Source organism: Cyanistes caeruleus, chromosome 3 (genome assembly GCF_971803275.1).
Source record: "Cyanistes caeruleus chromosome 3, bCyaCae1.hap1.1, whole genome shotgun sequence".
NCBI lineage: Eukaryota > Metazoa > Chordata > Aves > Passeriformes > Paridae > Cyanistes > Cyanistes caeruleus.
The window spans coordinates 6258128-6330216 of NC_141703.1; the positions used below are offsets into that span (position 1 = coordinate 6258128).

Here is a 72089-nt window from a genome sequence, read left to right on the forward strand (position 1 = left end):
ATTATTTTCCTTTTATTCCTCAGTGGTCATGTGTTCCATATGTCCATCTAATTTTGCACATTTGACCCGGGGAATATTTTATTCTGAAAATGTTAGGGATCTTTAACCCTTAACCCTTCAACACACTTATGCAGAAGTGTGTCTAAAGATAAAAAGTTTCATCTCCTAGACCAAATGTTTCTGAAACAGCACAGGACTTTCCTTGAGTGGCAGCTGTGTGTTTTCTTGGTTATATGGGGAAAGAAATACTTCTGCCTTCTTGTTAAAGTTCATAGATGGTTTTATTGCCCACTCTAATTGTCTCAAATGTTCTTTTACTTTTGCCATCTCCACCCTGTTTTGGTTTAAGACCCTTATGAAGGAGCTTCTCTTATTTTACAAGCTGATTGCAGTTACCATTTAGCCACTTGGGTTTTCCACCAGCTCTGCTGATAAAGCCATGTGGCCTGCATGGCACCTTGAAGATGTAGCACATTTTTCTCTCCCAAGGCAGTCACTTTACTGTGATTTTTTTTAAAAAAAACCCACTTTTTGTCTTCTTTTTTTTTTAACACTGAATGTAGATCTCTCTCAAGCTGGTCTGACTGAAGTGTTCTTCATTATCACCTTTTTCCTCCCACTCTGATAAATCCATTTTATGCTCCTGCTTTGTCAGGCAAGACTTCCCCTCCCTCTGCTCCTCTTTTAGGCAGCGTTCTTTTCTGCTGGAGCATTAGTTTAAGGGTTTTAATTTTGATGACTTTGGTGGGGCATTCACAAAGGCTGTCCTTAGTCTGGAAGGAGCACTGACTGTGTTTCCTCCCTGGCTACTGGAAAATGATTGGGGTTTCCAGGGCAGTTCTGAGTTTCCACGTTGGGCTTTTTTTCTGACTTGCCCTCCAGAGGAGGCCACTGGCCCTTCCAGCTGCAGCAGGGCCACGTTTGATGGTCGCTGGTGAGGAGCTGGATCTCCCTGCCCAAGGTAGCTCAGTGCATCTGGAAAGGAAAAATAAGATGAATAATTAGGAATTACACCTTTTTGCTATGTTACAGGGTCTGGGATGGCTTAAACTCTGTACACTTGACACAAAATGTACCCTACAAGTGTTTCAGTGCTTGAGGTTTGTTTCCACCTTCAGTGGCTGTTGGAAAGTGCAGAATCCAAGCAGCTTTGCTGGAGGTTTCTCAGGGTGCCTCCCATTTAGTTGAGCTGCAAATAATTGGTGGCTGGTATCGTTTGCTTCATAATATAGTCATTAATTTTCATCACAGTTCTGTAGAACTTGTCCTATTCAGCCATGTAGAAAAGTGTGCTTTATATCTTGCCTGAACTGAAGAGATTTTTGAAGCTGGTACATGGATAAAATATTACGTGGTGCTTTAACAGAGTTGTCACTAATGAATTAATTACAAGTCAAGAATTTAGATATGAGGAAGAAGTTTTTTATTTTACTTTGGAGTGATAAAGTACTGGAATTGTCTGCCTGGGGAGGTGGTGGAGTCACCATCCCTGGATGTGTTTAAAGACTGGGTTTGGCACTCAGTGCCATGGTTTAGTTGAGGTGTTGGGGCATGGGTTGGACTGGATGATCTTGAAGATCTCCTCCAATCTGGTGATTCTGTGAATTCTGTGAATTCCAGATCTTGAATTATGTCTCTGTCTCTGTTCTTGTTCTGTTGAAATATGTGACTTCTATGGAGACAAAGCTGGCTTTGAGGCCTTGGAGGCCTTGCTCCTCATCCCTTTGCGTGGTTCCAGACTGTATTAAATCAAAAGTTAATGTTTGGTACTGAGGATATCCGTGATACTTCACAATGCATGGATTTTGGGACCTTTAGAAGTAAATGGCATCTCTGGTCTCAGGGAGCTTTTTGTAGAATTAGACACGAGACAACAGACAAAACCTTTGCTGTGTATTCTTTGGCTTTCTCTTAATTCATTATTTTCTTTTTACCATCATATTCATTCTCTAATCTCATTCAGAGAGTTTGCCTCCAATGCATAACTTGTGGATTTAAAGCTAAATTCCAAACTCAGATTTGTAATATTTACCTGTACCTCATGTAATTCAAGTAGAAACCCATTGATGAAACCTGAATGATTAACTTAATTGCATTTCTCAGTTTTTGATGTGAGTGGGTTTAATATTTGCACTTCTTGACCTTGCACTTCCTTTATATATTTTTTTGCTGCCACATTTCTATGTGCATTTTCATTTTCTTTTTTTTTAATGTTTTCATTTTCTACACCTACTGGGAGGGGATTGAGGGTCACAAAAGGATGTGAAGATGCTCAAAGAACCATGGCCTTGTGAGGCATAGAATTAAATTGTTTATTTGATGGTAATAACTTGCTTAATGCTATACCTAAAATCTACCTTTGGAAGAAAAATGTGGGGAATTCCTTTAAAAAGTGGCACAAAAGCAGGAAAGAAAGTTAGCAGACAGTGATTAATTGCTTTATTGCAAAAGGGGAGCATTTTGTGTCTCCTCTTGGTTAGAAATGAGTTGCCATATGTCGAGAAGGTAGAGACTGGCAGAAGACTTTCCTGTCTTACTAAGTTGTGACATCAGGAAATAACTAAATTTACCACGGGGAGTTTACCTAACTAACCACAGCCTTTTACTGATATGTTAACTTTGTCCTCACATACAAATTTTGAAATAAAAATGCCAGTACTTGGTGTGTCACTGATGGGAAGTAAAAGGCAATATTTTGGTCATAATTGGTAGGAGGTGAGACTGACATTCGCATGAATTTTCCCCAATTAGAGAATGAGCAGAAAATATTTCATAGAAATCAATTTATTTCTTAAAATTTCTGTCATGCTGACTTGGCATTTGTAAATGCTTGTTCTTTCCCCACTCATAATGCTTAGTGTCTGAAAGTGGTTTTATTTAAATAAGAAACACAGTATTTGTTTAAAGCATTAGATATTTTCTTTAGGTTTCAGTCTTCAGCTTTAGCACAGCCCTCAGAATTTTGTTTTCAAGGCCAGAAAGATCCTCATGCTGTCTTTTAAAATACCCTGCATGCCAAAGGACACAGAAATATATTCTGCAATGATTCTGCTGTGTTTAGTATGTTGCAAAAACTTAAGGGGATGACAGAGAATCCATCACTTAGCCTGGTACTCTGTTCAAGCAAATTATCCTCGCTGATAATTCATACAGACTTAAATCCTTAAGTCTCACTTGAAGACACTTTGGTTTTATCCCTTAAATCACCTGGGGCTTCTTCTATTTCATCTCCACTTTTATTTAGCACCTTCTGCATACAGTTCCAACATCTGTGTATCCTGGTATTGATCTCGCCATGCAGAGAAAGAGCAAGATTGGTGAGCTTGTCTCTGTTGGGTGTCTGAGGACTGCCCTAATCCTTCATTTCCACAGCACTGCCTGCCAGGCACATGTTGAGTGATTTATTTAGTGATCCTGCACCTCCATGGGAGCAGAGTCAGTCCAGGCTGTGGTCCCAGGTTTCAGACCTGCACCAGCTTTGTGTGTTCTCAGAGGAGTATGGCCTTGCATTTGAGTTTGCCTTCACCGTGGGTAGTTTGTGTCTGCAGATGGGATTTTAGGGAAATACCAGGCCTGGCTGGAGATAAATCTGCTTATATAGGGTGTCTGAGTCTTGTAACACTACTGTAGACCTGATTCTGCTGTGTGAGTCTTAAGAGTAAGAAAACAGTCCTGAATTGTGTCTTCTGTATCTCCCTGCATTTTGTAATTATTTGAAAATGAGTCATGTACATATATGCTGGCTTATCATTATGCTTTGCAATTAAGTCAAACTGTACTTTCCTCTTACGTAGGGAAAAACTAGAAAAATTTTACTTTTTTTTTTTTCAACAAACTCTAAGACCTCTTGGGAACTCCCCTGTTCCCAGCTTGCCCTTCTGCAATCTGCTTCTGCCTTTCTGACAAGTTAGATTTTAGTTTCTTGGCAGATTTTTCTGAAACCTGTGACTGGTAGTTTGTAGCTGAAGACAGGCAGTCTAAACCAGGCTTTCCAAAGCTACTCCTCTTGTGTAAATAGTCTGGTGTGACCCTGTGACTCTGTGCCAGGGATGGTGGCAATGGCAGGTAAAAGGGTCCTGGGGACTCTGTGCAATGTCCTCGAAGTCACAGCAGAGCTGCCTGAAAAACCTGGGAGAAGCAAGCAGCATTTCTTTCCTGACAATGTGAAGTGAAATGTTGGCTTTTCCATGAATAAAGTTGGAACTATTTATCTGTCTTGGGCAACTGACAAGTGAAGATCATCACAGAGCTGTTCAGCTGCCCTCACACGAGCCCTTTTCTGTCCATGTACGTGTTTCAGTAATGCTCAAAGTGGCCAGCTTTGCCAGCCACCAAGAATTCCTGGTAACAAGGTGAGCTACCAGGAAAAGCACTGTAGAGCTTCAGCCTGAAGACTTTTTTCATACCAAAACATACTCTCTATTCCTGTCCAATATAAACTAACCTTGGGCTGTTTGGCTGCTGAAATCCATATGTGGTCTTACCCAAAGGCTTCTTCGGTGCAGACCCTGGATTTGGAGGTGTAACCCTGTTAGCTGCTGCTGTTTTCCCTGCAGCCCCTCTGTTGTCACTCCCTGGATTTCCCCTCTGGAAGTTCTGTGGCTGCTGGTGTTGTCACCACCAGCGTAATTCAGTTTGTGTGGGTCCCTTCCTTATCTAAGCATGAATTGTTGCTGGGGGGTAACTGAGGCTGCTCATGAGTGGAATGAATTACCCAGGCAGTTATTACCCATTCCTGGCCATTGACTTCCCATCCCAGAGGGCAGGTGAGGATCCAGATTGTGCTGTGTAACATAAGTTCAGAAAATCTGAAGCTTTGAGAAGGCATCCAGGGTTTGCTCTGGCAGTGATGTGCTCATGGGAATTGGTGCTGCTGGGATGTGCAGAGCCCTCAGGGCAAATGGAGGGTGTTGTACATCTCATGAGATGTTCATTAGGCTGAGAAAGGAGGTAGAACCTCGTGGTGTTTGGCATCTTTTTGGGTGTGGAGCTTTGAGGGGCCAGAGTTTTTGCTTCCCAGCTGGTCCAGTTTGTGAGGTGGCCATCAATGCTGGTTCTTGGAAACTGGAGAAATGAGTTATAGTGAGAAAACTCCGAGTCCCTTCTCTGTCCCCCTGTGACCCAGAAAACCATTTTTTTTTGATGGGTGGGGGAATTCAGAGCCTCCACACCAGCTGCATTTGTGCTTTGTTTTCACCCTTTGGAGAAAGGCAGCAGAGTGGCAAAGCAAGAAACTGGTCTTGTCACTGGGGGCTGGGGAGGCACAAAAACCAATGTCCAGCAGAGCTGCACAGTGCAGGGGTGTTCAGGTGACACAGCCCAGAGTGACACTCAGCAGGGCACAAGGTAACCTGCAGTGCCTGGGGACCACAGCAGCTCTGTCTGTGTGTACTGGGTGCTCCTCTTACCGTAGGGTTTGTCTGTGTGTCTGCAGAAGGACAGGTCATGGGCAAAAGAAAAGGAGAAATCACCTTTCTGAGCAGCTGAAGGATGTGTAGGTTACCCAGCTGAAGAAAAATTGAATTTCTAGAGGAGAGGGCAATGGAAAAGGATAACACACAATGGAGGGAGTGTACATGAGCAACTCCTACAGTGTTAAATTGACTTGGAAATAAAAGCTATACCCTTTGAGTTAAGTTACTTTGAGTTTCTGAGACTTAAGTGTACAGCATACTAGAAATCAAAACCAAAAACGGAGTGGGGGTTGAAAGGTCCGACATGGTTGTGACTAAGGTGAGGTCCATGTACAGATAATTAAGGCCTCTGAAAGCTGAAAATCAGCTGCAGAGAGTTGAATGGGTTGCTTCAGGTACTATTCACTAGAATACACTTAAAAATAATGAACATGTTGATGTTTTTTTGGCAAAGTGAAGAGCTTGTTTTGGAGCTGTTTAAATTCATGGCGGGTGGGAGGGAATAATACTATTGTAAACGTCATGAAAACAGGGGAACAATGTAGATCTGAACTCTTATTCCCAATAGGTTTTTTCTTTTTTGTGTTCCCTGGTACATGCTAAAAATATTTTCAATATCTTAACATCTGCATTGTTATGAAATATGGCACGTCTTTGTTTTGTTTTCAGCTGTGTCATTCTTCCATTACATTTTGTTCCATTTGCTCTCTTCAGTTGGGATGTGAAGTCATTTTCTTTTGTCAGTTTTAGGCCTAATTGCCTTGACTCCAGAACTGCACTGTGCACCACTTGGAAGAAGTTATTTCTTTTGTTCTGCCTCAAAACAAACCCCAGGCTGTATGTTGGGGAATATGGATTGTGAAAATGTCTTGTGATTGGCAGAGAGGGGCAGAAAATGGGGTAAAAAGAAGGCAGTTAAGCCTCTTGAGAGGTAGAAAAACAGGAGGCTGAAGGAGAATTGGGTATACCAATGTATTTTGGATACTTCTGTGTATTAACACATCTTACCTCAAGCACAGCCTCATGTCCCATTGACTTGGTTGAGTTGGAGAATGGGATAGATGGATGAGGCAGACCAAATCTCCAGAGCTCCAAGCAGCAGAGGGAGATGGTGAATGAAGGTTGGAAGTAGTTCTGGTTCATGTGCTTCAATAGAAGCTGCAAAACAGGCAAGAAACAGGGCCAGGCTTGCTGTGAGCACAGGAAAGGGAAACTTTGAGTCAGGCTGGTAATGAGGGCAAGATGGCAGAAGATGAGGGGCAGCCATGGGGAGCTTGGATGCTGCTGCTTCCCAGAACATTGCCTGAAACCCCAAATTTCTGGGTTCTGCTTTCTCTCCTGGGGCACTGCAAAGCATGGCAGACCCCAGTTTTGGCTTCTTGGTTGACTCAAGCAACAGCACTGGGCATTAATGCTCTCACCCTCTCAGGTGTGCAGTTGTTGACAGATTGACACAAAATTTAAAAAGGAATTTGCCTGGTTTGGTTATTTTTTTCTCTTAAAAGTAAAGAAAAAAGTAACTCTTCCACCTGGTAGGTGACAAAGCCAGGCCACCAGGACTGGGAAATGCTGAAATCAAGGTTGCACCTGTTACTTTAATTCTGTTTTAATGGATGAGTGTGCTGATGCAAAATCTAAATAAATAGTAAGTATTGGAGGTTTTGTTGGGTTTTTGGGGTTTTTTTTTGTTTGTTTGTTTTCTGGGAGAAACACACCTGTGCTAAAACTGTGGTGTTCATGGGATGAATCAGGGATAGGCAGTTAATAAGATGTTCACAGATATTTCTGAGATGAATTTTTTTGCACAAAGCTGTAACAGGCGTTTGCCCTTTGCAATCTTCTCTTCCCAGGGGCTCCTGCCACCTGCCTCTGTGTGCCACTCCCCTCTTCCTCATGGCAGCAGCAGCCTCTGGGACTTGCTGAAAACCCCTGGAGGGAGGGGGTTCCCTGCTTTGAACCCTGGTCCAGAGGAGCTGCTGGGCTCTGCAGGCAGCCTCCTTTTACTGTTTTGAAGTAGCCAACACCCCACTAACGTGCCATGCTCTGGGAACATCTCATCTCTGAAGCTCTCCTGGTCACAAGAGTGGGAAGGTGTGACTGACAAGGCCATGAGGACAGAGAAGGGTCTCCTGGCTGAGGCATCAGGTGGTGTGAGAGGGAGCTGGGCTCTGGCATCGCTGCCTGTACCACAGAGCTCCTGCCTGAGGCTGTCATTTTGTGGCCAGCTGCTCAAATGCTGGTACGTGTCTTGTTTTCTGGATTTCCAAATCAACTCCAGGAGCCACATGGGCATTCAAAGCCAGTTTTAGATGATTTGCTCTGAGGAATTCAATAAAAGGCACAACCACTATTAAGGAGTAATAGGGAGTGAGGCTTAACTATTGAATAGATTACGTGAGACTGGAAGAATCAGACAGCCTGAGGTCTGGAATGGTCTGGTGTTTGAATTTTCAATTCCAGGTCAAACATAACTTGCTGAGACTCCCCTCCTCCCCCCCACCAAGTTTTTATGTTCCCCAGAGTGCAGTGCACTTAAACAGAAGTGATTGGAACAAAAAAGGCAATAGATGTGTCAGTTAATCTATAGCTCTTTTCTATATTAAGTTAGTTTTAAATAGCATTAAAGGCTCAGTTTAGTGAAGCACTTAGTGAGGCATCTAACGGCATATTTGAATTGAGGCCAGCATTGATAAACGTGGATACTGTGTGATAATATATTCCAACAGGAGCACAGCATCCACAATGGTTAATGTGTATGTCCCAAGCAGGGCTGTGCTCTTCCTTCTGCTCAGATTCAGGGCTGCAATTTAAAGCTGGTTCGTTCACACTTTTCTAGGTAGAATGGGATAAAAATGATATTTTTGTTTTTTTAAAGTGGTGGATTTATAAGCAAAGGATATTCTTTGACTTCCCAAAATACCTGCTGTCTGTCACAGACCTCACTCCTGCTTTGATTCCTTGAACACTCCTTTACTTTTTCACTGGGTATTGGATCACTGGAGGTCCCTGTACGAGATCCAGTTACAGAAGGTTTTCTGAAAGAGGGTTCTGAGACTTCAGGAAACTGGAAGGGGAAAAAACCAAATGTTCTTTAAGTACTTAATGTTCTTTAAGAACATTAAGAACATTAAAACCGTGTTCATTCTTCATTTATGGAGAAATATGTAAATTGTGTCTGGAAGGTCACTGTAGTGAGGCCTTTACAATTAAAAAAAACACACTATTTGCTAGTTAAAAATAAACAAACACAAAACTAAACAAAAACATTGAGGCTAAGACTGTCACAACTTCCAGAAGGTAGACCTTTGGACAGTTATCCTCTTAAAAGAAGGGATAAATATTAAAAGTCTCCAAAACACATGAAGTAAGAACAAGATAAGTCAACTTCTTGAAAGGAATAAGGAGGGCAATCAAGGACCTATCTATGTAAGAGACACAAGATGTATCTAAAAGATTAAGCAGATTTTTGAAGTCTTGTTAAAATCATGTCAACCTGAACCATTATAAACAGAAATTAAATGAAAAGACATATTGTTTTAACCTGATGATTCATTGAAAAAATATGTGCTTCATTTTGTATTTAATTCCTGAAAAAGTTTTCTAAGTTATTTCCTGTTACTTGTGGCAAGACCACCATGGCAAAATGTTATTTAAAATGTTGTAAATTCTTCATTAGTTTATAGGAAATAGATTTTTTTTGAAAGTATGTTTGCTTTAGCCTTGTGGATTGAGTTATAATTTCAAATTTAAAATAATTCTCCATGATTATATTTCCTTTAGGTCTCTCTGTAAATCAAATCAAGAGTCAGAAAATGACAGTTTTCTAAATGAGGATGCTACATTCTATAAAACAGCATCTTTAGGATACGAGAAAATTTACCCAAAGTGTTTACATCCAAAACAAAATAGCTGTTATGTGCAAGGAAGTGAATATTTGATTATTTTACAATAAAATGTAATTGCATTTGTTGTTAAGAGACCAGTGAAGTGGATACATTTAGAAAACCTGTGATTGGAGAGAATGGCATTTCCCATTGTACCCTCATAAAACTAAACGAAGCAAATAATGTTTGGTTTTCATGATGCATTTGATCAGCGTGTTAAAATAACATTCTTTGAATTAGAATTTAATAAAATTATTACCACCCTCATTTATGGAAAAAGAAAATGTCTTTTTTTTTTCCCCTTCTTTTGTGATCATCAGTTGAAACATTCTGTCTGGAAATTCTCCTCCAAATTGAGCTGATAAAATACAAAGTACTGTTTTAGTGTACAGTGATAGGGCACTTTGCTAGTTTTAAGTCTTAATTTTGAAGTGCTCTGGTGACAAAAATAATCATATTTTCTGTATTTATGCTAATCTTCCAGTGAACATAGCTAAATAGGAGCCCCTAGTTTCAAATTTCCACCTTTTTCTTTAAAAAGAAAACCTTAGTAAATTTTATCTAAGTTACTCATAAATATGTGTCTCTGCTAGGCAAAATACCAGAATAACAAAATACAACTTTCTGTCTTTCTCTTTGGATCTTACTGGAAAAGAAATGCTATACCTTTGTTTCCTTTCTGTTTCCACATCTGGGTTCTCCTTCTGCATGCAAAAAGTTCTAACTCCATTTCACAAAAAGACAAAAATCCAAACAAAAAAAACCACCACAGGCAACAGCAGTGTAAAGATTTAATTGCTTTTTAATCAGGAATGTGTTTCTGTACTCCTATTTTGTCCCATCTGGGCAGTGTCCATTTCTCTGGTGTGTAGCCCCAACTGGGTCATGGTTGTAGAGGAATTTTGTGTGGGGGGGATTATCTGATGCATCCATAAATTAGAATATAAACAAGACTATGCTTTAACCCAACAACAATTAAAACAGTAGGGTAATCTGTGTTCTTTCCTCTCCCTCCTGGAATAAATGTTCTATAAACAGTTTTTTTTCACCATAGTTTTCTTCTGTAGCACTTTATAAGAAAAAAACCAACCTAGCTAGCTGATGATGCCTTAGTGAGTTTCTCTTTTTATTTCTACTTCTTGTCAGCTCTCACAAATACATTAGTTCATTTGAATTTTTGTTTGATATATAACCCTTCTGCTTTATTTATGTGTGTATATATACATACACACATAAATTAATATATGTATGCATATATATAAAAAAATTATTTATAGATACAGACAAATATGGGAGGGGTTTGTATATATAAAAAAATATGGGCTGTACATATATATAAATAAATATGTGGGGATGTGAGTATATATATATATATATATATATATGTATATACACATATTTAATACCTATCTGACTTCCTTCAGTTGTTTCTACTGAGACAAATGGGGTTTCTTTCAGTCAAAATATTGACTGAAACAAATGGGGTTTTTTTCTTCAAAGGAAGAAAATCACTTCTCTCAGCAGGTGAATTGTAAATGAAGTTGTCCTGCATATCTAGTTCCACTTCTGGAACTCCCCCTCCAAAGAACATATGAAGGGAATATCCCTGGGTGATTCATAAGAGCAAATTATGAGTGGGGGTAAGATTTTGACAGAGAAGTTAATGACAAAAGCCCTGTTGACTCTGGTGGGATGAGAGGATTCACAGTAAAACACCAATGTTTCTTTCTAGTTACTGTTTTTCCCAAACATAATTTGTGCTGCTTCACCACAGTTCACTGACTCTACCTTACTATGCAGCTTATGAAAACTAACTCAACTAGTAATAAAATAAAATTCAGCTAAGTCTCAAAATTTACTAGTGCTTTTCTTGTCCTTATTGGGCAGCAACTTAAAATACTATTACAAAGGTGTTGAACAAAATCAAGCTTGGTTAGTTTTAAGTGAGGGGTTTTTTTAGCACTTTTTTCTCTCACGTACTTTTAGAGGAAAAAAATTATTTCTCTTCAGTTCAAATCCACAGTGGAGATCAAGAAGAGCATTGATAGTCTGCTCAGACTTGAGAACCTTAATGGCATTACATGATGAGTAGTGAAATAATATAAGGAATTTATTAAACATTTATGCTCATGGCTGAGACCTGCCCTCTGTTCTGTGACTCCTGAGTGCTTAGATGTTGGATTCAAAGCATTTATGTCTCAGGCCTTGCAGAACTGGTGCTGCCTTTGTGAACCTGGGGCCCAGCTGGTGGGGTGTGGATGGTACCTCTGGTGTTCCCCTAGGTGAATACAGTGAAAAATGGGTCAGGATTGAAGCAGGAATCTTGCAAGTTTGGTGAATTACAGTGAGATGTCACAACACTGCCTGTTGCTTTTTGCCTAAGGAGGGATTGCTGAATTGCTCTGCAGAAAGTGATAAAACCAGAAAACAGCATCTAGAATATCAAAATCTCACGTTTGTGGCACTAGAAATACCACACAAAGTAGAGTGAAGATTTTAAATATTCTGTTTATTCAGAACAAAGGTGCTGCTCTTGTTTTGAATATGTAAAGCTGCATATTTGGTAGTTTAGAGATCCACCAATTTTGCTAAGAGTTGCCAAGAAGAAGTTGACAGCTCGGACCAAGGATTGCTGTGGTTGCTATGTGCAAAAGCCTAGAACAAACCAGCTGGAAATAATACCAGGGTGGGAAAGTATTGCTATGGTTACAGAGTATTTTCTTTAAAGGAGAGGTGGATAACGCAGCAAGAATCACTGAAACTTGGGTAATAATGTATTATACAAAAAGAGAACAACTGGAAGATAATAACTGTCTTCTGCTCTTAATGGCATTTTGTTAGTTTCCAGCAAAGTGGGATTTAATTAAAGTAGGAATAATTTGTGAAAGCTTTGTTAGAAAAGTATCCTTAGCTTTTATTTCTTAAAAGTGGAATGCCAGCACAATACCTTGCATATTTTGGCTCAGTCTCTTTGTTTTTTAAAATAAAAAAGATTTTTTTTTTTGTCAAGGAGATTGAGTTCTTTTAAAAATATTAAAAGTGTAGTTATACACAAATAATCTGGTTCATATAAACTTCAAAGATAGGCTTTCAGAATATTAAAAACTATAAAATAACTGAGTTTTGCAAAAGATACATGTAATATAAAGTGACTACAAAATACAATATAAATTACAATAAATTATAAAAGCATACTTTAAGTAATGCTTCAAAATCTGAACTAAAAAATTCATCTGGGAAGCATCCTGTTTCACCTGTAGATGTCCTGCAGGATTTAATTGTAATCACCTCTGTGGGTTTGAGCCTGGAAATCAGAGGATCACTGTGCAGCTCAGAGTTGTGTCTGATGGTGTGGGCTGGGCCATGCCCTCCTCATGCTGCCCAAGTGCTCTGCTGGGAAAGGTGGGGATGGTTGACCTGGGCTGGATTCCAGGTGGCCACCAAAGCTGCTCTCTCACTCCTCTCCTCAACTGACAGGGGACAGAAATTATAATGGAAGGCTCACAAGTGAAGGATGGAGAAATCCCTCACCAGTTCCATCAGGAGCAGCCTGATGGGAGGGGCAGGACAGGTCTGTGCTCCAGGACCAGGAAAAGGGAAAATGGAAGAAGTGGACTTTTTTTTGTTGTTTCCTGTGGCTACTGTGCTGTGTTTATCCTTCACAATCCATGCCTTGGAATGCTGCCTTGTTCAGCTGCTCTTTGAGGCCACCAGTGCAGTTCACTGGAGGGAACCAGATGTGGCTCCTGAGCTGGGTAACTGTGCTGAAGGTCTGCACCCAACCACGGCTACTGTGTCAGCTTAATTCCTTGTCCAGGGACATGGAGGAGAATTGGTCGTGCTGGGGAGTAAAGGGTGGGGAGAGAATAAATGGACAATGTCTCCCTGCTCTCCTTCAGAGCATGACTCCACCACACCACATCAATTGTTCATCGCATCTCTGCCTTGGGCACAATTTGTTGAAGTTGAGGAGTGGGAATTAAATTGTCAGCTGAAGTATGTTCAGCTGGTTGTGACTGCTTTCTGTAGTTTTAGTGCTGTTTTGCCTGTACTGTGGATAGGGGTTTGAGACTCAGAGGTGAGGCAACATCCTTTCACTTCGCTCTTGACAAGTATAATTAAACATGGAAATAACCTGCTGTACATAGCAGTGCAGACCCTGGCTATTAAAACTGAGATCAAAGACCCTCCTGAAGTTAACTTTGTAGCTTTTCCAGCAAATTCCTGGCTTTTATGCAGTGGACACATAAGATGGACTCTAGAGTACAGAGTGGGGAAGGAAAGGTCCTGATGGGGACTGATTACAGCAGGGCTGGACTTCTTCTGTACAAAAACACTGAGACAAGGGTGCTGACAAGTCCAGAACAAAGATCTGAGATGGGGAAGAAGCAAGGGAAGTGAAGTCACCTGGGGAGATGAGGAATGTCCATTTTGTCAGGAAAACAGGGAATTTAAGAAAAAAGTCTCAAGAGAAAAAGGAGAACTAGACTAGAGGTTGGAAAAAAATGAGAATCTGGGGGCAGTGGGAAAGCAGGAACGAGATGAGGGCCAGTGCTTGGAAGCTTAAGAGGGGATGAAGAACAAATCCTGGAAGGAAAAAAATGAAGAGTGTAGAAGCAGAAAATGTCAAGGCTGAGGAAATGGGTCAAAAGTTATGTGCAACTCAGGTGCACTGCTCCCTGCAGTGAAGAGTCAGAGATTTCTGGGCTGAGCCTCCTGTCCTTTCCTAAATGTCCTAAAGTGTGGCTGACCCACTGTCAAAACGATGCTTGCACGGATGAGAGCATCTCACTGCTGTAATTATTCCCTCCATTAGTACAAATGACAGAGACAAATGTAGTGTGGAATCAGCTGTTCCACACTGGGCCATTTCCCTAACAACATTTATTCTACATTTTTTTCTCCAGGGTTTTAAAAAATACACTGAATAAAACCACATTGCATAATAAGGTAGTAAAATAATAAGATAGGTGCTAAAGATCATCCAAAGTTGAACTTAATTTTTCCTGTGCTGTCTTAGCTCACTGTAATTCTGATTGTATAGCCATGTTAGAGGATCTGGTTACGTGTTCACATGATATTTATTCCACAGGCCTTCCTTCTTGCACTCACTTGCTCAGGTGAATTTGCATGGGGGTACATCAAAATTTGACAGCTACAGATTCTGTAAGATGTGTTGTGAAGGAGAGAAGTTTGCAAAGGAAGAACTCCCTTAAGGACAGCTGAGGGCTGCCCTGGAACTCTCCTCCTGCCTCTCTCCCAGAGGTCTGTGGAGAGTTCCTCACCACTGCTGGAAAGCTGTTTTCCCTACTTCTTTATCCCATTTCCAGAGCAGATGACTGTTTTCCTACTTCTTTATCCCATTTCCAGAGCAGCTGACTGCTTGATTGTTGGCATTGCTGAGCAATCTCCTTCAGTGGGGTCAGTGACTGCTGATTTTGAAGGTCTGTGGCTCCTGGTTGGAGACACCTTACTCAGACATGGCTGTCCCCAGCCAAGAGCTGTAGAAGAGTCTTGCTGTGGGCATGGCTGGGGTGATTTTATGGTGGTTTTATACTATTTCAGTCCAGCTCAGTCTGTTGTGGTCACCTGGCAGTGACCACACCGTTCCTCATTTTCTTTGCTGTAGCTTAAGTTGGATGACCACAGTCTTCCAAGCCTTGCTCTCTTAACACCTCAGTTCCCCAGGTGTGAAATTAAAATAGCTCTTCTCCCATTTTTGCATAGGGAGGTGGTGCTTACAAATATTATGGAACTCATTTTCTCAGAATCCATATGGTGGTGATAAACCCATGAAGAAATCTGCAGTCTCAAAGCTGGAGTTAAATAGGAGATGGCAGGAATGTTTGTGGCCATCTGCTGAATGGCAGAGTAAACTGGAATATCCCTTTGCTCATTGAACAAACAACCAATGATCTTGTGCACTGACTGGGATGGACCTGTTCAAGGGAAAAAAAATAAAAATCCAGGTTTTGAATAACAACTGAGGATTTTTATCGTGGTTTGTGCACACACAAAGCAAGGTGGATTTACAGGTGCTCAAGGGTCCTTCAGTCTGGCCCCACTTGCCTTTTGAGTGCTCAGCTTCACACTGTTTGAGATACCTTTTTGTGCATTACCTTTTTAGAAGCACTAATGCTTCACAGACCTTTTTACCTCCTTAATGATTCCATAAAAGCACTAAGGAACTGGGAATACTAATTCAGCAATAAAGTTTTCCTAAGATAAGTAGTTAAGAAGAGTTCTAAAAAGCTGGTCACTTGGCAAGCCCACATGTGCCTCCATCTGGCTCACAACCTGAAAAACAGATTGAGATTATTTCTTTTAAAATCATGGCTTTCAGTCCTATTGTTTAGGTGCAATGGATGTTATATTTAAGGACTTGCATAAGCAAATTTAACATTCCTTAGGACTTGAAAAGTCCTTTCTCTCTGTCATGTTCTTGCTCTCCACTCTTCCTTGAAATCTGACATTCATTCAGTTTGCCAAGGTCCCCTCCTTTTGTTTTCCCATGGTTCTCAAATAAAATAAGACTTGATTTAAATAATGACATGATATAGAAAAGAATTAGGCTTCTAGCCATAAAAACTGTCAACAAACTATTTGAATTTTAATTAATACCTCGCATTTGTACAGGATAAATTTTTTAAATAAGCTGTTGAAAATTTTTAAACCGGAGCAAAATAATGACAGTTTCTCAAAGACCAGAGAACCTCACCTCTCATTTCTTCTCTATTTAAAATTTTAGAAAAACCTAATCAAAATGAACTATTTTTGATATTATGTGGCACACTTGAAATTTTTGATACACCATCAGTGAAATCAAGTGCAGTTCTTGCTGATGAATGTCACTGCTTATTAATGATAGCATTGATTGTTTATAAGACAGCTTGGTAGGACAAAACAGAGACCAGGGTGCTGATCACTGATCATCTTGTTTATGCTGATAAGTTTTTGATGTCCTGAATAATCCCAGTGAGATAGAACTGGAATAGAACAATAAATGTGAGGCCCTGAAATCTTCCTCCTTCCTTTCTAATGGAAATCACTTCAGGACTCTACATTTTGTGTGTAATAATTGCTTGAGATGATGTAACAATGTACAGCTATGCTGAAAAATACTGAGCAGATATTTATACATACACATGCAATAAATATTCCTCCTGGTTTTGTATACGTAGGACAAAAATTCACTTATATGGGAAGAGTCCAGGTATGAGAGAGCTGTTACAGTCCTCTTGTTTGTGTGCTACATCCAGCACAGTGAGATTATTCACAGCATGTCACATCACAGCCATTGATCCCCAAATGGAGGCTTTAAGGGTGTCCATTCACAGCAAAATCCCCAAATTAATATTGTGTATCAAACAGAAGATGTCAACACCAAAGCCTGAAACTGCAGCACCTGAAAATACTGCAGTAGAAATGAGTGCAATTACTGGTGCTGTGCTCCTTGATTGGCTTTATTGGCCTCTCTAAGGAAGCTGAATAAATGTCAATATACTTAAACTGGTGCTGGTCCCTGAGGAACCAGTTCAGAGCAACAATATCCCTGCACCTTTCTGAGCCAAGTGACTGAGCTCATGTTTTTCTTAGAAATGTTGGTCTGGAGAAGCTTTTAATTGTTTTCAGAAGTGTATTAATAACATAGAAGAAATATTTGAGAATACCTTTGCTCTTCTTTTTATTTTTTTTTTCCTTAATTAGAAAGATGGTGGATCTTTAACTATTTCAGAGTATAAAATCAGATTTGAAGATATGGAGATCACTGGAAAAGATGTGAAGAAAATCCAAGCCCTGGCAAAGTAATTACTTTTGTGGGACAGAGTGTATGAAATTTCATTGGGAATATGAGGTACAGGTGCAGGACTCTGTTTGATTTTGGCTGATTTTTTTCTGCTGCCAGTGTCTGAGAGGCTCTTGGTGAACTTTGTGCTGTAAGAAAAATCACTTGCTCTCCTACTTTGGAAACAAACCAGTTTTTTCCCCTTCTTATGCTGTGGTTAGGTGGCCTAGATTTGCCTCTGTGTCCTGTTGAATTATAAATAGTTTCTAGTTTATGGCTGAGCATAATTGCTCTTTCTTAGGGACAGGCAGCTTATACATTTATGTGATAAAGATATTTAGGGTCTTGGACAAACATCTTGCCTAAATATGAGCATGAAAAGAAGTCACATTTGTAATTTGGGGTGCTTGGAGTGGGTTTTGGTGCCTGCACATCATTGATCAGTTCTCTTTGAGGTGCTGCAGTGTGTCCCAGGTCTTTGCATGGGGTGTGCAGCTCTGGGGCAGATCCTGAGCCCTCCTGGGTTTGGAGAGCTGACTGCAGGGGGACAGGGGAGAGGTGGCACCAGAAAACTGGACTGGAGGAACTGAATTACACGTGTAAGATCTGCAGAGAATTTGTGGCACTGTATTTGTGCCAGAGTAGCTGTTTGTTTGGTACCCAGCTACCCCTTTGGCAGTAGGTGGTCTGATAAGAAGACCCAAAAAAAAACATTTTCTGCTCTCCTTCCTACATTTGACATTCCAGAGGCTGCAGTGGGACTCTACCAGTTCATCACACTCAGCTTTTGCTACTTCAGTTCTGTTGGAAAACACCATGAGGACATCCTACAAACAAATATGAATTTCCTACTTTTACTTACAGAAATGTTTTATGTATATTTCCTTTCTAAGTTCTCTGTTCTAAGCCCACTCTCTCAAAATGCTGGAAAACTGTGGAAGAGGCAGAAAATAACAAGGTAACAGATATGAACTCTCACTAAAACCTTACCTTTTCTACTCCAGGGAATAAATGGTATTTGAGACAGAGAGGAAGAGAATAGTGAGACTGGGGGAATCCTTGTCAGGGAGGGAAGGGAAGGAAAGCAAAACCTCTTTCAGGAAGTCCAGCCTTTATCTGAAAGAAATAATGGTGTCAATGAAAGAAGTGTGCACTTTAGTCCAACTGTGCAACTTTTCCTTTCTTCAAAGACCTGGGCACCTGGAGGACCTACAGGGACAAGCACAAAGTCCTGTCCCTGGGGAGGAACAGTCCCAGACACCACCCAGGGATGGCCAGCTGGAAAGCAGCTCCTCAGAAAAGACCCAGGGGCGTGGAGCAGAAGCCAACAATGTGCCCTTGCCTTGAAAAGGACTAATTGCATCCTGGGCTATGTTAGGAGAACCGTGTTCAGCAGCTGAAGGAAGGGGATCCCTGGGTGACCCTAAGGTGATCCTTCCTCTCTAATCAGCCCTGATGAGAACACATCTGGAATGTTGGGTCCTGTTTTGGACTCTGCAGCAAAACAGAGACAGAGCTTCTAGAGACTTGCCTTCAGGTGAAGTGACACAAAAATGGTGAAGGGTCTGGAATATCCCACCTGTGAGCAAAGGCTGGGAGAGCTGGGACTGTTCTTCCTGGAGAAAAGAAGGCTCTGAGGAAGGAGCATAAATGTGTTCAAGTGCCTGAAGGGCCAAAGCAGACAGAGGCAGGCTCTTCTCAGTGCTGCACAGGGACAGGAACAGAGACAGTGGCCCCAAACTGAAGCACAGGAGGCTCCATCTGGATGTCAGGAATCAGTTTTTCACTGTGAGGGTGACGGAGCGCTGGCACAGCTTGTCCAGAGAGGTTGGAGAGCCTCTGACCCTGGAGGTGTCCAAAAGCTCTCTGAAGGTGGTCCTGGGCAGTGGTCTGCAGGTGCTCCTGCTTGAGCCTGGAACCTGGACCAGGTGACCTCCAGAGGTTTGTTCCAACCTAAACTATTTTGTGATCTTGTAGATGTGCTGACAGGCCTCCTCTGAGGTATTTCTTTACAACAAAGAAGGTGGAAATTTCCTTCACTACTCTTGCATCTGCATGTTTATTTAGCCCTCAAAATATCTTCTAAAAGTAGTTTTTTTAATTTATAGAATTATTTTATATTAATGTCTAAAAACTGGTTTTTGAAGGCTTAGGTAATAGTTCTGTTCCTCTGTAGCACTGAAAGGCCTGTGAGTAGTTCAGTGCACAGTCTACACAGCTCCGGTGTTTGCTGATACAAGTAAACAACAGTGTTGCAAACACCACTGCTCTGTGGAACATAAATTCACTCACTGAGGGCAAAACAAATATCAAAACCCTCTAAACATATCTAAGCTCCTAGATATAAATCTGTGTACATTATCTGACCACACTTTTGGTGCACTGGGATCAGATGGGTCATTCTTGGATAGCTGAACACTTCCTTCACCTCTGATTTCTTATTATTTTTTCTTTTGCACTTGACTGTCACCTTGCCATTACACTGATATATGTAATTCCAGTCACTCTTAAGCCATAAGGTGGTTTTGAGACAGTTGTGCATAGTGAACAATGTTCCAATCTGATTGTTACTACTCTAAAAGTCTCTCCTGTCTCTTCCCATCTCCTCTCCCTCTTGTCCAAGTAGCAAAATGCTGATTAAGTTCCTTTCACTTGGAAATTTTCCTCTGATTACAGACATGACGACTTTTCCTTTCCTTTCCTTTCCTTTCCTTTCCTTTCCTTTCCTTTCCTTTCCTTTCCTTTCCTTTCCTTTCCTTTCCTTTCCTTTCCTTTCCTTTCCTTTCCTTTCCTTTCCTTTCCTTTCCTTTCCTTTCCTTTCCTTTCCTTTCCTTTCCTTTCCTTTCCTTTCCTTTCCTTCCCTTCCCTTCCCTTCCCTTCCCTTCCCTTCCCTTCCCTTCCCTTCCCTTCCCTTCCCTTCCCTTCCCTTCCCTTCCCTTCCCTTCCCTTCCCTTCCCTTCCCTTCCCTTCCCTTCCCTTCCCTTCCCTTCCCTTCCCTTCCCTTCCCTTCCCTTCCCTTCCCTTCCCTTCCCTTCCCTTCCCTTCCCTTCCCTTCCCTTCCCTTCCCTTCCCTTCCCTTCCCTTCCCTTCCCTTCCCTTCCCTTCCCTTCCCTTCCCTTCCCTTCCCTTCCCTTCCCTTCCCTTCCCTTCCCTTCCCTTCCCTTCCCTTCCCTTCCCTTCCCTTCCCTTCCCTTCCCTTTTTTTTTTCCTTCACCTACTTCCAAGCAGAAGTAGTGGTGATCTTTCTCACTGTTATTTTGAAGTGATTTATTTGATGCTATTTATTCTCAGGAACACTTGTGTTTAGGTAGTGACTCAGTAGTCTGGATGCCCTGGTGGAGGTTGCTGGTTTGGTGGACACACTCATACTGGTTTATGTCAGCACAGAATTTCTCCTGTAATAAATACTTTAAGATAAATATTTTAAAGGATATAAACTTGAAGTGTTCATAGCATTTCTTTCTTTAACTGTTTTCTTTTGGATTTTTTTGGGTGCAATTTTAAATAAGAGAACTTCTTCCATCTTTGGAAGAGTTATCATAAGTATTTTGTGGGTTTTCCTCCTCTTTCTTCCTGCCACAATTTAGCAAACCATTAATTGTCATTTGTACTGAAGTAGTCTGTCAGTTAAAATAAACCTGCTTGCTGTGAGGCTATGTTAATTATATCTAACAAAAAATTGCAGGGATTTTTATATTTGCTTTGTAGTTTAGTTCTACTCACAGTTCCTTGGGGACTGAAGACCAAAATATGTTTAACTGTACAGATTGTTCTAGCTGTTAAAGAGCATTTCCTTATTCCTGTAAGGACTTGCTGTGGGAGCAGCTCTGAGTTGACTGAAGGGCAATTTTTTTTTGGCAGAATTAAAGTCATCCATCTAATACCAGATCAAAAGAGCATCTCTCTCAAATAGGTGCTAGTGAAATTTTTTTAAAAGTGAAAAAAGCCTAGAAATTGGAAAGTCACAATCAAGAAAGTGATTACCAATGCTCTGCAAAGAAGCCAAGTGGTTTAAAAATTAAAAGCCCAGGAGCATCACTAAGTTGACCAGTGGCAGTGTCTGATCTTGCAGTTTCACCTCATGTTCTCATTCCATCCACGATGCCTGGGGGGCATTTTTGTATCTCAGCATTAATGGTCTTGCTACCACATAATTGGTTAACTTGTTGCAATGAGAGCCTTGGAATAAGAATTGTGTTTGAGTTTTTCCCAATAGTACAAGAGAGTAGGACACCTAAAAATTGACCCGTGTAAAAAGTAAAGATATTTAGGATGGTTCTTGTTCAATATTATGGAATGCTGTCCCATTGGCAAAATGTCTTAGAGATGAAATTTCTTCAATTTTAAGAGCTGGATGTTGGTTCAAATTAAATCTGAGAAATTTATTAATGTTAGTGTAGCAATTTTGAATGCCTTGAGAAATTTGGAAGCATTTGTTAGAAATAAATCTCTTTCCAGGCACTCTGTGTATGTTTCCTGCAGCAATAAAAGAAACATGAGCAGATGCACTTTGCTACCTTAGGCCAAATGCCTTTAAATATGTTATTCAGAACTTAAGTTTTCACACAATTCTGGTGTAAGGTGGGGTTAATGGTTTGGAATCTTCCTCTATCCCTGCAGAAAATTCCTGTGCACCACTGTTAATTTCATTAGGTTAAAACCTGCAGGACTGTAAAGCAAGGAAGTTGCTTTTTCAGTTGGGCACAGGACTGGTAAGCAGGGGATGAAGCTTCATTCTTGCCTCAGCCCCCAAGCCTTCCTGTGTGTCCAGGAGAAAATAATTCAGTCTTCTTGAGGCCTTATGTCCTGCACTTATAAACAGGAGGAAAGTTCTGAAAGTCCTCAATAATGGGTTTTTTTTTAATTCCTGAGCATTTTCATTATGCCTTAGGATCCTGAAAAAGAAAGTGCCAGATAAAGGCAAAGAACTGATTGCCTTTATTTTTACAAAGAATATTTGTTGACGTTCTTCCTTTGCGAGATTCAAAAGCACAATTTGGAAAAGCCCCTTCAAGTCTGAAGTCTCATTTCCTTAATATATCCATCATCAGACATAAACACTTCTTTTTCCCTCCCTCCTTCTGGCTCACTTTTTAGCTTTCATTTCTTACACTTCAGGAGAGTCTCCTACAAGTGGTCTGTGTGTTTCTGCTGATTACTACTTGATGCCATTTTAGAAAAATGAAGCATAATTAAGTAGTAAGAAGAGCTGGGCATTAAAAGGGGTAGCTTTTGGACAATTCATGAAATAGTTGGTGCCTTTTAATGGTAGGGTACTTCCTCTGCTCATGAATTATTCATTTTAATGCTTTTGTTATAATGGCGACAGTGTTCGGTGTCTGAGGCAGTTCTGGACAGCCTTCCTCTGCTGAAATACTGCACAGCAGCAGCTACCATTTATTTTATAAACTAATGCATCTAAGTCAATAACTCAGTGAGTAAATGTATTTCCAAAATGGAGAAAATGGGAAAAGAGGACAGATAACAATATGGTAACTAAGGGGATCTGTTTTGCTGAGGGCTTCAGTTTGTTTACTTTTCTGGGAACTATTTAGGGATGTAATTTAAAATAAATATTTTTACAGATTATTGTGTTTAGTATTAGATTCAAATTATATCTATAATGAAAACAGACATTAGTGTCTCTGCTTTATACAGCATTGTGCAATAAAAGGCAGTATAAAAACACTCACTGTACATAAACACATCGAGTTTGTCTTAAAACTAATGTTTAAAGGTCTCTTTGAAACAGTTTTTTTAAGATGAAACATAACACAACCACATAACCCACACAGAAAATGCATCTGACTCATGTGCATACAGAAATAAAAGTTTCTTTGTGGTATCTAGTATCAGTCTTTCATTAAAGCATGGACTTTCCTGAAGAGAAATTCCAGTGCAAGGGCTTGAGGGTTCTCCCCATCTTCCCCCCACCTCCCTAAGTTTCCCTGACTCTGGGTTAAGCCTCTGGGTCTTGGCAGGGTGTGTTAGGGACAGTTCTGTGAGGAGTAGGGATTTGGGGACTGGGGACAGGGAATCTGGGGCTGGGGACAGGGAATTTGGAGTTGGGAGCAGGGAATTTGGGGTTAGGAGCAGGGAATTTGGGGGCTGGGGACAGGGAATTTGGAGTTGGAGATAGGGAATTTGGGGTTGGGAGCAGGGAATATGGGGCTGGGAGCAGGGAATTTGGGGCTGGGGACAGGGAATTTGGGGTTGGGGATAGGGAATTTGGGGTTAGGAGCAGGGAATTTGGGGCTGGGGAGCAGGGAATATGGGGCTGGGGACAGGGAATTTGGGGCAGGGAGCAGGGAATTTGGGGGCTGGGGACAGGGAATTTGGGGGCTGGGGACAGGGAATTTGGAGTTAGGAGCAGGGAATTTGGGGTTAGGAGCAGGGAATTTGGGGGCTGGGGAGAGGGAATTTGGAGTTGGGGATAGGGAATTTGGGGTTAGGAGCAGGGAATTTGGAGTTAGGAGCAGGGAATTTGGGGCTGGGGACAGGGAATTTGGAGCTGGGGACAGGGAATTTGGGGTTAGGAGCAGGGAATTTGGAGTTAGGAGCAGGGAATATGGGGCTGGGGACAGGGAATTTGGGGTTAGGAGCAGGGAATTTGGGGCTGGGAGCAGGGAATTTGGAGCTGGGAGCAGGGAATTTGGGGCTGGGGAGCAGGGAATTTGGGGCTGGGAGCAGGGAATTTGGAGTTGGGGACAGGGAATTTGGGGCTGGGGAGCAGGGAATTTGGGGCTGGGAGCAGGGAATTTGGGGTTAGGAGCAGGGAATTTGGGGCTGGGAGCAGGGAATTTGGGGCTGGGAGCAGGGGATTTGGGGCTGGGGACAGGGAATTTGGGGCTGGGGCTCCGTGGTGCTGCTCCAGTGGACACAAACGCTGCTCCTTGCAGCTCTGTCCCTCTCCGATGTGATTTTAGAAGCGGTGTTTTCTCCTCTCTCCTAAAACGCCTCCAAGCAGGAGATGAGTGCGTGTGGGGGACGGAAGCAGGGAGCAGATAGATGAGTGATTAGGTCATTGGGATGAGGAAGGAGGGTGGGTTTTCTTCTTTTTACGCCGAGCTCCCTTCTCGTTTCTCGCTGATCAGATTCCCTGCGAGCTCGGAGGGCTGAAACTGCGTAAGTAGAGGAAAGAGAAGTGCACGGCCGGATAGAGCTGCGGAGCTGGAAGGAGCAGCGGAGGAGAGAGAAGTCTGAACTGAAAGTACATGTGGTTTCGGGGAATCTGAATCACGCAGCGTTACTTTCACTTTTTCTAGGCTTGTATTTCCTATGAACAAACCATCGGGGAGATAGAAGTTGTGATTTAGATAATGTCTTGCAGTCTTTGGGAGGACACATTCTGCAGGAGGGGGAATCCTTTCGGCAAAGGTCGCGCTCCCCCAGCCGAGAGCTTTCCCCGCTGCCCACATCCACATTGTTTCTGCTGGCAATGGCAATTTTGGGCCTTTTCCTGCGGATTTTTCATAGATTTGGGTGACCACCCCGTGTAAAATGGAAGCACCGATAGGAACCCCTCCTTTCCTTTTTCCTGTAGCCCTGCTCAGACCGTTCTCTGTTAGCATGGTAGTGGTACAAAGTGTGTGGTCTTTCAGCTCTGACTAATGCGTTTTGTGCTGTGTGACTGAAAATGTCTCGTAGTCTGCCAGGGCTGACTGAGGGTTGTGGAATGTGGTGCCTTTTCTCTGATATATTTATTTATTTTTTCTTCCCTTTTTATGTATATATATATTTTATATTTATATTTATATATATATATATATACACACACATATATATATATATATATATATATATATATATATATATATATATATATTATTTTATTTCAGTAGAAATGTGCAGGCAGCTTGCTGGGAAAGCTGGGGATGCAGGGGAAATGCTTGTGCCTTGTGGAATGCGGCTTCCCCTGGGAGACCCCAGCCAGGCGGGCAGTGAATGAGCAAAGTGGGAGAATGAGAAAGGGAGGAGGCAGGGACAGATAGGAAAGAGTGAGCGAGGAGGAAGGAAGGAGGTGGAAACGGAGGGGCCCGTTTCCCTTTTTTTTTTTCTCTGAAGCAATGACAGCTGGTTCTGTCCTGCCTCACATGACAAAGTGCTGTGGAGAGGAGTATTTAAGCTGGAAGCCAGTGAGTAAGGGTGGTCAGCTGATTATATTTTAATTTCTTTCCAGGCTTTAGTCAGGTGATCCCTGATGAGTAGCCAGCCCACCAAGAAGGGATTGCAGCACACAGGTAAGAGAGAAGCTGTGTACTCTTACATGGGGGGTCCGGGGAAGAAGGTAAACAGCTCTAACATTGTTTGAATAGTTTAGAAAACAAAAAAAAATCCTGACTTTCTTGGCTATGTAACGCTGTGATTGTCTCTTTCAATGCTGCTACTTCTGCTATTCAGTCTTGTTCTCGATTTTTTTTTTTTTATCTGTCTTTAATTAGAAGCTTTATTGCAAAAAAAAAAAAAAAAAGAAAAACCCAATTGTGTGGTGTTAAATATAGATCTGGGTATTGCATGAATATTGCATTTTGTTACATTTTGAATAAAATAACTTTCCATAATGCAAGTGTGTCAAACTCATATTTAGAGGGGAATTCCCAAATACTTGAACTATGAGTCATAAAAAGTTAAAGGACCAGTACAACAGTTCAGGATAAAAACTCCGTTCAGCCTTGGGCAGCTGCTTTTGTACACATTGGTAGTAAAATATGTCTTAAAAAAAACCCCCAAAGATTCACAAAGCTGAAGCTCTTTAAACTCTGCTGACCATAACCTAAAAGATAGGTGGCAGAGACGAAACAGATGACTGGGGAGGAGGATTGTGCAAGTGCTCTTGGTTTCATGCATCTTTTCATTCATTGTGTCTAACAACCTGGTGAATGAGTCTTCTTATGTGCTGAGGATGCTTCAAAGGGCTCTGACTCCTTAATTCCTGTTTTATAATGTCTTAGCAAGAATACAGACTGAAAACCAGGAATAAGTGCACTTACTATAAATGCAGGAGTACAGAATAAAAATGCTGGGTGAGTGTGACAGGTAAAAGTGGGGTTTAACTATTTTTATGTCTGGCTATTGTGCCACACTCTCTTCTCTTTAAACAAAACTATGCTAAATTTTCTTCCTTATTGTTGTTTTTCCTTACTACAAGAGCTCAGATACTCTCTGAAGTTCTGAATTACTCCTGTTTAAAAATGTGTTCAGAGTTTTTTAGGATGAAAAAGGGTAGGCAAGTGTTCCCAGCTCCCACCTGCAGCTCTGAAAAACTCCTTGTGGTCTGGGGTTGAAAACTTTATTTTCAAAACCTGCCATACAAATTTCCATGTTTTCCTGGTAACACTGCTCCTGCTCCCTAATTTGCAGTATTTAAATAAAAACTACTTGAGCCATACTTTTTTCTAAGAGGCTGGTGCTATACACAAGAGTAATAAAGATGCGTGCCTTTCCAATTCTTTGTTTAATTTCATGATGTTTCTCTTTTTCTCACTGTTAAAAATGCCCTACTTGTGACAAGCTGGCTGCGGGATGTTGATATTGTGTTATAACAACAACTGGTTCTTAGATGCCCAGATATCCTGAGGTTTGGTCTGGGGGAGACCCCGGAATGGGGCTGTGGGATAGGTGGAGGAGCGTTTCTGTTGGCTTCAGTGGGCCTTTATCATGTGAAAACCTGAGGAAACACCCAGGTTTGAGTGGAAACCTGGGAGGGTAATTGCAAAAGCATGGGAAGCATCAGAGAGCTTGAGGGTAACAGTGGATTTACTTCAAGGGATAAGAGCTCTGAAGCTGAGTTTTGCACTAGATCATGGCACAGAGAGCGTTCTTCAGTTTCAAATAACCCTTGGCAATAGTTCTCCACTGGAGGTTTTCGAGACGTGCTTTTCCCTTCTTGTGGGATGGGAGGAGGAGAGGTTTCATGAGGTGAGGAAAGCTGTGTGGAGTGAAACAGTGTCAGGCAATAATGGTTCTGGATAGTAGAGTTTGCTCTGAAGGGGCTCCTCTGCTTGCCATGAGGACCAACAACGAGGGCACTTGGTGTTCAGTGCCCCCCTCCCAGTAAGAACTGGGAATTGCACAGGCTTGGGGCTCTGGAAAATGAGGCAATAGCCCTGAAAGTACCCCAAGTTCCTGCAAGCCGTTCCACACTGGCTTCATCTTAAGCAAAGCGATCTTTTATGAATGGATGCAAATCTTGTTAAGCTCCTTGCAGTTGTCCTCAGGGGAATTCCTGGCAGGTGGGCTTGTCCGGGCTGCACGCTGCAGAAATGCTGCCAGGGCACACGCAGGATCCCGGCGCTTCACGTCCTCACACAGGGCTGTTGCTGTGAAAGGGGGACAGACATGCAACTGGACTGGGTAAAAACTTTCAGAGAGTATAAGAGTATTCATTTTCTTTATTTTTTTTTTTTATTATTTTATTTTCCTTGGTTGGTAATTTTTTTTATTTTTTTTATTTTTTTTTGTCTTGTTGCCATTTTTGGGTTTTATTTCCTTTATTTTATAGAGTTTAACCTATTGATTATCTGTGACCACTAGCATCTTTAATAATGTAGACTGTCTAGTTCAAATATATCTCAGAGACAGGAAATGTTTTACTTTCAGGTCTATTTCTGCCTTTTCGCTTGTGTTCTTAATATGTTTTCGTCTGAAGAGAGGGATTTGTTTGAAATATTCAAGTGCAGTTCCTAGATTTCCACTTATTGACATGAGAATCTCTCTTTCACATAACTTCTGACTTGTGATCACTTTAGGTCATGTTTATTTAACCCTGGCAATGCCTAATGATCATGATTGTCTTGAACATCAATAGGAAAAAGTAAACAACTTGCCCTGCAAATGAGGAACTGATTCTGTGTATATGGCATTATAAAGGAGAAAATCTGCAGCACATAATTTTCCTTAGAGCAGTGGAAAAAGAATCAAGTTTAACAGCTGTACTGAGTAAACTTGCAAGAACATGAGCTCTTAACACCTTTAAATAGAGATGCTTACTTTCATAAATAAAATTGGTCTAAGAATGTCAAAAAATTCCAGAAAGTTGAATCACAATATTTTAATGGAATAGTTATTATAATGTACTATTTTACTATGCGTTTTACCGTAGTGTTATGATTAACTTTGGAAAATAATTTTTTGTTTTGTTTTGCTTGTTGTTACTAGATAGAGGGCTGACCCTGCTGTTACTCATTTAGTAAGATCTGTACATTTTAGGGCTTAACCTGACACCAAAACAGTCATTACTTAAGTGCTACATCCCACTTGTCTTGCAGTTGGACAGCGCTTCAGCTGCTTAAAACCAAAACCCTTCATTCCCCTCTTTCCTAGTTATGAGCACAAACATCTGAAATGGGATTTTCCACTCCTGCAGCCCTAAAGAAGCTCAAACCTTTTTGGTATTATTCACACGAATCTTTTAAGCTCCGCTTGCATACTGACACTCGGACAACCCCACGAGGTTTCAGTGTGGCCTGGTGGAATCCTCCAGGTGCTTTTGGGGTGCTCTCGGGGGGTTTTCGATGGGTTTTGGTCTCGGGGGGTTTTCGATGGGTTTTGGTCTCGGGGGGTTTTCGATGGATTTTGGGGCTGGTTTGGCTCCAGAGTTTGGGCATTTGGGAACAGGAGGGGCAGTGCGGCTGTCGCCCTCCCGTGGCAGGACACGGTACTGCACCGCTCGGCGGGCTCGGGGGAACCGCAGGGGGACAAACCAACCTCGAACTCCATCACTTCTCTGCCTTTTTATTCTTTCACCCTCAGAAAACGAAAAAAGAGACTGCTAGAGGCAGCTCCAGCAAGTTCAGTGTTTCTCGCTCTCTAGTTTCTCGCTTTTCCCTGGTATGATGGAGAGGGACTTTTTACAAGGGCGTGTTGAAACAGGACGAGAGGGAATGGATTCAAACTGAAAGGGAGCTTGGATTAGGTAATAGGAATAAATTCTTTACTGTGAAGGTGGTGAGGCCCTGGCACAGGCTGCCCAGGGAAATTGTGGCTGCTCCATCCCCAGAGGTGTTGAAGGCATGGTTGGGTGAGGCTCTGAGCAACCTGGTCTAGAGGAAGGTGTCCCTACTCGTGTCAGGAGGATGTAATTATATGGTCTTTAAAGTTCCTTCCAACCCAGGCCATTCTATGATTCTGTGTTTTTATGCATTTTTTTCTATATTGGTGCAAGTTGTATGATATAATGCACTGTAAATGGTGATTAATAGTGTGCAGAGACATTCTAAAAAAACTCAATGAAAACTGATAATATGCTGAAACAATAAAAAAAAAAGGATCTTCAGAAGTCTCTGATTATTGAAATGTGACATTAAAGTTAGAAAACCAGATTTAGCCTTGCTGCAGAACACAATGATTTTAAACATGTCTGGATCACTTGGAAAGGTTGCTTTTGAACTTTGCTTAATCTTTTGGACTGTAACAAAATGTTGGAAATGCCCAAAGCTTTCTAAATCAAGTGCTTTGTGTTAATATTTAATATCAATATATGTGAGCTACTTCCCAAATCAATTTTGCTTTTCCTCTTAGGAGCTGAGAAGAATAAAAAAAACATTCCCTCACTACTATATGCACTGATAGTAGTAATAAGCTCCTAAAAGAGTCATGAGCTCTGACACTTAATCACTCTTTGTGATGAATGATTATTCAGAAGCAAAAGTCCTGCCACCACACACATTTCATTTGAGAGCTGTCACTGCACCATGTGCTCGAAACCTCAGTTCCACAAACTCGGCATCCAGTCAGTTCACCGAGGAAAAGGCACAAGCAAGGAACTGCCCTTGATCTGAAAATATCTCTGTACTTTTGGAGCATATAATAAAGGGGATGCTCAGAGAGATGGAAGGACCAGGCATGGGGAGCTGCTTGCATGGAATTTGTCCCTGGCAGCTTTTGCCATCTTTCCTTTCCTCTGCCACCACATTCACCACTTGGACCAGCGTCAGCAGATTGCACTCTGTGGAAGCTGATGAGAAGGATTTTTGTGAGCCTGAACACAGAAGGTGCCATAGCAGGCATCATAAATGTCCTGTACTATAAAAATGACAAAAGACTCCCATGAGGAAGTACAAAAAGAGTTAGTCAGTGATGCTAATGATGTCCAAAGTTCTTCAGCAAAATCAGGAGTCAGTACTTGTGCACAGAAAGTAGAATATGACTGAAATTAAAAACAAGAAAAAAAGCTGCAATTTAAATGAGGCAACTGACAATAAGTTTTGGGGGTTTTAGGGATTATTTCCTCCATTCATTCAGATCATAGCTGGCTTTACAGTGCATCACCTTTTCTGGGGAATTTATTTGGGTGTGTGCATTTTTAAAAATAGTGTCATGATTTGTCATGTGTAAGAGAAGAATATGGGTAAACCCCAAAAAAATGACCTGTAAGTGAGGCTGGCAATCATTTACATCTTAACAAGAGGAATAAGAAAATCCACGTTAGGGGTGCTTCCCAAGTGTTGCATTCCAGTCACTTCAGTAATATTGTGTGTTCTGAAGCTCACATTTATTTTGTTATTCAATCGAAAGTCATACCAGCAGAAGCAACATATTATGACAAGTTAATATAGTTTCTACTGAGCAGTGCCACTGCTCAAGGTGTTGTTTTCATTAGAATTTTTTTTTCCTTAAAAATAGATAACTATTTTGATGGCACATCTTGTCTGTCATAACAATAGAAGCTCAAGACCTGCTTTTCCAACTGTTTTCCCCTCACTTATGTAATTATTAAATACCCAAGTGTGCACTATGTGATAGAAAATTTTAATCCTCTAATCTCTACTTTTAATCTGTGATACAAATTCATTGCTTCTTTTCCAAGACTGCCCACCACTTCCTACTGGGCAGGAATTGCTGCTTTTTGGAGCAAGGTATAACATTCTCAGGAAGTTTGCTCCTGAGGAGTGGCCAGATCTGAAGTGTTGCAATAAATCTTGCAAATAGGCAACTATGGTTTTAATTGTGTTTCAATCTGTACAAGCTCAAATCGTACCACTGGTTCTGAGCAATGGCTGTGTGGGATGTCTTATTGACCACTCCGTCTGAAAAATGGATAGGACAGTGTATTTTTCCAAAGAATATTGAAGAAAATTATTTCTGAGGTTCACTAAAATTAAAAAGTCTCACTGTTGTGAGATTAGAAATCTTAACTGTTGTGAGAATTCTAAAGATGTAGTGAGCCTTTCCTGTAGCCCAACCTGTTCATCACCACACCAAGTCCCTCTGCAGAAAAATGAGCCATAGAGTTAAAGCTTTCTCACTGAACATTTTGTTCTGTGGTCACTCGTGCAAAGAGTTGTCTGATATGGGACATACATTACGTGCTAAAGCTGAATATTCTTTTTAGTTGAAGACAAAGCTCTTTTCAGAACTTCTCATCAGTCTCTGAAGAATACTTTGTAGGCACTGATTTAAATGTTTCCTGAGAACAGGGGGGGAATCCCCCCAAAAAATCCTCTCCGTCTGGAAGGAGAGCTCAGCCCAGCAAGTCAGGATGGGGATTTACTGCCTGGGGGCGGTGGTGGCTGGGGCGTGCTTGGGGCGTTTTTTTGGTTTAGGTCTTGAACTGGGCGAGGTTTTAATGCAAGCCCTGCATTAAAACCCACCGGAAGAACCTGGAGTACCGAGCGGGGTCGAGCCGGGAGGGAGCGGAGGCGGCGGCGGGGGAAGCGCTGACCGGGATGGGGATGGGGATGGGATGGGGATGGGATGGGGATGGGGATGGGATGGGATGGGGATGGGATGATGGGATCGGGATGGGATGGGATGGGATGATGGGATGGGGATGGGGATGGGGATGGGATGGGGATGGGATGGGGATGGGATGGGGATGGGGATGGGATGGGATGGGATGGGGATGGGATGATGGGATCGGGATGGGATGGGGATGGGGATGGGGATGGGGATGGGGATGGGATGGGATGGGATGGGGATGGGATGGGATGGGATGGGATGGGATGGGATGGAGCGGGGAGGCTCCTCGGCGGCCCCCGGGACAGCCGCGCTCCGGGGCCGGGTGGGGATTGAGGGGACCCGGCCGCGATTCCTCCGGCACCTTTTAAAAACACAGCCCGGGACAGCCCGTGCGGAGCCGCCGAGCTCCAGGAACAGGGATGATTCTGGGCAGCCCCTAAAGGTTCTGCACATTAACCCGACATCGCCCAGCTCCCGTGCAGGAGCGCAGCCTGTGCTGGTTTCCAAATAACTTCATGCAAATTTACACTGTATTTTCTGCAAGCAAAGTCCTTGTAAGCAACATTTTGGAGTAAGGTTTACTCTATTTAATCTCGGTCAAGGTGGTGAAAGATGTGTTTCTTCCACCTTTAGGTTTCCAGAGCCTGAGTTGCCACAGCTCTGGATGTGATCTGTGTTCAATATTCTTGTGAGCATTTGGCACAAAAGTGCTGAACAGCTTGTTGTTACTGGTGCCTGTTTCCCCCTTAAGCACACAGCTTCTTTTTTAAATTAAAGAAATAGCAATAAGTTAACTAGTTAACTAGTTAACCCCTAACTAATAGAAAAATACTTGCCTATTTAATGTTTTCAGTTATGAAAGTGCAAAATAATATTAATTGTGTAGTCTTCACTCTTCTCGTTCTGTGAGAAGCTTAGAAGCTGTTACAGATGAAATACTTGTCAATTTATTCAGTATTAGTAATGCTCATGTTAGAGAAAATACAGGCATAGATTGGGTTACTCTGTGTACCCAGGATATTTTGTTTTCCCTTTTTGTGAGATTTATTTTTCAAGTAATTACATCCAGTTAGTCAGCTATTGGGTGGACAGGCTGAATACATTCCAACTTTATAAATGTTAATGCATGTTATGAGTGGCCTTGAGTAATAATGGATGACAGTACAGCATTCAATCAGAGAGGATGCCTGAACCACTCCAGTGTGACTCTGCTGTGTGCTGTGGGGAGGGAGGACGTGTGTGTTTCTCCATAATAGGAAAGAATCTGGTAAATGAAACAAGCTCTTGGGGAAATGCACCTTTGTTTTTCCAAAGAACACAGCAGGCAAAGCCTCAGAATCACAGAATCATAGAAAGGGTTTGACTGGAAGGGACCTTAAAGATCATCCAGTTCCAGCATCCCCTGCTATGGACAGGGACACCTTCCACTAGACCAGGTTGCTCAAAGCCCCTTCCAGCCTGGCTTTGGATACCTCCAGGGCATCCACAGCTTTTCTGGGCAAGCAGTGCCAGGCTCTCACCACCCTCACAGTCAAGAATTTCTTGTTCTAATATCAGATCTAGCCCTCCTCTCTTTCAGTCTGTATCCATTCCACCTTCTCCTGTCACTCCAGGCCCTTGTAAATAGTCTCTCTCTGTCTTTCTTGTAGCTCCCTTCTACCACAGTTGGGTCACCTCAAAGACCTCTCTTTACAGGCTGAACAACCCCAATTCTCTCCACTTTTACTCATAGGAGAGGTGCTCTGTCCTCATAATCATCTTTGTGGCCTTCTCTGGACTTGCTGCACAGGTCCATATCCTTCCTGGAGATGAATTCTCCTCCTAATGAAGTACCTTGACATGACTGATGCCATATCTTCATTTATGAATTTTTTGGCTTGCTGCTTCTGAGATATCCAAGCTTTAGTCCACAGACAGTTTGTAACCATTATTCAGAAACTGAGCTCTGCTGTGGATCTTAAACTAGAAAAAGTGAAGCAGTTGTGGATTGATACTTAAAGGAGTGAACGAGACAGCAGCAATCCTCTGATCTGGTAGTGTTGAGTTAGCATGAATGATACTTGTCAGATGTCCCTGTAAGTATGAGCTGACACTTGTTTATTCCTTGCTAATTTAGGCACAAGCATTGTCTCATAAAGTTGTGCAATCCTTATTGGAAATATACAGGCACTTTTTCAACCAATGATGAGAATGAGAATTCATCTGCTCTTCATTTTTTTTAGTGTAATTATTTTACGTATACATCTGACATTTGGAAACTTTAACTGGAATTAGTCTCTCTTAAATGTGTTTGTCACTAAGATTTAAATGGGTTCCAGTATATTTGTTTCATGTAGTGGAGGAGGAGGAGGGGAAGTAACATTTGAAAGTTATCACTGCTTGCCTAAAAGCATACAAATGCTACCATATGTCCGGAGGTTTTACGTCATTTATTAAGATGAGAAAATAACCTAACCATTCATACTTTGAACAAGATATCTAAAAGTGAAGTAGTGTTTCCCAGAGAATGCTGTTGTGCAGTCTATTCAGCGTAGGAGAGGTCGGAGTGGTTGATTATCGCTAGACACAATGTTGCCAGAGAGCAATAAATCAGATATTTTTTCGCTACCCTGTGAACAGGAATACTTTAATGTACCAGCACCACTTGCCTTTCAGACTTGACTGGGTGGACATATTTTAAGATGTTTGTTACAGTGTATTTTTAATCTAACCTGCTTCCCAGAACATTTAATTGTGGAGGCGTCTAAGTGGTTAGCTGTCCTGGACTTAAGTGCAGGATGCTCGGAGCCTGCAGGAAATCAAAAGATTCCTGGGCATGGGGAATAATGATCCTGCCAAACTTCACTGCATCTGTGACACAGGAGGACTTCTGTGGGGCAGGAAGGTGCAAGCAGACCTCCAGGAGTAGCTAAATGTGCCACCTTCCCTTATGTGTAGATTCTGGACGTGCAGCCAGAGTGCCCTGGGAGTGCTGCCCTCCGTGTGCAGGGACACTTTGGCTTTGGGAAGGGTTTAGCTGAAGGATTCTCCTTGTGAAATGGAGCAATTTTGGTGTTGGAGGCAAGGGACATTCAATAACAGAGCTGACTGATGTCTGTGACATGAAGGAAAGATGTGCTGATCGCTTTTTGTCTGCTCTGTTCACGTGTTTTCCCAGCAGAGATCTGCAAATGGGACCTTTAGGCTGTTGAGCAAACAGGGAGCTTAAAGAGCTTTGATGAGGAGTTACCAAGGTGCCACTTTTGGGAGTATTGGCCAGACAAACACTGAAAAGATTGTGCAGAGCTCCCAGTCTGCCCATTTAATTGCAGTAATGGCTGTGATGCAGATCCCTTTACAAAGCAGGTGGGTGCAGAAGAGAAAGGAAATGTTTAGGGGTATAGAAGGAGGGAAATCATCCTTGTGAACCTGTTAACTACTCCTGAAGCTTGCTTTTTTTTGGGGGGGGGGGGGGGGGGGGTTGGGTTTGTTTTTGTTGGTTTGGGGTTTTTCTGGTTTGTTATTTTTCTCTTTAGCTGCTGCTCTGATGTTGATGATCCCTCCTACACACACACACACATCCCATGCTGGTCCTTCCTCTCCAGCTACAGGTTGATAGGATTTCCACAGGAGTGTTTCACAATTGTCCCTGAGTGTGTGGGGGTGATAATCAGACAAGGGATGTTATCTCCTAGTGCCATATTTGCCAAGGCTTTCCCTGAGAAATCCTGTGAGCAAAGACACAGCCAACACAGCCTCTCATACAGTGGTGATTTCAGGGTGGATAACATGAGGATAAGGCAATCTCCACTCTTTCTCCAAGTCCTGCCTAGCCAGATCACCAGAAGATGTTCCTTAGGACAAGCTAGCTAGCTTAGTACAGAAGATTCAGTACTGCTGGAGTGCTTTTTGTTTGGAAGGGAATGTTTCTGTTGATCTTCTCCACAAGTGTGTGAAGTAGTTCTTCAAGATGTGATTTGTGGTCATTTTTTTTCTAGAGAAAAGGTTCTGCCCAAGCAGACTTGGCCACAGCCAGCAGCCAAGGTGCAAAACAGGGTGATGTATCCAGACCTGGCGGTTCAGGGAGGTAACAGGGGGTCAGCATTTTCCCTGCTGGAACACCTGATTGCTGGGCAGGTCTGGATCACCTGGCAGCCCTGGGTATGAATCTTGCTTGGCAGCACCTGCAGAGGGGTCTGGGCTGCCTGTGGAAGCTCAGACCCATGGGTTAGGAAGAGAAGTGTCTCAGCTCTGTGCAGGAGGAGCTGACTGTTGCTTGGTTCTACATCTCAGCTCTAGGTGAAATCTTACTGAGAGTTCTCCAAGCCAGGCTCCCCATGTTTTGTTGGGTAGCTCCTTGCAGGTTTGATTGTGCTGGCTCTTTTGATCCCTTATGTCACACACAGGGGGTGCAAAGAGTGGTATTACAGACCAGACTCTGCTTTTTAAGGTACATGTCAGCAGTTTTGCTCAACTTCTTTCAGGGACAGTCATGCACAGCTGTCCAGGCTGCCTCTGGTGCACCCTGTGGGGAGAAACCAGTTGGATGCTCAGCTTTCCATCTGTCTTTTATCTTTTAGCAAGAAGTCTTACCTCAGCATCTCAGCATCTTTTTTTGGGGGGGGATTTTTTTTTTGGTTTTTGTTTTTTGTTTTTTTTTTGTTTTGTTTTGTTTTGCTTTTTTTTGTTTTGAGAAGTATAGAATACATTTCTTCTCCATGCACTCCACACAGAAGTACAGGTGTGTTGTCAAAGTTGTATGCAGATTATTCAGCACAGTGAAGTAACTACAAGATACTTTCACAAGACTCCAGAGATGGAGGAATTCCATGCTGGCTGAGCAATACAGCATTTCTCAACCTTAGGGGCAAGGGAATTTTGTAAGGTGTTTTTTATTTTTCCCTCAGTAAAAAGAGCTTGATTTGTTTGAACTTTAATAGCTGGGGTAGAAAAAGGCAACTGGCTACATCCCATTTTTCAGCTCAGAGAACTTACACAGAATTACTGCTTGTAAATTTTAAGTGATGTTTAGATTGTTAAAGAACAAAGTGATTAAATTATATGATTTGGATCCTCTGAAGTCTTTCTAAAGATCTGAGTGTTGTTTGGTTTCGGTACGCTTGCTTTAGTGTTTGGTTAGGGCTCTTCATAAACAAAATACAAACATTATCTTTATTACTCACAGTGCTGCTGCATACTTGCGGTTTAGGTTTTGCCAACTATTTGCATTGTATAGCCACAGACTCTGTCTGGGTGGCATAAACAAAAACAAAGCCTTTCTGTTCCTATCAAGACTTGTTTTTTCAATTAGGTGCATTAGTGCATCGTTAGGTAGAGAGGTAAGATTGTGTCTGTGTGTGTGTGACTCTCCTCGAGTCTGAAGTGGCAAAAAACCACATCAGAATAGATTTACGTGCGTCTTATTAGCCGTGAGCACCCACAGCATGATTAATGCTCTGCAAGAGACAGACAAGGCTGTCTCTGCCCCTAGAAGCTCACAGTCTAGCACTGATAAGACTTGCCTTATAATTTAGGAGGTGTGAAATTAATTTTGCGTTTATTAGTGTTGTGACCCTCCTCTGGATGCAGTTCTGGGGTGCAGAAGCTGTTGTAGGCACATGAATCAGCCTCCACTGGCTTCACTAATCCATGCAAATCAAATGCCTCCTGTTAGCTCTGTAAAAGGTGCCAGAGCAGAATTGTCTGTGCTGAGACTTCTCTCTCCTGGAGCACGCCTTGAAACAAATTTCAAATAATGGGTTTCAGGAACCACAGGCTAATTTAAAAGCTCACATGTGCATCCATTATGAACTCACCAAAACTCATAATCCTGGGCTGCCTTTTAAATTTAACAGGGCAGGAGTAAAAAAAATGCACTGGAGGGCAAGCAATAGTTTGTACCCATGGCCACATTGTGCCTGTGAGTTTTGAAAAAAAAAAGTTCTATATTTTATTATGAGTGGTGTGTTCTGTTCCTGACTACAATTGCCATCTCCTCACATCCTCACACACTCCCCCTTCCTATAGCTTTTCTTCATGGGATCAGAGAAACTAAATGTGTAATTGTGGAGAAGTATTTGTTCTTCGTTCTTGATCATGTTCCCATCCCATGCTTCGAATTGTATTTGCAAGTGTTGGCATTTTCAAATGGAATTTCCTATCATCTTTTCTTGAACTGTTCCAGCAATTCTGAAAATGTGAAGGATGTGTGACTTTTTCGAAAGCAGAATAGAATTTCAATTTTAAAAGGCTACTTTCAGAAATATTTCTTAAGCCATTAAAGTAAATAAATAGAATATGTGTACTAATTTAAAGCTATTGCATTTACAGGAGGTTTTCTACAGAAGTCGGTGGTGTTTAGATAAATCCCTAATGATTTTGTTAAATGCATAAGTATATTATTTTCTGTACTTGGACAAAAATTCCTGTCTACCCTTAATATGGTTTTGTAGCCAAGAGCCTAGATAGAAGGCTCTCTTAAATTTGTCACTGAGACAGTTGAGAAGAGCTGGTAGAAAAGATATGTTCTAGCAGCTATTTAAAAACCTCATAGCTAAAATACACAAAATTATATTGCATATAATAATAATATTTAAAACATGATTAATATCTGGGACTGAGCTGTAAGAGTTTTTCTGTTTAGTGACTTTGATCAATATTGGTATATATTATATATATATACATATATATTATATATATATTCTGTATACTATAATATATTAGCATGTATTATATATATACATATATAGTATATTATATATATATAATATACAGCTATTTTTTTGCCAAAGAAAAATGTTATTTTCCTTTCTGTACCTTTCTAACACCTACAAGAATTGGCAGCTATTTGCCATGGAACGTTGGAATTAACTTTACCAAATGATGTATTTCATTTATAGGACAGTTAAAGTCCCTGCTAAGCTCTGCCATTGTATGCCAAAATAAGGAGGATGGACATTTGAGAAGTTTGGTTTCTACACAGTAGTTGAGAAATAATTTAACCAGAAATGTAAAAAAGCCTAACAACCCACGGCCTGTGGTAATCTGTTGTGTAATAAATAAAGATGACCACAGCTATGGTAAAAATGCTGGTTTATCCTTCAGGAAGAGTTATTAAGCATCTTCTCCGGTTAACTTCTGGAAACTTGCATTTTATTTCTATTTGGAGCTCATTTTTCATTGCTAGTAAAATTTGGGAGCATCAGTGATTTTTGTCTTGAGGAAAGTGAGGGGAAATTGGACTTCTTTGAGGTTGTGAACATAAAGAAAATAATTTGTATATTCTTATTATACCACCAGACCATCTCAGAATACTGGTTGCCACAGTGTCACTGAAATGAGAATTTCTATTGCTGTGTTTTGAGGGATTTTTAAGGTTTGTTGGAGAGTCTCAGTTGCTGTGTTTCACAGAGTGATTCCAGTGGGTGCTGTTGTCTAATAATCCTTCAGTCCTGGGTGGTTGTTTCAAAGGCATTTTCTGAGTTGTTTCATTCCCCATCACGTGTCCTGCCTGTGAGGTGAGACTGTGAGATGCTGTAAGGCTGGGATAATCTGTGTGGGATGTATTGAATCTGCCTCTCATCAAAGTTGTCTGGGCTTCTGTTCTACCTGGCAGAGGCTTGGCTGAACCTGGGTGCTGAGTGATGCTGATAAAAAAGGAGGAACAGCTTCCACAAGGTAGCAAGGAGGTTGTTGGGCCAGGAACTTTGTGTTTGAGATGGTCAAAGGGGCTCTCCCAGAGCAGCTGAGGGAGTTGTGTTCCATTTTCTTCCTTTGCCCCTACACCCCACTGGAAAGTCACAGCTGCTGCACTGGGCTGGACAGAAGTTTTCTGTCTGGGAATCGCGTCCTTAAGGCTCGTGGTTCAGCTGAATTCCTGAACATGCTGTATACCCGTCCTTTATACAGAGAGTTTTACTGGGCACGTGCAAGAGAATTACTATGGGAAAGATCTGGAGTTGTTTAGGGTGAGGAATTGATTCCAAATGATGCCTTGCTGTAGCTTTATTGTGTTTTTCAGACAGGGAATTAAATAACATTTCCTCCACGCTAGAAGCTTGGAGGCAAAGACTCACTAACTTTTTAGTTATTAAAATCAGTGGCTCCTTACTAGCAGAAAAATACATATATCCTTAGTTATCTGTCTAACTAGTAATTAATAATGCATGGGGTTGTTCCCAAGTATTTATGTTGTCCTCTTTAAAAGAAGTTTTATGGTCTAAGCCCCTCATGCTTTTCCCAGTGTCTCATAGTTAAATGGCTACACCAAAATGCAAAAACCCCAGTGTCCAACACTCATTTTTCCGTGACCTTATCTCACTCTTACAGGGAAGGACAAAGGGATATTGAGTATTTTTCTGCTTGGTTTATTCACTAAATAAGTTGTCTTTATTAGAATGCCTAAAAAAGGATCTGTGCTAAAGTGGTAAATCATGTATTCCCTGGACTTGCATCCTTGAGCCAGTCCTGACTGAAGAGATGATATGTGGTCTAATATCTAATTTTCACTATTAGCAGTAGTCTTTTTACCACTGGAGGAAAAGGGCATCTAACAGATGAAGATTTTGTTCAAAGATGCTCATCTTTTCCTTGTTATAAAAGGAAAAAAAATTAAAAGGAAGAGGAAAGTAATTGAAAGGTTTTAATTCCTGTGAATTTTTTAGATGGATTATATCGATTAACAAAATTGCTGCATCTTACAGCAGAAACTTTTTACAAGAAGGCAGTAATTGTAATTAATTTTTAGTCTGTGCCACATATTTGATGATAGCTCTGATTCATGCTATTATATTCTCTCTTCCTTCACCCACAGCAAAACAAATTTAATTTGATTCATACCCTTATAAAAAAAAAAAAAAAAAAAAAAGCGAAATTACTCACATGGTTATGATTCAGCTCTTGGCATAAAACCCTGTCCTCCTCCATCCTCCCCTTCTCCCACCCAAACCTCCCCCACCCTCACCCACTGTATATTTATGTCACCGTAGTCTGAAAAAGTTGATTTAGAAACGGAGCAAATGAAATCGTTCTTCAAGCTTTACTTACGTTGATGTGAGTCTAACAAGACTTTCTTTTCACAAGTGCCATAGAGGCAGCAGCAGTACTCTGGTTTTCTTGTTACTTTAGCATTGGTCTTGAGTCGTGCTTGATTTTAGCAGTTCAGCAGAGCTGCAGCAAGCGATGCTAAAATTGGTCAGGTTCTTGTATTTGTGAGCCTACCTTTGAAAATAATTCTTTGAGAAAACCACATGTAGGGATTTTTTGTTGAAGAGGAACACCAGAAGACCTTACTTTGATAGCATTTATTCCTTAATTAGTCTTAATTTTGTGTCCTTAACAAGCTTTTCCCCAAGAAGAGATGAAAGCTGCAGCGCTTGCATTACACAAATGTGTAGCAGTGTGTCGTGTTTCCTACAAGCTTGTGGCAGATTCCTGTGCTGTGGATGGGTGGTGGAAAGCTCATGTCCTCACCCACCACTGGAAACAGGAATATTTCAGTTCTGCCCATCATTGTATCTGACGAGCCGTGTTCCCCAAGAGCTGAATGCTGAGCACAGCTCAGGTTCTGTGATCAGACACTTCAGGCATTCAGAGGAGATGTTTTATACATGAAAAAGAGATGTTTACAGAGAGCTGGTATGTAGAGGTGATGCAGTCCAACAATCCCAGTGGAAATTAGGAGCAGCTCAGTGCCTCTGAAAAGTGACGTTTGTTATGTATATAACACTGAGCACGGAGGGACTTCCTGCACACTGCTGCTGTGAATCAGTCACAGCAGGTACCATAACTTGCATAAGCTGCTGGGAAAAAGTGCATTTTCAGCCAAGCATGCTAATACAGCCCTTCCACTTTCACTAAAAGAGACAAATAGGGGATAGCTTAAGGGTAAATATCAAAGAGGATTGAATTTTAGGGGTGGTTGTTTTTGTTGTCTCTTTCTTTGTGTGTTTTGTTTGGATTTTTTTAAATAAAAAGGTTCTCAGAGCCTAGATCACTTGTTTACCCAAAGGAAAAATAAACAAACATGGACTTGCTCACTTTCTAGTTAAATGATGCATGTTTCTTTTTATCTGTGCTCACAAGCTTTACTTTTTCAATAATATCGACAGGGAAAAGGATCCGTAGAGGAGAAAAGAGAAAATTCATTTCTTCCTCCTCTCCCTAACATCCTCTTGCATCTGCTATCAGGAAATGATATGTACATTCACACGCGTCCGTGCTCTGTGACTGTGCCTGCTTCACACGTCCCAGCGGTGCTGGGAGCTTCCCCGTGGGCTTGGCTCTTCCCCTCGGGCAGAGGAGGACCTTCAGTGCAATTAGCATTGAGGGTGGTGCCAATTTACTGGGGAGCTCACTCCCTTCCTCAGGGAAACACCAGACTTGGAGCATCTGCTTTTTTCCCCAGTCCTGAGATGACTTCCACATCTTCAGTCCTGGGCACGAAGTACTGCTGTAAATAAACCTGACCTAGAGTGACAAGTGGTCTTGAGCATGTGGTCTCTGTGTTGCCTTTTCCTCTCCCTCTCCTGCCTCATGGCTTTATGGATGATAGGAACTGTCTGGCTTGGGCTGTCTAACTGCCCTGGGGAACAGGAGTCCCTAAGGTGTGGTGGGTGGTGGCCTTTGACAGCGCTGTGGAGAGCTGAAATCCTGACAGGATCAGTTCCTCTCACCTGTGTTGTCAGCTGGATGGCCCCTGTGTCCAACACCCATGGCCAGTCTCCAGTGTCTAGCAGCAGTGCTATCCTGCCCCTGTGTCCAACACCAGTGTCCAGTGTCCAGTAACAGTGCTGTCCTGCCCCTGTGTCCAACACCATGGCCAGTGTCCAGTGTCCAGTAGCAGTGCTGTCCTGCCCCTGTGTCCAACACCAGTGTCCAGTGTCCAGTAACAGTGCTGTCCTGCCCCTGTGTCCAACACCAGTGTCCAGTGTCCAGCAGCAGTGCTGTCCTGCCCCTGTGTCCAACACCAGTGTCCAGTGTCCAGCAGCAGTGCTGTCCTGCCCCTGTGTCCAACACCAGTGTCCAGTGTCCAGTAGCAGTGCTGTCCTGCCCCTGTGTCCAACACCAATGGCCAGCATCCAGTGTCCAGTAGCAGTGCTGTCCTGCCCCTGTGTCCAACACCAGTGTCCAGTGTCCAGCAGCAGTGCTGTCCTGCCCCTGTGTCCAACACCAGTGTCCAGTGTCCAGCAGCAGTGCTGTCCTGCCCCTGTGTCCAACACCAGTGTCCAGTGTCCAGTAGCAGTGCTGTCCTGCCCCTGTGTCCAACACCAATGGCCAGCATCCAGTGTCCAGTAGCAGTGCTGTCCTACCCCTGTGTCCAACACCCATGGCCAGTCTCCAGTGTCCAGCAGCAGTGCTGTCCTGCCCCTGTGTCCAACACCAGTGTCCAGTGTCCAGTAACAGTGCTGTCCTGCCCCTGTGTCCAACACCAGTGTCCAGTGTCCAGTAGCAGTGCTGTCCTGCCCCTGTGTCCAACACCAATGGCCAGTGTCCAGTAGCAGTGCTGTCCTGCCCCTGTGTCCAACACCAATGGCCAGCGTCTCAAAAGCAATCAGGCAATTTATCCTTCATGTTTTGACCAAGACACAGAGGTGAGAAAGTCAGAAGAGAAAAATATTTGGGAGAGGACAATTGCTGACTACAGTAGGAAACAGTCACTGCTCAAACAATAAAGGAAGCAGGTCTCCTGAGGAAATAGCAGAGGGAGAATAGGTGGGAGATTTTGTCTGTGAGGGTGCACAGAGCAGGGTGAAGAAAACAGTGCCTTCCTTCTCACATTCCCCATTCTCTGCCTTCCTGCTCTAGTTGGGTTTCTACGTTAAAGCGCCCAGAGAACACAACAGAGGGAATCCAGATGAACTTCAGTCTTGTCTGAATGGCCAAGCTGCTGAAATTAGACCATCACTGCCAGAAATTCAGTGATGCACCGTTCTTCATTCTCACTCTGCAGTAGGACAAAAGTCTCAGCCTCTGACCCTCAAAATAACCACCCAAAAATGCCACCACCAAAAACTATACTGACCTTTCCAAAACCAGTATTTCTCAGCAATGAGGACAATAATGAAAGCACTTCTTACCCCATTAGAGACCAGCTGCTATAATTTTTCAATGTTCTGTTTTTTCACCATGAAAGGTGACTGTAGATGATCCAGCTCAGTATTAGGTTGGAATGAGATGCACAATGTGCTTCAGGAGATGTGGCATGGGACAGGGAGCCAAGAGCTCCTTAGGTGCAGCTCACTTCCTGATGGAAACTTCTGTTGGTCAAGATATTTAAATATTCCCAGCCTCTCATTTTCTAAAGGAGACTAAAGACTACCACTTCACAGGGATATTATGAGGATTTACCTTAAAATGTACTTCGGAAGTATTTATAATAGTTAATCAGCTTTTCCATTATGGAGTACTTATGTTATTTGGCTGGCTTCGGCCACACGAATTCACACAAATGCTATACATAGAATACTTTGGTGGAATATTCTGTGTTTGGCTCATCTGAGTCACGGTTTCCATTCAAAAAGAACTGATTGTTTCAATCTAAATTATTTTCATGAAGAACCTCATAATAAATGCTTTGGGAAGAACTCAGAGATGGAACATGATAAAATTGTTAGCATAAAATATCTCATCAGAGTCAAAGGCAGATACGAGTGCTGCCTACCAGGGAGCTGCAGAATGGAAGAATGGGGGCATTTGTGGTATAGCACAGGAAAAGGAAAAGCACTGTGCTAGCAAAGAGAGGACAATGCAGATCACTTCGTGTTGTGCCAGCAGCTGGCCCTGAATAAGTTGAAGATGGAAATTTAGAAAAAAAAAAAATAAGAAGATCATCAGAAGTGACTTCTGGAACAACCTTTCAGTTGTAGGAGCTGCGAGGAAGCTGGAGCTTTTTTCAAGATGGGGGTACAGTCACATTAATAAAGTCCACAGGGAGGTGTTGGCTGATTTGCTCTCCAGTTCCTGATTCCTGCAGCTCCACCTGTTATCTTAGATCTCATGTTCAATTCTGCGATCTATCATTAAAGTTCCAATGAAGTTGGACAGTGCATTTACCATTTTTTATGTTAATAGAAAACCCATGGCTATTTTAAGAGAGATTTATTCACTGTCTGCTAAGAAGATGGAACATGTTATTCTCCATAAACTAATCTATCCATTATTTAAAATCACTTACTGGCGTAATGTTCATAGATGAGATTTATAAAGTATTCTGATCTCTTTATTCTAATCAAATAACTTTAAATCCAAGATAAAAAGTACCCCCAAAAGCTTCAAACGTGATAATTTTCTTTAAAAAAATTACAGTAAATGAAAAAATGATACTGAGTTTTGTATGTACACAGTGTGAATTTTTTATTAAGTCATCTGCCTTTAATTAAACATAACATATTTTGTTATCCTCATGCTATTCTAGGATAGGATGTTTTTGCCATTTTATGGTTTTATTGGTCTATGGAATAGTCAAAAAAATTTGAAAATGTGGTTAGATTAGTTTTCCCTTGGGTTTGACCTCAGTAAACTTATCTCGTGGTCCAACTAGATTTCTCTTTACTGTATTTGTTACTTCAAGACAGTCGTGGCGTGTTTAATTAATACAATGTGAAAAAGAGGAGGAGGTGGGGAGGGAATTGGGTGTTTTCTGTTCTGTGGGGGTTTTTCCCCTACCCCTGAGAGCAACTTTGAGTCATTCCTCTAAGAGATCCTACTCCCCGCTGCTAAAGAGGGCTGTTGTTCTGTGGAACAGGAGGGTGGGGGAGAGGCGACTTGAGTCATCTCGGCTGGTTTGTCCTGGCATACGTTTCCTGCCCATAAATTGGGATTGGCAGGGCTTGTCAGTGGCAGGCAGCCTGGCCCTTGTTCCGGCTGTTGGCTGCTGTGCCCGGGTGATGTTCGCGGCCACACGAGTTTCTGCAGGGCAGGAGAACGAGGATGGGCGAGAGCCGCGGGCACCTCGGCCAGGCGCTCGGAGCTGTCGGCCGAGGTGTCCCGTGAGGGTTTCTGGGCAGGTGAGGTTTCCAGCATTGCTTATCACCGAACCTGTTTCTATACACGGATCGTCTCTTCTCGCAGCAATTCCTCGCACCGAAACGTAAAGCAGCAATTAGCACGGGCGCGTTTTTCCTGCGGGAGCCTTTTCTGGCGCGGGGGGCTGTTAATCGCTAATGGCTCAATAATGCCTTGGAATAATTCCGCTTTTGTATTGACTCGTGTCATCCGCCGAGCGCAGAAGTTTTTCAGAGCAGCGCCGGCACATCGCTCACCACCAGCCTTTGCTTTGCGAGCCGCTTCCAGCTCATACTTGGGAAATATATCCGCGTATGTGTGTGTAGGTACAGGGAACAGACAGGGCTTCTTTGGCGGTGGGGCGGGGGGAAGCGAGCGAGGCGATGGCCGCGGTGGCTGTGTAAACCCAGCTCGGGGGCGAGGATTAGCCTAATGTGCGCCAGACATTCCTCCCGCGGAGATGCTGGCCGCTGCTGAATGCGGCCGTGTCTGTGTGAGGCGAGGGAGTTTCCTGCTTTAAATCACCGAGCAGGCTCCGGCTGGGCGTTCCCGCTCCCGCTCGCTGCCCTTTTTTCCTTCCCCCTCAATGAGTGTCCTTTGTGTAACCCCGCTAATTCAGAAAATTCTCCGCCGTAATTGGAACTGCCCCGTCACGTGGCCGCCGCCCGCCGATTGGCCGCCCTTAATTGGCGGGTCGCTATAAGAGCGGAGCGCGGCGGCGGCGGGCGCTGCTCCGCGCCGCTCCCGCGGCCTCAGCGGGCCCCGCGCACTGCCGGGGCCGCCCTCACCGCCCCCCGGCCCGGCCCGGGGCTGCCGGGAGCCGCCGGGAGCCGCCTGTCCGCGGGAAGCGCCGCCGGGCTCGGGTGAGTGCGGGGCGCAGCGCTCTGCCCCGTGCGCCGCGCTGGGAAGGGGCGCACCTGTGGGGCGCGGGAGGGGAGCCCTGAGGGGGCCGCCGGCTCCCCCCCCACCCGCTCCTGCCGCCCAGGGGGAACTTCCTCGGAGGTTTCTCGGAGCCCCGTCTGGATAAAAGTACTCCTAGCACGTGTGTCTGCGACTTCCTTGTGGCGGGGGAACTCCTTTCTCCTTCCCGCGGGGGTGGGAGCTGGAGCCGCGTTCAGGTGGGGCGAGGGGAGGCTCCCCGGTGTGAGGGGGTCCTGCCGGAGGGCGAGGCCGGGGCTGCAGGCGCTGGAAGTTTGCTTTGCCATTGTTTTTTTTCGCGTGTGGAAGCTGAAGTGACTTTAAATCACGAGCTAAGCGTGATCGCTTTGCGTTCTGCGTGTTAAAACTAGATATAACTTCCCACGTGCCTGTTACTTAATATCCTCTCGGTGTTTAGAAAGAAAAAGTAATGTACTTCGGAGACACAGTGATCTTCAAAGCAGAAATATAGTGATTTATAAATATGTATAGTCAGAATGTTATTGTTTGCGAGACTTCTGAATATAGTGTGATCCTAGAAACCATGTTATGGTGTGAGTGGGTATAAAATCCTTTCTTTCAATTATATTTAAATACGGTACATTAATTGCCACATTGAAAACTGCCTGCAAGTCAGATGGGAAACAGTAGTGTTTATAATACATTTTAGACCTTGCGTTTGGTCAATAAGAAAAGAACGGATATATTATGTGGAAATTGTAATCTCTGCTTCTAATCTTTGTAAACTATTTTTACTTTATTTTTTGAGCTGTAATTTATTCAACGTACACGTGGAAAGATCTTTGGTTACAGGTTAAAAGGTGTCATGCAGAATATTGTCTTCTCTGCTGGTTCTGATGCATGAAATGCTATTTCTTATTTTTAAATCTCTTACTTTCATCGTCTGTCTCAGATCTCCGTGTGAAGATTTTTCCAAAAAGGGAAAAAAGAAACTAGCTTGTGTTGAGATTACATTTCTTTTATGAAGCTTGTCCTAATTGTTCAAAGGCCTTTCTCTCCTTCCTAATACAATTTTCGGAAGCTCTTTGAACAATGCTGTATATAAAAATAGAGCTCAAGGTTGTTGTGTAGCTAAATTTATTGCAAAAACGAGTAGGAAATGTCTAATAAGAGTAGCAATAAAAAGAATAGATGGTGAGATAAGCGTGTCTTCCAGAGGCACTCTGGCTTTATAGTTCGGGAAGAGCGTAATCCAACTTCTGCTGTCGGAGTCTCCTCCTCAGCTCAGGTGTGGCTGGGCACCATCTGAGGGAAATGTTCTGTTTTCTGCCTTGAGCACAGGGCTCTGAGGTTCTGTGATTGTGGTGGGGCTGGGGAGCAGCTCCCTGCAGCTGGGTACGTTTTTACTTATAGATTTACCAATTAAAATTCCAGAGGAAGAATTCATAAGGTTAGCATTCTTCCCAGAGGTCCCCCTGCTCCCTTCCCCCCACTCTCCCAAAAATAAAAAGCACATACTACTCTGTTTAAGTAGGCAGTGCTTGAAAAAATTTAACTGTAGTCGATTTGTTGTCTATTATTAAAATGATCAGTCTCCTCCCACTGGGTTTCACTCACCTGTTTTGAAATACTTGTATGAGGTGACGGCTGACTGATTTAAGCATAAGCTGAAATTTTGAGAATTAAATAAACATGGTCCAGTCAAATTCTGTTTAGATCATGTCTGTTACTTGTACTTTGGTTTGTGTCATACTGTTGACTGTTCCAGTTTATTCATAAAAAAACCCCTTACGTTCTGTAGTATATGATCTCATGCAAAACCACATTTTACTCCCATTCTGTTAGTTTTTGCTGTCTGATTTTTGTGAGCGTATGTAATGAAAATGCTTGTTTTCAAAAAAGAAAATACCTGGAATTACAAGATGCTTTTTGGGGAATCTGAAACTTTAACTGCAACAAGTAAATTTTGTTATGTGTCATAATAACAGTTTTTACTGATTATTGCTAATGGTGTTGCCTGAATGATGTAGAGAAGGGTAAAATGAGAAACATGAGGAATGCATAAAATTAGCTTTTTTGGGGGAGGATTATTGTAGTTCTGTGTCAGCTTAGATGCTGAAAAGCTTACGTGGCTGGTTCACCTCTGTCCTGGATTTATTCAGTTGTTTGGTAGCACTTCAGCAGCATGTGGATTCTGTAAAATATTTTGATTTGTGTGGACGGCAAGACAGTATGGAGATACCTACACATGTGATAGAGCAGCACTGCATGGTGACACCCAGATTTGTCAGCAGCAAGTTCCAGGCTCATTAATTTGGATGTTCTTAGACCACATTCTTCTCCTCTTTCACACATAACATGCACCCACCTCCTGGATATCGATAATATTTTGAGACTAAATGGTTTTTTTGAGTGAGAGATCAGAAATTGTTATAATAGGTACAGTGAGCCATGGAGACTTCAGATTTGTGGTGTGTGCCACCCTCACCCTGTAGCATCTTGAACTGGTTGGATTCTATAGGTCATTTCAGTGTCTGAAAAACACACATGCACATTCCCCCGAGTGTGGCAGTGAGGGATTGCTTTTGGCATTACCATGTGTCCCTGTCTCTTGGACATTACTCTTTCCCCTGCCCAGGAACTGGGGGCTGGATTAGCTGTTGCTCTTCTAGTTAGCCTTAACGTAGGGAAAGGTTTCAACAGGCAAGGATGCTTGTTTCCAGTCCCTGAAGATATGTTCCATTTATTACGTGGCAAAGGAAGGGGTTGCCCTTTAGATTACTTTTCTTACTGCAGTTCTTTGAACAAAATTTACCCCTTTATATTCTAGTTGTATAGAAGTTTGAAAAATGGTTTCCCTATGTGGAATCTTTTCTCTACAAATGCAGAAACACTTTGTTCATCCATCTGTAATTTTAATACCGCAGGTAGTTCTTCTGCCCCTATACTTGTTAGAAATGCAGTGTAACATGATTCAAGTAGTTTTCTTTGGGGGTGGTTATCATGTTTGATTTGTTCTTACAAATTACTTGAAACAGCTGAAAAGTTGAGCTGGTGTTTGTTTGCTTGGGATTTGTGAGAAAGATGCAACATCTTTCAGGAGATGTGTGTAAGAGACGTAGAATTATAGACTTGTGGTAGGCTGTTAATATTTCTTTAAATGCCTTGTTGAAAATCCTCAGTGAAAAAAAAAAGTTAACCTAAGCTGCTGCATGGACAGAGTGAGGTGGAGTGCATATCTAAATCCTCCTGTCTCCCACATATGATAAATGTGTTTTATCATTGGCTTCAGTTCATAATGCCAGAACATCATCAGCAACTCATTTCTGTGAAGATCTTGCATTGCTCATAAAGGCTGATGAGCAGTAGAGATTTAAGTAAGTGATTTACTGGTACAAATAGCAGTATCTTAAAAGTTCAACAGTCCCAGGACAGAAAATCTGCTTTTATGGTTCAGAAGGATGATGTAAAGTTCAAGAATGAATTGACTCAAGCAACCTACAGAGCTGCGGGATGACTTTGAAGTTGATGATGGAGTGATGACCTACAAATTGTTCTTTCACTTTCACACCTTCTGTCTGGCACATAGGAGATTCTCTGGACCAGAATCCTGCCCAAATGGTTCAGCTGGCAGTTTTTAAGCAGATGCTGATGGCTGTGTTTCTGACCTGTTCTCAGAGATAACTGACATGGGTCTGTTGTGCAACTCCCAGCAGAAAAGCCTGCCTTGTCTAGGCTTGCCTGACAATACAGATGCTGCTGAATCTGACTATTCCTGGTGATAATTTTGAACTGAAACTATTTGTCCAAGAAGAACAATTTAAACCTCCTTTTCAAGTTTGTGTACTATTATGTCCCCACAGTGTCTCAAAAGTCAGATCATTGTGTTGCCTAAAGAGATTTGGAAAGGTGGGACTGGGTGTGGCTCACGGGAGAACACACTCTGTAATCTCCTAGAAATTATTATTTTTTTGAGTCTGATTTCTTTATAAAGGTGAAAAACTTTAATCTTTGGCTATATTATATAACAGCCAGATATGCTGTTGTTGTAAGGATCCAAATTTAGGGAAGAAGCTGTAGCTGTTCTTTTAAGAAAATATACTATATTGGCACAGCTCATACTATGTATTATGAGGTATTGAACCAGGGAAACTAATGATCTGACAGAATTATTGCCTAGAAACACTGAGCAAGCAACTTATCTCTCAAATGGAAATACTCGCCTACGTTTTGTATAGCCTGCTCAGATTCTTCCCTACTTCTAAAATGCGCTTTATTTCTCTGAGGGAGCACAAGTGAACTCTAAAACACCTCAACCATCAAGAAAATTTTCTAGGCCAAGCTTTTACTAGTAGTTGCATCTGTATTGAAAATTTCTGGCTGTCTCCAAAGATTTTTTGTAGGTGAGGGAGAACAAAACGCCCTTCATTTTGAATATGTGAGCTCTTGTGTTACAACAGTACATGCTTGCTTTTAGTACCAGGCAGTGATGCAACCCTGCCAGAGAAACTGCAGACTGGAGTTATTTCCTACATAATGAGATATCAAAGTCAACATCCTAAAAAAACTTGCGTTGACCTTCTAATGGTCACTCCACTTTTACAATAATGGTGCCTAATACACATGCAAGCAGAATTTTGGGTTCATTTTTGCACATCAGTTTGTGCTCATGAAAAGTTATGCTCTGCAGTTATTATGTGATGAGATTTGTCTGTTTCATAATAATCTTGAACCAGATGTTTCACTTTTCTTCACCATCAGAAATATCTCCTATAAGTAGATGCATAGTGCTGTACACTTTTGTAGCTGCCTTGGTCCTGGTGAAACTGTGTGTTTATAAATCAGTGCTCATTTTAAGAGCAACATCTGGTCTAAATTTTGTAACCAGCTGTTCACACCTTAAGGAAAACATCACAGGTCTGGATGGCTTGTGAATAATTAAATATTTGTATTTTACTAATCTTTTGGTGCTTTTGTCTAACAAGTGTGGGTCTGGGCAATACACATGAAATGATTTATATTAGTAATAATTTCTATTCTCTGCCTTCATTGCAAATACTTGGAGTAGTTGTTCATTTGAGAGGCCCATTTTTCTCTGTCCTTTTAATTTATATTGGAGGGGGAGGAAACATATTAAAACTCTGAATAACAACATTTAAAAGAAAAGACTTTTATAATGCTTGTACCTAATGCTACTTTAAATTTCAGACATAATTAAAAGTTATGATATGGTGATAACGAAGGTTCAGCATTTGGAGGTGTGCTTTACTGAATGGGATTTGAATGCTTTGAATGGGAGATGGTCATATGAATGTGATCATGTGATATTATTCTTAGTTTTATATAAAAACTAGAGGTATTCACCAGTATCTACCTGCAGATATAAAGGGGAAGCCTGTGTGCTAGCAAGTTAGGGGGAAAAAAGGGTGAAAAATTTGGGAATAGGAGGAGACAAGAGAGTTGCCCATTCTGATTGTTTCAGGAGGCATCTGCAGAAATTAAAAGAATTGAAAATTTGATGGGTTTTGAACTATTTCCTTGATTCATTTAACATATGGGAAGAGTCAACTTTCAGGCAGATCTTGCAAGTTGTATCCAAATTCACTAATTAGTTAGATGATAGCCTTTGAATGGAGGAGATCCTCATGTAGCATCAGCAAATATTTAACTCCTCAGACCTATGGCTGTGGTAAAGCTTCTAGATGAATTAATGAGTATGTAAATATTCATCATTAATGATTGTTTGTAGCATCACTAATCACTTATCAGCGCACAAGTCTTTTTAAACCAGTTTAGCATGTCTCTTGTAAAGCTTGAGCGTGTTTAGGTGCCTGATAAAGCACTAACTTCTCAATAAGTAAATAAGGGTAAAAGTTTCTGCTGGATATGTTTTATGTGTGCTAGTAGTAATCAATTTGCACTGTGCTTACAAATAGACTTCTTTTCGGGAGCCTGCTCTTGACATAGTCCCTAGTGAGTGAAAAAAATTAGATTATCATCAGTAATTATCATCAGTAAAAGTGCTTCCAATTTACCTCTAACAGCAAAACCAGCCTCCAGGGTGCCAGCTCCTTAGGCAGGCAGGTATTTTGCCCTGTGCAGTGGCACAGGGATGGAGGGCCAGGGTTTGGAGGGCAGCAGCTGAACTGGACACGCTGCGACAGGGGCTGAGCTGGAGCCCTGGCCGGGAGAGCTCCGCGCCTCCTCCGAAATTCCTCAGGGGAGGAAGGAGTGGACGGGAGGCCTCCCTCCCCACAAGCAGCTGTGGAATGAAGATGAAATCCAATGTTTATTCTTTCTCCCGGAAACTATAGGAAATGTAGCACTCGTGTACGTTGCATAATAGTGTTTGCAGTTGTGATAGGGGAAGCCTGAGCAGGGCACAAGGGGAGTGAGGGTTAGAAACTCTGTGTCCTCAGGAGCAACCGTGCTGTGGACTGTGAAGGTATTAAGCTGTTTTATCAGGGAATTGATCCTTGCTTAAGAGATTCTGAGCATCCTTAGAAGATTTTTGACCTTCCTTTAGTAGGTGCCAGCTGAACTGAGCTGCAGGGCAGTGTTTTGGGAGCATCTGTTGGTGCAAGCAGACAGGAGGATGTGCCTTGTGGCTGGGGAGAGGAACTGGAAGTTGAGTGGCTGCTTTGTTTCCATTCTGCTGCCTAGCCCAGGCAATCTTTTGGTGGAAGCTGTCTGTGATTTATGTGTCTTGTAGAGGAGTTGCTCACTCCTCAAGTCACTCAAGTGCTCACTTGAGCACTGTAGTGGTCCAGTCTCCTCCACTGTTGTCAGCTACAGGAGTCTGGCTCTGTGATGCTCAGATGGCTGAGAAGTTGAAATGACTGATGATACCCTAATCTTCACATACAGAACATAAAAATGCTGTCCTTTGTCAGGCAGGTGTAGTGTGAGCTTGTCTCTCACTAGTGACCCCACTTTACCTGGGAGATCCACCTGCCTGTCTGGAATTGCTCAGAAATTGTTGAACAGTATCAGGCAGGTCTCACTAAAGCCATCTTTAGCACAGCAACTGGAGAAGGTAAAAATCTCCTGCCACATTCAGAAAATCAAAGTGTTTTCTTCCCAACTGGCTTATTGCTGTAGGGAGAGCGAAGCTCTGATGCTTAGAAATCCATTTACAAACCTAGTGAAAGTGTGCTGGTGTCAGGGTGATGCTCCAGGTTGCGACTGTCTTGCTGGTTTTGTTCAGCAGTTTTCAGTAGGCTGAATGATGGGGGGCGAATGGCTCTTTCCTGAGTGCCAAAGGTGATGTCTTGCACTAGGAATGTCAGTAATATCAGCAAGGTAGGAGAAACCTTTAAGAAGAAACTGTTACCCTATGTAGATGTCTCTTTCTTGGCATTGATGTATTTTAGTACCATTATTATATAACTAAAATGCCCCTGAAAACATATGTGGAAGAAATTGATTACAGAAGGTGACAATATATTTGAATTACAAGTCTCTGTAATTGCCTCTTAAGTATGAAGTGCTATTGCATGTCTTGCTCTCCTGTTAGGATTTGTCTGCTTGACTACCTGATCTGGTAGGGAGAGGGAGGAAAAAAGCTGTATTGGCAAGCTGAGTGCTGCATTTTCCCTAGAATTTTCTGCCCAAATAGTTGTATGTTGTAGCCAGAATGCCCCTCAATAATTTGTAACTTCAGGGGTTGACTTGTTTGGTTTGAATGCTTTCAATATGCTTTTGCTGCCTGATAAATTTGCCTACTGGAACTTTCTTATTTCTTGGCTGAGGTTAAAAGCAATGCTGTGGTGGAGGAGCAGTGTGCAATTCAATACCACAGAAGTACACATCAATTAAAAAGTGCCTAGATATGGGCAAGGAGGCTTAGTCAAATATTCATTTAGGGGAGGAGGGGAAACCCCAAACAAAAAGCTTGTATGTTGTAGATAAAATTACTTCTTTGTGATAGCCTGGAGAACCAAACCCATGAGGAAAACTATTCCTGGGATGTCAGGTAAATCTGCTTTTAAAAGGGTTGCATTCAGTAGCCCAGTTGGGTAGGAGCAGTTCTGATGGATATCCTGAGCAGCATAGTTCTGTAGTTAGACCAAAGGTGTTTTCTTCCTGGAATCCCACCTTTACTTTCCCTGATTTATTTGGGGCAGAGTGGCTTCTTTGGCATCTTATGCTTGTAAGTGCAATTTCTATGGAATTTCAGAGCTGGGTCTTATGCTTCTGGGATGTGCTGATAATCAGAAGTTGTTAAAAGAACTTGCTTAGCAGACACCTTGAGTTAAAAACAACACACCCACTTCATTGTGATGCTATTCAGGGAAATGATTCAGTGCAGTTTCAGTGGGTTTAAACAATGGCCTAGTGGCACACCTATTTTGTAGAAAGCAGTTTTAAATGGGATGCCTGTTTTCTGCAAGTCTATACATAGCTAACAGCTGAAAGGTGATACAGTAGTATATATGTCCTGCATTCTATTTTCCCATGAGCTGAAGACTGCCAAGTGAATTGCAAGTATTGGAACGATTTACTGAATCCTTCAAGTTTTGCTTTCAGAACTGTTTTATCTTGCAGTAAAACACAGCTAGGGCTGAGTTGGTTCACACACAGTATATACAGCCAAGTCCATTTTAAAAGGTACACTCGGTTTAGATTTTTCTTTTTCCCCTGCTCGACATGCAGGCTGTAATAACATAACAGCTTATTTATCTTTATCTCTTTGTTCATGGGTAGTTTGAGTTGCAAATAATAAAATCCTGTGGACAGCTCACGGTCTGGAGCTCAGCTTGCAGTCTTCAGTTGTGTGCATAAATTTGTGTTGAGAAACAGGAACAGTAGAGCTGAGGCTGGCAGTGAGTGGCAGGCTGCAGTGATAAAGATGTGTGTGAGCACACCTTCATGCTGAGCACTGGTGTGCCAAGGCAGAACCCCAGCCTGGGATCTCTCAAATACAACACAAACTTTGCCTGCTCTATCCCTGCCCACGTGCACCTCAGGCACACATCTGAGTGTGACTGTGCAGTGCATGGGTACTGTACAAATGAGTCAGTTCCTGTTCCTTTGGCTGAAGCTTCGTTAGGAGTTCTCAAAAAAGTATTTCAGAATGTGGATGTGGTCAACACAGTCATTTTCCAGGCATCTTAAAGGAAACCCACATCAACTGTGAAAGTGACCTTTGAACTCCTCTGTCCTGCCACTGTCAGAGCTCAGGCAGTGCTGGATGGGATGGCTGGTTTGCTTCCATCTGCCCTCACAATTTGCACTTCTTGCCATTTAGATTAAGTGCCTGGCTGTTCTTCAGGAGAATTTCCAATAGCATGTCTGTGGATGATAGATCACTGGTGGCACATCAGCTGCACATGTAGTTAGAAACAGTTACTGACAAACTTTGGGTCATATTAAGTTCTTCACCACATTTTAGTATTGAAAGCAGTTAAAGCCATTAGAACCTGCAGTGTTACTTCCTAGTTCTTAAGGCAGAATGTGGTGAAAAACACTTGTACTGCATCTCCTGGGGTTTAATATGTAGCTTCAGCTAAGTACCTTCTCTTGAAGGCATCAATTATTAAGAGTCTCTTTTTTGAGATGTCAGAGGGATTACTTTCACTGAGAATATCTGCCTTGTACTATGAATCTGTCTATTTAGAATGATTTATTTTTAAACAACTTTACCAGAGTCTTGCTGCCTTATACCATGGAGTTTCTTCTTGCACATATAACATTTGTGTTTATGTGTACCAGGATGTAGTCTCTGAATGGCATTATCTCCAAAATCACTGTTTTAATGTACTTCCTTTAGCTTACTGAGAGATGCAGCTCTGCCATCTAATTGTCATTGTGTGCTGATGTTTGTGTTCTTGCAGTGCACTGGATTTCCCAGCTATCCAGTGATACTGTGTGAGGCATTCAAGAAAAGGGAGATGCTTTCCCTGGGGGCCTTTGGAAGGCTGCTGCAGTGGGATGGCAAAGCAAGTCTCCAAAGGGGAACATACACTTCATTTAGAAGAAACTGCTGCTATCAGATGATGGGAAAATGCTTTGAAACCTGTGTTGGAACACAGAACTCTCAGGTCTCTTATCTGGAAATCTGTGCATTATTTACGGTGCTGACTTGTGCTGTATATGTACAAAACAATTAGAGTGGAAAAGCTGTGTTATCCATAACTCTAAAGCTTGTAAACGAGCAACTCTGCTTTATTTGTAAAGCACTTCCAACATTTGACAGGAAAAAGGAATTTTGTTGCATTAGTTTGCGTTCACATCAGTAGCTGTGAAACTTTTATGGGCAGGGAGGTAAAGACTTACTCTGAAGCTGATCATGCCATTAGCAGTCATAGAATGGAGAGTCAAGAGTGCCTGTCATCCTTGCTGCCTATCAGAAGTGTTCCTGCCTGTGTTGTTGTTTGGGTTTCCTACTCATCTTTAGAAAGGAGCGAGGCCGAATGAGACTAGCTTTTTGGTAGTAGTTCTTGTGTTATTGCTGTGCATTACAAGCTATCAAGTTTAATTAGACTTTACAAAATGATTTATTGGTGTAAATCTACCTGTTGTTTTTAAAATATGTTTTGATAATATTTAGTATTTTTAACAGCTGTTATGCTACAAAGGCAATATTTCCTTCATCTGATATTAAGAATAAAAGTATGCAGTGTGAATTTAATATGGCCACATTTCAGTTCTGCTAAATTGAAGTTTTCTCAATGTCATCTTGACCTGTAATAGGAATCTAGTTCTAAAGGCTTTGCTTCAAAGATTAAATTTAATTGCAGCACTACATATGACACATTCCTGACTGTTGTACAGTATTTTGCAGTGCATGTTATGTTCTTTGTCCAGGTAACATTGCATTTAGATAAACTACTGTGCATGAATATAGAACTGTGCCACTTCTGTGCTTATTGCAGAGATTGCTACTGATATTTCTCTTTTTAGACCAAGAAAACATGTAGTGACACACATATGTCAGTGTGTCTTGCAGCTGTAGAGAGATGGAGACCACTTCACTTGTGAAACAAATCTTTTTTCTGTAGTCTTCATTCAGAATACTGATGCAAACACACCTGAAATGGTTGGTCTGTATCTTCTGCTTCCTGATTCATACTTAAGTTGGCTTTGAGTTTTGCCCTTTTGAAGTGCTTGTGGTGTTCTGATGTATTGTAAGTTTTTGGATGGCTTGATCATCCTCACTGTCCTAGTCTTTAAAACCCTACCTTTAAGAGAATACTCTGCTGTTGTCTCTTCATGCTGCATCTCTGATTATGAAAAAGCCCTTTTGGGCACAAAGTTGTTTAGTTGGAGTAGGCCTGATTCAAAAATGCTCTCGTTTATTCTGGTGTACTGTGGCTAATTCAATACTTGAATACCTTAAAATTACTTTGAATGAAAAAAAGCAAACAATCCCAGAGAACCCTTAAAACTTCTCAGAGGAATAACCAGGACTGCAATGGAGTTTCTAGGAGTAGGAATAGATAATGCTGGCATTTAGAATAGATGTCCTATTAAGCAGCTGAATTTAGCAATGACTAATGAGTGGGCATTGCAGTAAATCAAACTGTGTGAAATAGGCCAGGTAAAGCCTCAGTTTCTGTAATACAGTCTGCATTGAGCTGGTGTTTTAATATGTCCTGGGAACCTGCAATAATGGCTTTTCAGTGGAGTTCTCCACCTGGAACCTGTAGTCACACACTCCTGAAGCAGTGCTTATTCTGGCCACATCAGGAATGTCATGAGAAGCTCCAGTTAAATCTGCTGTTGTACCACAGTGTTCATAACTCTCCAAGAGACCTTCTCAAATTGCAGAAAGAGTTTAATCACTGTCCACCACTACACACTGTAGTAGTGGGGTGTTAATCTCAGAGCTTTGGTAGCAGATACTGTTTAATACACAGCTCAAAACTGAGACCTCCTTATGATTGCAGTGGTTGGCAATCCATACAAGAATAGATATTATTGATATTCCATACTAGCCAGGATTTCCCTTCAAGAAGCCAAACCCACTGGTATGCTTGTCTTTATTCTTTTTCTCAGTATTGTGAATTCCTGTCACCACAGTCACTGCCTGCCCTGAATAAATTTGCCTTCTTCATTTTAAGGTCACCTTGGAGAAGGACAGTATTTCTTCTTGTTTGTCCTGGATATACTTTTGAATTTTTGAGTATTCCTGAGATTCTTGAGGTATCCCAGTTAATTGGATAAGTGAGTTACTTTTCTGTTCTTTCCAGTCACATCTTACACAACAGTCCTGGGCTAATTTTTGCCTTTTTCTTGGAGATGGTCTAAAAACAGTTCATGTTATGGAAAAACTAAAAGATAATCTTGGCAAGATTCTGAGTGGGTAAAACAGCCTGGAGATTGTATCTACCATGAGAAGATGCTTCTCCAGCTGGTGCCTTCTCTATTCTATTTCGTGGGAGTTATATCACTTGCACAAAATATTTCTGTAAGTTCAGTCTTCTCTTCCAGGTTCTGTATTTCCCCTTTTGAAAAAAGGGGATAAAGTCAAAGTTAAATTTTAATATCATAATATGTTCACATGAATTTTTTGACCTACTAAAGTCGTGGGTTTGTGGTTTTTTTCAGGACCCCATTTAAGATTTACCCAGACTTCTGTGCCTTTTTAGCACAGTTACTGTGACATTTTCTAGAAGCTTACTGATTTGCTGTGTACAAACTGCTTTTGCACTGAAGGATGCAGCCCCGTGTTTTGGCTCCCTCTTAATTATCTGTATGATGTCAAGCATGAGAGAGGGGGCAGCCTGGCTTTGACTTACACGTGCCACTCAAATGTTAATGGCCTTATTACAGAACTCAGCTAATGGCCCATGTAAGACAGTCCCAGATCCAGTCAGGCCTTTCTGCTGAAAGGCTTAAAGAAGGTAAAGCAGTATGACAGCCATCTATCTCCAAGGCACTTGTTTTGTCCTAATTTACCTGATCCTTCTTATGTGGAAGGAGCAGGGGATCTTCATTTAAATGGTTGTTTCAGTAAAACACAATCTTCTTGTTTCCCTAGGGACCCTCAGTTCTCTGTGTACTTCAAAACTCCTCTGCTGGTGGACTTGTAAAGTTAGAACTGTGTGACTTCTTCCACAGTGTTCCTGGGAGTACCAATTTGGAATAAGAATCTTACTAACTTCAAAAGCATTGATGCCACTGTCCCTTACATGTCACTATTCCTGCTTTCTCCTGAGTTGAATATAGAATATTGCCTATCTAGAGCTGCATGAATTGCTGTTTGTAACTTGTATGGGACTTGCTAGTGACTATTGCTTTATGCAGATTTAATACCAGTAAATATTGCCCTGGGCTCTGTAGAATAGATGCCTATTTTAGGAAGCTTCTTAGTACACTGTACCTGTTGCTCTTCTGCTAAATGTATTTCTTGTCACCATTTAAGGTCCGAAGGAAGCAAAGTCATGTGAGCTGTGGGATAAACACACACATTTAGGTCTCTGTGGCACAGTAGCATGCTGTTGTCATGTGATAATCTTCAGGCAAGATAAAATGTGCCCTTGGCTTTCAGATGTCTCTTGCGATGGTTTCTTAACACTTGAAGAATTGCAAACCTTATTTTTGGTCATTGAAAGTTGCTTCATCTTCTAAGTAATTTGCAGAACACCGATTGCTAAATAATTGCTAAAACACCGATTCTGATTTCAGATTTTTTGGAAGACCTCTGCACTGTAGTCTAGGCATTATGTTCAGATTTCCAGGCTTCTGAGGGCTTCAATGCCCCCGATGATTTTTTTGATGTACACCTTAAGACTATATGTGTGTATTTGTTCATGTTGTAGACTCTGCATTTTCTTTCACACACTTGTAACTTGCCCCCTTGTGTTTCTAGGGTCAAGATTGCTGCTGTATAAGGTAACAGCTGTGACTGTCCGCCTTGGGTGGGCTTGCTCTGTTTTTTGGGATGGTTCCAGCACCTACTAGGGGAGTAAGGTGGCTGCCATCTAAATTGCATGGCTTGAAGGGATAAATTGAGTAACTCTGATTCATAAGGCACAACAATGCCCAAACTATGTTTGTAGTCCAGATTCATAATCCCACAGGTTTTTACAATAAATTGGTTTAAAACACCTCTCTAGGTAGTTAGTTTATTTTCTTTCCCCACTTATCCAGGTCTGCTTGGTGGCCAGAGTTACTGTCCCTATAGCACAGGGAGGTGATCAGAAATATTTTAAGTTCTCAGCATAGATGTTTTAAGTTTCATATTGCACTTGGCTGAAAGGAGTAGGGGGGGAGGGTGTGTTTACCTCCCCCAGCTGAATTCACAAGAAGGCAGTAGGAGATGGTGAGCAACAGGACAGTGAAGGAATTTATATTCACCACCCTCCTGTTGCATATTCAGGTGTGATAAAGGACCAGGTAGCTTTGTAACATCACCTCCATAATCAAGTGCCTTATTTTGTGAAGTTCAGGTAACACAAATGCTGTTCTCCTCTGAAGTACTAACTGCACTTAGAAGAGTAATTATCTTTAAAGTGGGTCCTTGAGAAAGATAAAGAAGGATCACACTGTCAGTACTGCAAGTTAGTATTATAAATTGCTGGTGCTTGGCTTGTTACCCAACTTGTGGATCAAACTGGTCTCATCCCTGGTACACTTCCACTTGTTTACTAGGTGCTCACCATTTCATGCTGGTGCTTTCTTTCCCTGATATTTTCTACAAGTTAAATATCTAGCATGAATAAATAAGTGATACTAAAGATGAGGGCCCCTGTTTTCCACACAGGCTGGGTACTATAGAGGGTGGAACTGTGTGGTAGATTGAATTGAATTGCATGGTAAGGACATAGCAGGGCTTTTAGAGCCCAGCCATCTAAGATTATGTGCTGTAGGGGTATTGAGAGAGGCTTGTTTGAGTGATTTCACCCAGCATCAGAATTTATTAGCATTTAGTCTTAACTTCAGCTGAATCATATCTGCACTAAAAGACAATCCTTTGTGATGACCCATTTAGTTTCTACTCATGTTTCAGCTGCATTGCTAGTCAGATGGTTGATATTTGGCATGCTGGGGGTGTGCTGTTGCAAGGTGCATGCATGCTGTTTAGAAAAAGAGAATTAAGCTAGCTAGAAACTGATAAAATAATTCTTTGATGGCTGTTGAATTCTTAACATCTCTATTACAACAATATTGATATGCTGTGAGCACCAGCTATTTGCTTCTTGAATGGGTGGGTGGGTCTGTTCTGCACGTGTTCTACACCCTGATGTGTGCCCAAAAATGCTCCTGTGCAGCAAGTCTGGCAAACCAATTGCAGTGGCACAGGGGCTGTGACTGCTGAGAGGAATCCAGGATACCCAGGTTTTTTCACTTTTTTTTCACCTTTCTGTGCTTTGGCAGTCTCCTGCACTGTAACCCTGCCTCGTGCTTAGTGTTTGGTTTGTGGCCATGCAAGCAGGACTGGCTGTGGGTGTTCCTCTAATGCCTTTCGTGTGCACAGCACTAACTTCCATATGTCTTGTAAAAAACTGAGCTGGAATCCTCTGGCAAGGTGTTTGTTTAACACTGTGTGCCTAAACAGAAACTTCACTGGCATTGTTTGCTGCCTTTATATAAAATTCTACCTTACTACTCATAAAATCATGATTTGATGAATAAGTTAATTCAGTTTCTCACATTCTATTACCATCCAGAGGCTAGTTACAATACACTGGGGTATGAGCATGCACTAACAATAGCTGACAACTGAATGTTACTCACTTGCACAACAGTGTGGTCCTAATGTAGGCATTATAGAAATTTAGTTAGTTACTTCCTAGCATACAGAAGCCCCTAGCTGGGGAACCTTAGCTCATGCTTATACCCTTCCATGGAAATTTTGTGCCACTCTTCAAAGCTGCAGGCTTCATTATTCCATAAATTTCATGAACAGTTTGCTTAGCTCCTTATGAGATCTATTTTATTATGACTGTAAAACGTATGTTGAATTAGTCTACAGCTTGGCTTGGTCATTTTTTGCATGTAATTATTTACAGCATCCTTTATGGATTTTTGCAGCTAAGCCAGTTTCTTATCTGTAACAGATCTGTCAAAGACCATGTCTGTGAGGTCAATGCAAAAATAGGTCCTGGTTAAAGGTAACTGTGTTTGCATTTATCAGCAATCAAATTCTAAAAACAGGCTAGTTAGTTAGCCTTTGAGAATGAGAGTGGTTTTGCCTTTAGGAGGTTGTTTTAGAAGGCTGTGCCAACTCTGTACCTCCCTAGGCTTGCTCATACTAGTGCTCTCTGGCAAAGCAATTTAAGAAATGTCTTGGGCAGGATTTTCATAAATCTGTTCAGCCCAATCAGAAGCTTCACTTAATAGAGCAATGTATAAATAGTGCTGAGAGTCAAGTGACCATCAGCTGGTCTGAATGGGTTTGACCACTACAGTCACAGGGTCTGAGGTATGCAGGAGCTGGGATCACTGAAAACATGCTTTGCTGCAGAGATACCCTGGCTCTGCCGTAATTATGTAACTGCAGAGGAATTCATGTATGTGAGAAGGAGTTTTAATTGGACACCTGTATTTAATGTTGGTTTCACCTTCTGTGTCATTACTGGGGGCTTTTAAAAAAAAGTTACTGCCTTGATTAACTTTCCCATTTTAAGTGGTGTGTATTGCAGTGCAGAGCTGAACTCCACAACTGTGCATTTCCTTTATAAACTCTGTGCCTACTTGCTTGAAACAATGCACTGATCTGTTTTACTGAACTCAGAACTTAACACAGAATGGCTCTTTGCCTAAGTTCGTATTAGGTAATTAGAAGTTCTTGGCATGCTTGGTAAACGCTGAAATTCCATTGTGTTGTGCATTTAGCATGGGGAAATATTTCTTCAACTGCAGTGCCAGTGCACTAAATTATGTGTTTTGGCTGTCCTTGGTGATGGCTTTATTAAATCTCAGTGAAACTGTCAGCTCTGGACTTGCAGGGATGCTGGCTTGCTTTTGTTTGGGAAGTTACTGAAGCTGCCATCCAGGTAATGATTTTTCTTTAAAAAAAAAATTTTATTAAAAGCATCCAGCTTCCCCACTTGTAAATATCACAGTATGGATTCTAAACAAACCAGTGAAATGGCACCTGTTTCTTTGTGTTCAGTTCACTTGACACCTGTGGCTGTGCTGTCCAGGACAAAAACATTTTCCTAAATTCTGTAACTTCATGGGAAAAGCTACTGTCCAAACACAAGTAATTGATATTTTCCTTCTTCCTTTCCCACCCACCAACTTCTCTGTACTGAATAGCTTCCCCCCAGCTTGCATTACAGATTTTAATGCTTGTAAATGCCATCCCTGTGCTTAAAATGTATTAGCCGATGATGTGACTTTCACTGCAGAGCTGTTTGATGAGAACCTGATTAGTCCTTTTCCTATCAATTCCATATCTAGACCTTTGATTTTAAAAGTTATTTAATGCAAACCAGAAAAAGAATGGTGGTCTGTGCATCTGTTGTGTTTCTTGCCCTGACTGATGCACTTGAAGATCATTCCATCATATTAAGCATACCTTGATTCTGCAAGTAAAGCTGTCAGTGTTAGGAGGTGATTCACAAGTTTTCTAGTCACCTGCCTTTGTATTTAATGCACAACACACATCCAGTAGGTTTCTTTCTTTTAATTTTAGCATGATATGGTGATGGGCTCAGTTGCATCTTTTTTTTTTGGCAATAAACCTTTATATTAGAACAGTTCACCAGTGTCAAAAGCTCTGCCTGTTGGATTTAGAGGATGACAGATGGTGGGTTTTTTTCAGTAACTTGGTATTTCTTGCTTTCATGAAGCAGTGAGACTCCTGTCTGCACAAATACCAAACCCAGGCACTGCTCAGGATTATAGTACAGCTCAAAGCTTCAGGTTACATATGTGCCAAGTGCTCCTGCATCTCTGAAGTGTTCACAAACCTCCTCCCCTTCTCTTCCTGCAGGAGCTCTGAATTTGAAGTGACCCCAGCCCCTTGTCATCTGAGGGGATTGAATTTTTCCTGCTGGCCTGGTTAGGGCTGGGATAAAGTTAAGTGCAAAGCACACCCTTAGAGGTCTGGGGGAATTTCAGAAATCTGGGAGTCCTTACAAAACTACTCAGTAGTTGTCCCTCAGCATCACCTGCCCTAAAACAGAGGGCAATATCTGGGTTCAAGGCTCTGCTCACCTCACTTGTCCTGTTATTGTTACAGGGTCTCTGGCTAAAACTCACAAAGGACAAAAGCTTTTTTTATTAAAAATAAAAATTTCTGATTTCAAAGTAACATTTGTACCACCAAAAGTATTGTAAAGCTGCTGTCTGAGCATCTTGGCCTCTCCTTGAAGACACAGTGACCATGTTTTCTCTGGCTTGTTCCAGAACCTGCTTGACTGAAGATGGGAGGGGAGATATTTCCTCTGAGTGGCCCCAAGGCTGGAGTGCCTGTGGTGGAAAAGCTCTGTCTCCCTTTATTTTGGGAGGGATGATCCCTTGTCTCCTGAATCCTGCTAGGCCCTGGCTGAGAGGGAAGCTGGGGGTGCTGGGCTCTGAGGCTGGAAATTACTTTAGCTCAAAGCTGCAGCATGGTGGCAATACTGCAGCGAGTTGTTGGCTTGTCTTGAGGAGGATTGAAGCCAAGGAAGGGTGAAATTATTGCCTGCAGAAGGAGGGAGAAGTGGGCAGGTTGCAGTGACTGCGTTGTGCAGACCACTGAGGTGAGAGCTCCAGCAGAGAGGTGCCCGTGTTCAATTCCTGGCTTCAGTGCCTCTGGTACCTATTCCTGGGGAACCTCCCTGCTCTGCAAGCTCCGGAGCCTGCCATAGGTACTGTTACAGGGGGCTAAATGATGTTTGTTCATCATTAATAAATGCTATTTGTGAAACCCTATTGTGGAAAAAAAGTTCAGCAGTGCATGCATGATTCTATTACAATGGGGGCATAGTGACTACTGCTCTTTTCCAGAAGTATCTGACAGCAAGCTGTTCTCTTATTTCCTTTGTAATTGACCAGTCTTGAATCACTGCTGATACTGCTATAATATAATCAAACATTAGTGGTAGAAGTGCTCTAAAAGAAAAAAATATTAAAAATACATAAAAATTCTTACAGTCGGTTATGGTTCTGTGTTTAAAAAGAAGAAAAAAAAAAACCACTTGGCAGGCTGATGGCTATTAAAATACTCTGTCATTGAAGTTGAAAGTCTTCCCAGTTCCCAGATAAATGTTTTATTTAAACAAATACTTGAAATATTTAACGAGCAGTTCTAACTTGACAGGCATTCTTGTTTGTTTTTACCAATAATGAAATTTCTTGCAATGAAAATCTTAACACAAGACTTCAAGGAGTTACCTGGAGCACATTTCAGCCACCACTGCAAGGCCAAGCTGGGTATGCATCCACTGGGATTTTTCACAGATGTGCTGCACTGTGCTGGGGCAGTTCCTGAGCTCACAGAGAAGGAGCCAGGATTTCTTAATTTAACAATAGAGATAGAAGAATTTCAAACCACCGTGAATGGGAGATTTTTATGCAAAGACTTGGTGTGCTGGACTGATTTCTAATAGAAACTAAGTCTTTTCTCATCTCTGCTTAACTACACAGGTCTTGTACTCTTTTCCCCACATCAATGTGGGAAATGTTTTCCCATTCCAGGATTGTCTCTATGCCTATAAATTTACTTTTATTTACTGAATGCCCTTTCTGACAAACTAAGAACAGGTTTTGCATAATTCATGGGTTTTGTCATTGCATTTTTGTACAACATTGTAGGAGGATTCCGAAGAAACTTAACGTGACTTTGGTTCTGGTTTTATTCTACTTCACTTTTCTGAGCAGTTCTTATTTGCTTTTTGGGGGCAGGTCTTTAGTAATACATGGGGATGAAACAGCTTATTTCAGAATAAAGATGTAGGAACACTGTGAATGCTATTTAACCCTAAAAGCCAATAACTGCATACCTGAGGTCACTGTTCTGGCAACACACTTTCCTGTTTGCTGTCCACAAGAAATCTGTGTGATACCAATAGTGGAAAATTCTTTATTTACAAAGGCTAACCTACAGAACTCTTTCACGTACTGATTTTAATTTCTTTTCCTGATTGTTTCTGCAGGTCGTGTTGGATTAATGCTGTGGATCAATCAACCCAGAACCTGTAGTTGCCCATCAGTCGCTCAGTAGTCAGTGTAGATTCTGTCTTTACAATCAGCAGCTACATCTGGCTACTGGGTCTCTGATGACATCTCCTACCTCCTGTCTAGACTTTTTGTTGGATTTGTGTCTTCTCTCCTGAGTGCAGAACAAGTTCACAGTGCGAACAAGTGAACGCCTGAGGTGTGGCCCCAAATAAAGGATTGGATATCTGTTGGATCTGCTTCACAGTGGGAATCAGATTAAATACCTGGATGTTGTGGATTGGAAAGCAACAGCCTTTTCTCTAGCCTAGTCCTGGGGTTTACAGTAGTCAAAGTCAATGAGAATATTTACAAATTTGAGCTAAGAAGATAGCTGGACTTCACTTTTTTCAGTGGAGGATCCTTTACCTCTCCTGCAATGGGAAGGTATTGAAACATCTTTGGTGATTGCATATCTACAGTGTGTTAGGGGAGGAAACCGTACTGTGAACTGGGTGTGCACAGCTGGTTTTTATCAGTTCTGTGTGAAGACTGTCCAGGTTTGGGGCATGAACCTGGCATACAATGTAGATTTCTGTGTTTGTTAAGCAACAGCTACATTGTCTGCTGGGTTTCCAGCTGCCTGGAAATACAAAGTGGAGGGTTATCTACATATTTTTTTATTTTTTTTTTTTGGTTGGTCAAGTTTCCTCCCTTATGTCTCTGAGGAAAACAGTGCAATTCATGTCCAGTTGCTGTCTCTCCCTTTCGTCTCACACAAGGGATCCAGCTGGTGTCAGCTAGAGCTTGGAGACAGGGCAGATCTGAAATTAGGAGGATAAAACTTCAAGGAATTGAAGTGTGGAGACACCTGAGCATGAGTAGATGTCAGGCAGAAGCTAATGCTTGCTTTCTGAGTAACCATTAGTGTCCCTTGGTAATGGCACTTCACTTTTTCTTTTTTTTTTTTTTTCAAAAATCTTCAGATGGAAAGCTATATATGTGTGTGCTGTGCTGTTAGGGAATTCTTTTTAGAGAAGGGAGTAGTGGGGAGCTATTTATAGGCCTGACTTTTTTTTTAAAAAAGTATGCTGTGTATAGCATGACTTACATACAGAAAGTGTCTAGAAGTAATTGGTGAGGAAGAAAATAATGTCTTGAGTGCAGATTTGAGCTGGATCTCTTGTCATTTAGTGGCACCAAACCCAATATGCTTCACTTGTGCATCACATCCAGCCATGCAGTGAGTGAAAGAGAGTTTCACTTTGAGAGCATTAGGCCTGGAATAGCAGTTGTCCTTCCAGACCTGGTCTGCAGTCACAGCAGTAAATGGGGAAGCTTGTACATCACATGTCTGTACTGTTAACCCTTCACTGGTGAGCTCTGTGCCATTTCCTCATGGAATTCAAGAGAATTGTGATGGCTGCTCGGCACGAAGGAATGAATGGTTTGGCTCAGCTTGTCTGGGCTTCTCAAAGATGATTTTATATCAGCAGGCATCCAGAGCCCTGCCTCTGGAAGGGCAGTATTTGAGAGGCTGAAGGGCTTCTAAGTGAGTGCTCCTGTTAAAACATTTATTTGTTAAAACAAATAAAACTTCTCATGCAAAGGACTGTGTGTCTTTTCTTGTTCTTTACATCAAACATAGATTTTCACCAGGTTGTTAGGGCCTATAAAGAGGCTATAAAGCTGTTCATTACTATGTCTAATGTAGACAGCCCCTCAATACTTGTCAGCCTGACTGTTCTCAAAAAATACACATTCACTTATGCATTTGTACCTTAAGGGAAAATGTAGAGACAATTTCCAACAGCTAGTAGCTGGCACAATTAATCACTCCCTATTGAAATAAGTGGATTGTCTAGATAGCTTTGAAACTGCTTGTTAAGACTGAGCAAGTATTTATCCTTTGCTTTATGTTGTTTCTTCACTGCCAGTCTGTTGGTATCTGCATCTCTGATATTGCAGAATTGGCAAGGACTTTGATATGAATGAGTCTTTTTCTTAAATTAACTGGCACATTTTCAGAGGTGTTACTGATGTTTCATTCCATATAACCTGAGTCCTGACCACCATATGCACAAACTTCCTGAAAGTGATAATAAGTTACTCTCTGCAGTCTTTCTGTGGCTCATTTAGCTTCAGCAGTATTAAGATAGCAACAGCTTTTATAGCATTGCTTTGTTTCTCTGTTTATGGTTATTCACCTCGACCACATCTGCCCCAACTGTGTATATGACAAACACCATAAAGAATTGAGGAGCAGATCAACCTAATGTTTAGCATCAAACCCCTCTCCTATTCAGTTTCACTTCCCCTCTGTGTTTCAGTTAAACTTTACCATGTTGAAATCCCCTTTGTGGGCAGGTACTTCTGGTTCCTCTTATTTTTCTGTCATGCTACTTGGTTTTGTATATGGACACCTTTAAAATAAAACTTAAAAAAAGAGAAAACCCCACACATTTCCCTCTGTTACCTTACTCTGAGGTTTTTATTTTGTTTTTAGTGTCTAGCATAGCTAATGGAAGCATGTAAAAATGGTTACTCTTCCTACTGTGATATTTATTTTTTTTCTTTTTTTAGTTCTTTGTTCCTTCTGTATGGATTTCAGTGAAACTGGCATAAATGCTTGACTCTTCCTTCCTCTCCCCTGCTGAGGGTGCTTTTACTACTCTTGGTTAAACTGCTGCTAACTTCAGCTTCACTGAAAGAAACTGGATTCTGTGGCATAAGATTCTCCACCTGCTCAACCTTAGTGATGTTCTCAGAGTTTGCATTTTCTTTGTGCTTTCTTTCCCAACAACACCCATGGCTCTATTTTCATGATGTTTCTCTGCTGTGATGCTCACAAGAGTGAGACCTGACTAAGGTGAATGTTCTTTCTCAGACAGGAAAGCAAGCCCAAGGCTCTTGTCTGGCCAGAGCTGTTCCTCTCTTCACAGCACCCTCTGTCTGCTGTGTGGCTGCTGAGGCCCTAGCACAGGTGGCCCAGAGAAGTTTTGGGTGCCCCATCCCTGGAAGTCATCAGTTATGTTGCATGAAGCTCTGAGCAACCTGGGATCATGGAAGGTGTCCCTGCCTGTGGTAGGGGGTGGAATGGGATGATATTTAAGGCAGTAAATAGTGAGAACACAACTGCTAAAAATCTTGGTTCTAGCCCTTCAAAAGGCAGAGCTTGGAGTTTGTCATTCAGACTTGATTTCCCCCGAATGCCCCCTCTTTCCTGCCCAAGCAAATAATGGGAACTAAGATAATAGTGGCAGTTGGGTCTGTTTGACCTGTAGATCGAAGAGGATCACAGTACTTTCCTAATTTTCTATTTTCAGTTGCATCTCAGTTTATGTAATATCTTCCCACACTGATATTTCTTCCCATCCTCTGACTTGCTTTTAGAATTGACTTGAATATCTATTTAAATCTTAATAGCAGGAAGAACAATATTTTTACTTTCTGGCTCCAGATAACTGCTAGGAAAGCCTTTCTGCCTACTATTTCTCTGTTCTGTGACAAATACTTCTGTAGACTCTAAACTTTGTTTTCTTGGCAATGTTTCTATGCAAATCAAGATTGAAAGGATACATTTAGCCCAACTTTGGTGTACTTGCAGCATATCTTTCCATATCAGTATGTGGTAGCAAAAAATACATCCTGTAAGTTTCTTAAGAGAAAAAAAATCCAAACTACCCTGCAGTCATTAAGTTTCTGAAACAGCAATAACTGACATAAAACCTGAGGCAAGGATACAAAAACCCAAAACTGATTTTTGTAGAAGAGAATAATGAATGGGTTGCTTTAATTACCCAAAAGTGTGAACAGCCATTCCTAATGGGAGAGCTCCATCCTTTGGATAGGTGGCTTGTAATTAAACTATGGAAACCTGTAATTTGGACTTCTGTTGCTGTCCTGGGTAACTGAGCAGATTTTGTGTCTTGTGCACAGCTGCTTTTGGGGACTGTGTGGCTGTGGCTGTTTTCCCAGCTTCACTCAGCACAAAGGAATTCCCTGAAGAGTTACCTGTGGAAGGTCAGGGCAGGGGAAGGCATTGAGGGTTTTAGAGCAGTGTTTTGGAGACCTTCCAGCAGGCACATTTTCTTTCCCTCAGCATGAGCGAGCATTTTCCAAAGGCATAAACACACCTGGGACTCCTCACCAGAAGTGCCCTCTTCACAATGTGCTTTGGTTTCTGACTTGAATGATGTCGGTGTGCTCGTGCATTTTTACCCTGTAAATCTCCCACTGGTCTCCTGAAGTGGTGTTTCAGGCAAGATGAGCCCTGGCTCCTTTAGCAGATGTCTCTGGGCCCCTCACAGAGGGTTGTAACACAAGTCCTGTAGCATGGAACTGCTTGTGTGCAGTGCTACAGAGCCTGTCTGCCTGTGGGGTTGTTTGTACTGTGATGAGTTGCTTTGTACAATAAACTGAAAAATGAGACAAAAAGTGGTTGTGGGTGTTTGCAAAACAAAGCTCTGCTAAAGAGGTGTTTAGCTCAAGTGCTCCTTGGCGCTGGAGAGCCCTGCAATTTCTGAATCTCTCCTGTCCCTGGCTAGCCAGCTACTCATAAAAGCGGTTAACCAAAACTGTGGAGAGCCTTGAGAATCCAGTTTAATGCTGACATTTTCTCCTGCTGTGTGGCTTTGCAGTTCCTACTTGTAGCTCACAGAAAATGCTGAATTGTTTTAGGACACTGCTCTAAGGCAGTGGTGTGGCTCTGACTGGCTCTCTGTGTACTGCAGCGAGTTTTAGTTCGAAGGCTTTGAAGAGCAGTTGCTGCTCCTACACGTTAGCAAACTTTATCCTTTCAAGTTGGCAATTTTTCTATCTACTCTCAAAGTCTTGTTCTGTAGGTTGCTAAGTAACACCCGCACGTATTTAATATTCCATGTGCTCTGAATGCCAGTCTTCCATGCAAAACACCTTTCCAAAATTAGTGTCTGTCAAGCTCCTGAAAGGTAGTGGTGCTGTGATGCAAGTCAATCATGTTGCCTGCTGTAGGTGTTAATTCTCCCATCTAAAGACACTTGCAGAATCACTAATATGGTGAATCTCCAGTTCCTTTTAGCTACAAGAAAACAGTGTCTTCTGAAATACTTGCACACTAATTCCAAAAGGAGAAGCAAATTGCAGGGGGCACACTTATAATATCAATTTGTTCATTACGGTGATAACATATAATTTAAAGCTTAGTTTTCTTTAGAGTGCAGAGTTCTGAAGGGACCTGGATCGAATCATTAGGTAGGTAATTTTCCTGTGCTCCAAGGCTGGCTGACCACTGACTGGATAGGTACTGAGAATTTTAGAGGAGGCAAACATCATGAAGATGTGAAGGAATGGTTGGTGAAGGGTGTAGGAAACTCTCTGTATGTACAAGATTAAACAGGGTTTATCTTGTGGAAGGAAGGACTGGATCTGCACCTTCTCTTCCCCTAC

The 72089-nt window shown here is 41.9% G+C and overlaps 1 protein-coding gene and 1 long non-coding RNA gene across 2 annotated transcripts in view; both read left to right on the forward strand.

Moving 5' to 3' along the window:
• The window catches only part of LOC147653907 (uncharacterized), a 21854-nt gene extending 12272 nt beyond the window's left edge, over positions 1-9582 (forward strand). Inside the window, exon 3 of the mRNA XM_086879623.1 lies at positions 7265-9582. Within this exon, the coding sequence (XP_086735749.1) occupies positions 7265-7337 (73 nt within the window). The 3' untranslated portion in view covers positions 7338-9582. The remainder of the gene's footprint in view (positions 1-7264) is intronic.
• A 15681-nt stretch (positions 9583-25263) lies between these two features.
• LOC111927216 (uncharacterized) lies at positions 25264-45276 on the forward strand. The gene is made up of 2 exons (XR_002863462.2): positions 25264-25324; positions 43548-45276. It is a non-coding gene; the product is annotated as an uncharacterized LOC111927216 (long non-coding RNA).
• Positions 45277-72089: the final 26813 nt, after the last annotated feature.